General features: G+C 44.3%; 2 protein-coding genes and 1 non-coding gene across 6 annotated transcripts; 2 read left to right on the forward strand and 1 right to left on the reverse strand.

Annotated features, from left to right (window-relative positions):
- Positions 1-8,485: 8,485 nt before the first annotated feature.
- On the reverse strand, positions 8,486-31,348 carry MGME1 (mitochondrial genome maintenance exonuclease 1). 2 transcript variants are annotated; one of them, XM_030913974.1, is made up of 5 exons: positions 31,097-31,348; positions 30,100-30,437; positions 23,718-23,937; positions 11,274-11,406; positions 8,486-9,653 (listed from the first exon to the last, which is right to left on the reverse strand). In XM_030913974.1, exons 2-5 carry the CDS (start codon positions 30,371-30,373, stop codon positions 9,492-9,494), a joined length of 789 nt encoding a protein of 262 aa, XP_030769834.1. In that variant the 5' UTR covers positions 30,374-30,437; positions 31,097-31,348; the 3' UTR covers positions 8,486-9,491. The 2 variants fall into 2 exon arrangements, with proteins under 2 accessions (XP_030769834.1, XP_010379783.1); XM_010381481.2 differs by having other exon boundaries at positions 29,860-30,437.
- Positions 31,349-31,392: 44 nt separating this feature from the next.
- SNX5 (sorting nexin 5) lies at positions 31,393-58,316 on the forward strand. Of its 3 annotated transcripts, XM_010381482.2 has the most exons (14): positions 31,393-31,539; positions 31,779-31,861; positions 43,355-43,459; positions 44,947-45,057; positions 46,296-46,417; positions 47,938-48,061; positions 48,754-48,849; positions 49,932-50,037; positions 50,125-50,200; positions 51,233-51,272; positions 51,360-51,446; positions 52,649-52,808; positions 56,719-56,804; positions 57,508-58,316. In XM_010381482.2, exons 2-14 carry the CDS (start codon positions 31,811-31,813, stop codon positions 57,556-57,558), a joined length of 1,215 nt encoding a protein of 404 aa, XP_010379784.2. In that variant the 5' UTR covers positions 31,393-31,539; positions 31,779-31,810; the 3' UTR covers positions 57,559-58,316. The 3 variants fall into 3 exon arrangements, with proteins under 3 accessions (XP_010379784.2, XP_030769833.1, XP_010379787.2); XM_030913973.1 differs by lacking the exon at positions 44,947-45,057 and having other exon boundaries at positions 31,410-31,539; XM_010381485.2 differs by having other exon boundaries at positions 31,412-31,861.
- On the forward strand, positions 37,490-37,726 carry LOC115893061. The gene has a single exon (XR_004053017.1). It is a non-coding gene; the product is annotated as a small nucleolar RNA SNORD17 (small nucleolar RNA).
- Positions 58,317-70,700: the final 12,384 nt, after the last annotated feature.

Genomic DNA, 70,700 nt, shown 5'->3' on the forward strand with positions numbered 1-70,700 from the left:
ATCTCCTGCCTTGACCTCCCAAAGTGCTGGGATTACTGGTGAGAGCCACTGCACTCAGCCCTGATCTTCTTAAAAGGCAATGGAATGGCTTTATTCCCCTGCTTATCCTTGCCTTTCCATCTTAGGGTAAAATCTAAACTCCTTACCATGGCATATTGAGTTTGACATCACCTGGCTCCCCCGCCCACTTCTGCAGCCTGCAATTCCTTTCCTTTCCCACACTGCCTTCTGGCCACCCCTGCGTTCTTATAGCTCCTGTAACATGCTGTTCTTTCCTACCTTGGGGACTTTGAACATGCTGATCCTTCTGCTGGAATATTCTTCCTGTGGCTGTCTGCAGTGCTGGCCACATTTCCTTTCCTCCTTCAAGTATCATGTTATGTGTCGCCCCTCAGAAGAGCCCTCTCTGACCACACAATCCAAAGTTGCAATTCCCCTCCTGGTTCAGTGATCCTCTGTTTCTTCATGGCACCTGTCAATCTGTAATTTTCATACTGACTTTCTCACTTATTGTTTGCCCCCTTCTCTAGACTGTCAACTCCATGTGTTTTGCAAAAAACTAGCACAAGACAGACATGGATATTCAATAATAGATATTTGTCGGGTAACGGAATGAATTACCACCTATAATGGTCAATCTTAGGTGTCAGCGTAACTGGATTAATGATACCCAGAGAGCTGGTGAAGCATTATTTGAGGTGTCTGTGAGGTGTTTAAGGAAGAAACTGTCATTTGAATCAGTGGACTGAGTAAGGAAGATCTACCCTCACTCAATGTCAGGAGACACCATTCATCAGCTGAGGGCCAGGATAACAAAAAGGCAGAGGAAAGGAGGATTTGCTCTGTTTTCTGGAGCTGGAACAACCTTCTTCTCCTGCCCTTGGACATCAGAACTCCTGCTTCTCCAGCCTTTGGACTCTGGGACACCAGTGGCCTCCAGGATTCTCAGGCTTTCAGCCCGAGACTGAGTGCTATCAGTTTCTCTGGTTCTGAGGCTTTTGAACTTGGACTGAGCCATGCTACCAGCTTCCCTGGTTCTCCAGCCTGCAGAGAGCAGACCATAGGACTTCTCAGCCTCCATCATTGTGGGAGCCCATTCCCCTAATAAATCCCCTGTCCATACCTATAGCTACAAGCCCTGTTGGTTTTGGCTCTCTGGCTTATACACCATCTAACTACAATCCCATGACTTTCTTCAGCATCACACCCTTATCTGTACTGCCTCATTAATCTTATTTTGCAAGTCTTGTTTCACTGCATGACTCCCCTAGTTCTACATAAAGCTTTCATTTCTTTTTTTTTTCCTTTATACACTCAAAACTTTCAAATCACTGAACTCACAAGTGAACCCACAGCCTCTTATCAAAGGGGTGACCAGCACTAACCAAATTTCTCTGGTGAGCCATTCTGATACCCAGCTCTTTTTCTGCTGCTCTAGGAAATCGCAGTTTCCTCTGTTGTTTGTCTCTTTACTCATCTCTTAAAACACTATTATGGGCCAGGCATGGTGGCTCACGCCTGTAATCCCAGCACTTTGGGAGGCCGAGGTGGATGGATCACCTGAGGTCAGGAGTTCGAGACCAGCCAGCCAACATGATGAAACCCCCGTCTCTACTAAAAATACAAAAAATTAGCCGGGTGCAGTGGTGATGGCCTGTAATACCAGCTACTTGGGAGGCTGAGGCAAGAGAATCGCTTGAACCCAGGAAGCAGGGGTTGTAGTGAGCCAAGATTTTGCCACTGCACTCCAGCCTCAGCGACAGAATGAGACTCTGTCTCAAAATAAATAAATACATAAAAAGAGTTTTGGTTTTCATTTTACTTAAGAAATAGATACAGAATAAGTAGCTTTTTTTTTTTTTTTTTTTTTTTTTTTTAAGATGGACTCTGGCTCTGCCATCCAGGCTGGAGTGCAGTGGCGCAATCTCTGCTCCCTGCAACCTCCGCCTCCCGGGTTCCAGTGATTCTCCTGCCTCAGCCTTCTGAGTAGCTGTGACTACAGGTGTGTGCCACCACTCCTGGCTAATTTTTTGTATTTTTAGTAGAGATGGGGTTTCACTGTGTTTGTTACATATACATCTGAAATGGTGAAGTAACAGAAAAAGGTAGAATATGAACAAGAATCAAAGTGGGTGGTAAAAACAAAGGCATCGCAAGAGTTGAGTGAAGGGTAGAGTCGGTTCCAAGGAGGAAGGAGCTGATCTTTGCCCAGTGCCTATTCCACGTTCAGCATTTGTCACACATTTCCTATGTTAATCTTTCCAGCAACAGTGAGGTCAGTACTCTTCCCAAATTACTAGTGAGGAAAAAGGCATGGAGAGCTGAAGTGACTGTTAGCATTGCACAGCAGGATTTGAACCCACACCTGCCCAATTCTGAGGCTCCTGCTTCCTGCCCTATACCATTTTGTTTCCTGTGGCGCAGGTAAGACTTGAGCAGATCATCAGTGAGATTGTGGTTCAGGTCCAAGCTCTTAGGCAAGATATGGCTGAACAAAGGGAGGAAGGGAAGTTATTTTATGCAAAGGTATCAGCACAAACAACAGCTTAGTAATGGGTGAGACTGGTGCTGTGGGACAGTCTAGACTTGCCTGAATGAATGCTTCTAATCACAGTTGACCTTAGCTTGCTGTTGTTTAGAATTTGTTTTCTTTTTTTAACATTTTTTTTTCTTTTTTTGAGACAGGTTCTCACTCTGTCCCCCAGGCTGGAGTGAAGTGGTGTGATCTTAGCTCACTGTAGCCTCCACCTCCCGGGCACAAGTGATCCTCCCACCTCAGTCTCCTGAGTAGCTGGGCCTGACTACAGGTGTGCACCACCATGCCTGGCTAATTTTTGTATTTTTTGTAGAGACAGGATTTTGCCATGTTGCCCAAGCTGGTCTTGAACTCCTGGGCTCAAGCAATCTGCCGGCCTCAGCCTCCCAAAATGTTGGGACAAGCCACCGCACACGGCTTCTTTTTTTCAACTTTTAATATACCATTAATTTAGTGACACTATTACTTAAAGACACATTAGGTTACATTTCAGCAACATCGCTTTTTTACACTGTTACCTTTAATGAACATTTTTGTTCATTACAAAATTGTAACATGTTACCTAACCTGTTAGATAACATCTGTTATCTAACAGATCTTTAAAACCATATCTATGTCTCTGATGATTAATATCTAACATTTTCATACACTTTTCAATCCTTTTAGAAGTCCTCACAGCAGAGTGGCTGAGGCTGATTGGGACGTGTTAACTGGGGCTCTGGTGATCGACTGAACAGAGTCCCCTGCAGCACCTGTGTGACCTGCACCAACGTGCGCATTGCCATCTCTCCTGCTGGAGAGTCAGTGCTGCCTGTGGGAAGCCCGCCCTGGTTGGAGCTGCCCGCCCAGTTTGGTAAATAGCCTCATTTCTAATTTATCTCACTCCACTTTTCTGAACCAGTGACCCAGATGCATTCGGTAGCAAGGGGCCTCACTGGGCTGTGTAGCCAGGCTTCCATATTATTGTAGTAGAAAAAGTGAGAGGTACAAGCTGCCTGAAAATAGAGATATAATGGAAGAACGCTCATGTAGTTGATTTTATTCAAAACAGACCTGTGCTGGTGACTAAAATGCCCAAATTACCCTGAGATAGATGTAGGTCCGCCCATTTTTGGCTTCTGCCCCATAATTGCAGTGTACTCCTCTCACCGCTAGATGGCAGTCGCGTTTTAAAGCAGATTTTATTCACGCATTAATGCTGTTCCAAAAAAAAAAAAAAATGGTTTTCATCCCATCAGATGGGGGGCTCACAACTCTTGTGTTAGTGAATATGCGAGAAATCAGGAAATTTCAGACACCACTGGTGGGACTGTAAGTCGATGTCAGTGTTTCGGAGAGGAATTTGGTGGTAATGTTCAAACTTTGACCCAGCAGAGACACGTCCAGGTCTGATCATTTGATAGCAGAATGGTTAACATTTTGTTCCCAACATATGTCAGGCACTTTTCTGAGTGCTTATCTCATTGAATCCTCGCAATTTCAAGAAGCAGGTACTATTATTTTCCCCCAAATTACAAATGAGGAAATCAAGCACAAAAAGGTCAAGTAACAGGCCAGGTGTGGTGGCTCACGCCTGTAATCCCGGCACGTTGGGAGGCCGAGGCGGGTGGATCACGATGTCAGGAAATCGAGACTATCCTGGCTAACACGGTGAAACCCCGTCTCTACTAAAAATACAAAAAAAAATTAGCCGGGCGTGGTGGCAGATGCCTGTAGTCCCAGCTACTCAGGAGGCTAAGGCACGAGAATGGCGTGAACCCTGGAGGCCGAGCTCAAAAAAAAAAAAAAAAATTCAAGTAACTAGTCCATGGTCACAGAGCTAGTGAGTGGCAGAGTCACAATCCACACTGCACTTTCTACTATATTGCATGTGTCTTGTGTGTGCATGTGTCTTGCGTGCAAAGGTGTTCACTGCTGCATCGTCTGGAGTAGCAAAACACTGTTAACCGAATAGTCCATTAGCATGACAATAAAACAGGAGGGAGAAGTGCAGAACAGTTAAAAGTAGTTATGGAAGATCTAGAATTGGTGAACCTGGAGAGAGATCTCAAAAAGTTGAGACAAAGCAAGTAAATCTAAAAACACAGAAAGCAAAACTATATTATACATGGAAACCAGTACACACAGTAAAACTACAAAAAAACCCCACATCAAATTTATGACAGCATTTATCTCAGGGGAAAGGGAAATGGGATTAAGAAAACAAGGCAACAGCTTTTATCTGTAATGCTTTTTTTTTTGGAAACTGAGTCTTGCCCTGTCACCCAGGCTGGAGTGGAGTGGCACGGTCTTGGCTCACTGCAACCTCTGCCTTCCGGGTTCAAGCGATTCTCATGCCTCAGTCTCCTGAATGGCTGGAATTACAAGTGCCCGCCACCATGCCCGGCTAATTTTTATATTTTTAGTAGAGATGGGATTTCACCATGTTGGCCAGGCTGGTCTTGAACTCCTGACCTCAGGAGATCCACCCGCCTCAGCCTCCCAAAGTGCTGGGATTACAGACATGAGACACCGTGCCAGCCTGGTCTATTTTGTTGTTGTTGTTGTTTGCTTGTTTGTTTTAGAGACAAGGTTTCACCCAGAATGGAGTGCAGTGGTGTGATCAAAGCTCTCTGCAGCCTTGGACACCTGGGCTCAAGTGATCCTCTTGTCTCAGCCTCCCAAGTAGCTAGGACTATCAGCATGCACCCCCATGCCCAACGACCTTTTTTTTTTTTTTTCCCAAGATGGAATCTCGCTCTGTTGCCCAGGCTAGAGTGCAGTGGCGTGATCTCGATTCACTGCAAGCTCAGCCTCCCGGGTTCATGCCATTCTTCTGCCTCAGCCTCCAGAGTAGCTGGGACTATAGGCGCCCACCACCACGCCCGGCTAATTTTTTGTATTTTTAGTAGAGACGGAGTTTCACTGTGTTAGCCAGGACGGTCTTGATCTCCTGACCTCGTCATCTGCCCGCCTCGGCCTCCCTAAGTGCTGGGATTACACCACTTTTTAATTTTTAGAGATGGGAGTCTTTCTATGTTGCCCAAGCTGGTCTCCAGCTCCTGGCCTCAAGCGATCTTCTAGCCTTGGCCTCCCAAAGCATTGGGTTCAAGGTGTGAACCACTGTGCCTGGCCTGTAACAATCTACTTATTTTATATCTATTGCTTAAGTAAAATGGAAAAAAAACTCTCAAATCTGAACCCAAAACATTATTTATTTATTTATTTATTTGAGACAGGGTCTCATTCTGTTGCTGAGGATGGAGTGCAGTGGTGCAATCTTGGCTCACTATAACCTTTGCCTCCCAGGCTTAAGCGATCCTGCCTCAGCCTCCCAAGTAGCTGGGACCACAGGTGCATGCCACCAAACCTGGCTAATTTTTTGTATTTTTGGTAGAGATGGGGTTTTGCCATGTTGCCCAGGCTGGTCTCAAACTCCTGAGCTCAAATGATCCACCCGCCTCAGCCTCCCAAAGTGCTGGGATTACAGTCATGAGCCACTGTGCCTGGCCATCTTCTTATGATTGGATCTTCACAAATGCATTACTCAACCTGACAATTGTTATTGTCAAGGCAACGTACAAGACTGTTGCTCATTCAGGGGTCTCTCCCCAGAGATTCTCTCTAGTTCCCTTCAATAGTATAAATAACTGAAGTGAATCAGTAGGTTAGACTTCCAGCAGAAGCACACATCTGCTTAACTTTTAGGCCTCTGCTGCTGGAAGGGAGGGAGGAAGGAAGGAAGAGTCAGTTCTACCTTTTACTTAGCATTGAGTGATTTTACACATAGCTCCAAACAACTTATTGTTTCTTTAAACATGGAAGTTTCAACTATTCTCTATTTTGTTTCTTAAACGTTTTTTTCTCCAATGATTCCCTTCCTTCACTTTTTTGTTGAGGGATGGGCAGGAACACAGCGTAGGTTATAATCAAATATTTAATTGCTCAGGTGGAAAGCCTCAGTGATTAAAACAAATTACCCTTCTCCAATTCCTTTTAAAGCCAGTAGGCAAATTGGTTACCTAGAAACACACTGACTTATGATTAACCCCCTTCCTATATTTACCAAGGTCAACACATATGAAACCATAGGTTTCCTAGAATTATAATAGGTTTATAGAGGCTAATGTTCTCAGACTATCAGGCTCCGAGGAAGAAGCCAGGTGTAAGGGGGAAAAAGGTCATATATGTATGTGTGTGTATATATACATACATACATATATATATTTTTTTTTTGAAAAAACAAAATTGGCTTTTGTGTCAGCATGGAACTTCTGTCAGTTGCTGACTGCATTGGTAAGAATGGGTAGAACTCTGGAGGAAAAAGAAATGCAGTTAGCTTTGAGGCCAATGGATTTTCTCAAAATGAAACACTGGAAGGCAACGTTTTGTACTTCTGAGAAAGCCTCCTCAGAAAAGCAATATACACACACCTCCTTTAAAAAAATTTAAATTATCCTTGAGATATCCTTGAGATAATTTAAATTATCTCTCCTTACTTTGAATGCTCAGTTTCATTTCACTGGAGTTTCATATGCAGTATATCACTTAGGCAAAAGAGATGGCAACCAACAATTCCTAACACACGTGTTAATTTTTTTTTTTTTGAGATGGAGTCTCGCTTTGCTGCCCAGGCTGGAGTGCAGTGGTGTGGCCTTAGCTCACTGTAACCTCTACCTCTTGGATTCAAACGATTCTCCCGTCTTAGTTCCCCGGGTAGATGGGACTACAGGTGTGCACCACCAGGCCCAGCTGTTTCAATTTTTAGTAGAGAAGCAGGGTTTTACCATGTTGGCCAGGCTGGTCTCGCACTCCTGACCTCAAGTGATTCACCCCCCTCGGCCTCCCAAAGTGCTGAGATTACAGGCATAAGCCACTGCGCCTGGACTCATACATGTTAATTCTTGAAAAACCGCGACTCATTTAGAAACTCAAATTTGACTTTCTCATCCTATGCTTTCGTAGTAATAATTTTTTTCCATTGACGTTAGCATCTCAGGAGATGTGACCCCCGAGCAGTATCACAATTGTCAGGAGAAACTGGGGAGGCCTTGAGCTCCAGAAAACCTGTCCAGGGATTTACCTTCTCTATTCTTATACCAACCACATCCTCCTGGTCACACTCTTCTGAGGGGCTCCCTGATAGAACTTTTCAGGCCACCATTATCTTGGGAGACTCCTGGTACAAAGTGACAGGTCTGAGGCAAATTTCTATTTACACAACACAACACATGTATTAAAATGAAATTTTGCAGCTGGTCAGTGACTTGCGCCTGTAAGCCCAGCACTTTGGGAGGCCGAGGCAGGCGGATCACCTGGGTCAGGAGTTCGAGACTAGCCTGGTCAACATGACAAAACCGTCTTTACTAAAAATACAAAAATTAGGAGGGCATGGTGGTGCACACCTGTAATCCCAGCTACTTGGGAAGCTGAGGCAGGAGAATTGCTTGAGCCTGGGAGGTGGAGGCTGCAGTGAGCCCACTGCACTCCAGCCTGGCTGACAGAGCCAGACTGTCTCAAAAAAAAAAAAAAAAAAAAAGAAAAGAAAAGAAAAAGAAATTTTGCTAGGTCTAGCCTCCTAAATTCTAGGTTGAGGCTTATTAGAGCAGAGTGGCAAACTCTGCTAGTACAACTTTTAATTGCCTCACTTCATTTTTGACTGGAAATTACAGGCTACAGAAATATATATATGCAGCTTGAGAAAAACCCACATGAATGCAGAAGTGTACAGAGATAATACAAAGGTCCCCGGTTCCCCTTGATCCTCCTGTCTCCTACCCGAATCTTGCTTTCCTTGCCAGGTGACCATGGCTGAGGGCTTAGTGAGGACGCTTTCTTTTATGCACTTACATAGAACTCTCACCAAAGCCATTGGGCTGGTGGTAAAACTCTGAATTATAAACAAAGTGCAAACGATTTCCAGGTTTATAAAATTATCCTATAAACACACAAAGTAAACAAAACCAAAGCTTCATTACTCATATCTTGTATTTTATTTCTTACGAAAATGGCTACCCAAAGAAGTCATTGTAGCAGGCTACTATTTTAAGGCAGCAACTATAACTTAAATGCTAACAGACTCACTCCATAAGACAGAAAACCCTTCCCCAGGGCTGTAATGGCATTTAAGTTTCCCAAACCCAGTGACAACTAATAATTTTTATTACCTATTGAATAGAAACAAATGGATTTTAATAGTTCCCCTCCCCTATAGCTGAAAAACTCCACAAACAATAATTGACTCTATCTACATGATCCCTTGACTCACGCCAGAAATAGCTACTAAAACACTTACAATTGTGATGTTCAAACTGGCCTCTGGCTACTTCTGGGGGTTATTTGGTGTTATGCAACAGCATATTGCCAGTGACATGGTGAATATACTCTGTCTTTATAGTCGGCAATGTTTAGTTGAGGCTAATCACGTATTTATTTTTTTAAAAGGTTAAATGTAAGCTTTTCCCAACTGAAATACATAGAAAACCCCAATGTATGAAACAAGTTTTAGGCATTGGTGTTGGCAGCGGTGGTGGCCTGATGTGTCCTCCCTGCACACAGCTGTGTGTAGCCCCTTCCCCTCTGGGTGAACCCTGGGGAAATCTTGGCACCCTCAGCCTCACTGCCTTCCAATCTCAGCTCAAAGACTGGGCATCCTGCCTGGGATCCCCCCCAAAAAAGGTCCCTCAAGGGAGTCCAAGAGTCACCAGCGTGACTGCCCATCCTGCGTGTCCTGCTTTCAGGTAAATAAGAGGTAGCATAGCTGGGATTTCACATGCTGAAGCCTAGCTCTCTACATCTAGACTTTGGGGCTTTTCAGTCTTTCTGGTAACAACACATTTCAACACATTAATACTTCTACTTGTGTTCATGTAGCACTCAGATCCAGTGGCACCTCATTTTTACACTGGAATAAATGGCAATATATGTTCCCAAACTGTGAGAAGGTGCTGAATGTTCCCAAATAGCGTCCTGTTCCCTATTCTGGTTTCTGAATATTCTGGTTCTTTTTCTTTTCCATATATTCTTCTAGTCGAAGAAGCCACTTGGCCCAGTACTGGGAACAGAGCTCTGCATCCATGAAATGTGGGTGGGCAGGTGATCCGTCTTTGTAGGCCACCACAATTAAGCCACACTGAACCTAGGAAGAAACACAGGGCAATTCTGGTTTCACTACAGTAGTTAAGAGTGTAGGTTCATTTCCTTCTTACTCCAGGGCAAACTCGGTATAAAACAATCTACAGGATATCTCCTAACTCAGTTTCTAAAGTGGGTTGATCAAAGACTGCACCAGGACACAAGAACACAAAGATGACAGATAAAACATTAAAGACTGGACTGTGATCATTACAGAGCCATTAAAAAAAAAAAAAGCCCAAGAAGAGGGTGGAAAAGTGCTGTTTTTTTCCTTCTTTGAGACAAGATCCCACTCCCATCGTCCAGGGTGGAGTGCAGTGGCACAATCTTGGCTCACCGCACTCTCAGAGCTGAGGCAGGCACCATTTAAGGCTGATTTTTCTTATTTTTAGTAGTGATGGGGTTTTGTCACGTTGCCCAGGCTGGTCTTGAACTCCTGGGCTCAAGCAATCTGCCCACCTTGGCCTCCTTCAAAGTGCTGGGATTACAGGCATGAGTCACCACACCCAGCCAAAAAGTGCTATTTATTTATTTAGAGACAGTCTTGCTCTGTTGCCCAGGCTAGAGTGCAGTGGCACAACCTTGGCTCACCGCAACCTCCGCCTCCTGGGTTCAAGCAATTCTCTTGCCTCAGCCTCCCAAGTAGCTGGGACTAGAGACACACACCATCACGCCTGGCTAATTTTTGTATTTTTAGTAGAGACAGGGTGTCACCATGTCAGCCAGGCTGGTGTTGAACTCCTGACCTCAGGTGATCTGCCCACCTCAGCCTCCCAAAGTGCTGGGATAATAGGCTTGAGCCACCACGCCCGGCCTATTTATTTATTTTTGAGACAGGGTTTCACTCTGTTGGCCAGGCTGGAGTGCAGTGGTATGATCTCGGTTCACTGGAACCTCTACTTCCTGGGCTCAAGCAATCCTCCCACCTCAGCCTCCCAAGTAGCTGGCACCATAGGTGCGCGCCACCACGTCCAGGTAATTTTTGTATTCTTTTGTAGATGTGGGGTTTCCCTATGTTGCCCAGGCTGGATTTGAACTCCTGAGCTCAAGCAATCTGCCTGCCTCGGCCTCCCAAAGTGTGTGAGCCACTGTGCCCAGCCAAAAAGTGCTTTTTTAAATGGGAGAAGAACAAGGAAGAGATTAAGCAGTGGGATAAAAAGAGATTAAAAAAAAAAAAAAGAGTGAAAACCTCAAGGAGTTCTATTTTTTAACTTTTTTTTTTTTTTAAACAGTTTTTCTCCTCCTACCCCTCTGACCAAGAATTTTTTTTTTGAGACGGATTTGAGATGGAGTCTCACTCTCTTGCTAAGGCTGGAGTGCAGTGGCACAATCTTGGCTCACTGCAACCTCCACCTCCCGGCTTCAAGCAATTCTCCTGCCTCAGCTACCAGAGTAGCTGGGATTATAGGCATGAGCCACCATGCCCAGCTAGTTTTTGTATTTTTGGTAGAGATGGGGTTTCACCATATTGGCCAGGCTGGTCTCGAACTCCTGACCTCAAGTGATCCACCTGCCTCGGCCTCCCAAACTGCTGGGATTACAGGCATGAGCCACCGCGCCCGGCCTGGAGTTACAGTTTTAAGTAAGCATTGAGCAAAGCTTTAAGTAGAGGCTGTGTCCTGACCTGAAAGCTGTAATTGGTGTCATGGTTCATGGCACCCATGTATGCCACAACTTGCAGTGGGTTGTCAAATGTACTTTGAATAAAAGGCTTTGGTTTCTCTGATGTCTTCCAATCAATCACACACAGCTTGCCCCTAAAGAGAAACCACAGGAAGACTTTGTAAGTAATAGATGACACTGAAAATCTCTACTAGGTTAACCCTCCTCTTACGTATAGTTTGTTGTCACCCAATGACCATCGCTCCTATTCACCATTTTTTTCCTTTTTTTAAAAAGAGATGGGGTTTCATATATTGCCCAGGCTAGACTCATACTCCTGGGCTCAAGTGATCCTCCCACCTCAGCCTCCCAAGTAGCTGGGACTATAAGTGCACCCCACCACTTCTTCTTTTCTTTTTTTTTTTTTTTGTATCAAATAACCAGTGGATTCCTCCCCCCATCCCCTATCCTGGTGGGGTTTATACTTGCCAATAACTGGTGACTCTCAAAGGACTCTATTGGTTCAATCTGTCTTTCAAGACTTCAATTTCAAAATCAGCAGTTTATAGGGAAATTTTGTACAAAGTATGTACATTACTTACATGTCACTATAGCTCTAGACAGAGTTACACCTCATGCAAACTCAGTCTAAAGCAGCACTGGCTAAAATAAATAAAATGTGAGTCATGTGTCATTTTAAATTTTCTAGTAGCCACGTCGGAAAAGAAAAAAAAATGCAGCTGAAATTTTAATATTTTACTTACCCAACATATCCAAAATATCATTTCAACATGTAATCAACAAATGACTAATGGGATATTTTACATTCTTTTTTGTACAAAGTCATTGAAATCTAGTTTGTATATTGTTACAGCACACCTTAGTTTGGCCTGACCACATTCAAATGTTCAATAGCTATAGGGTTAGTGGCTACTCTACTGGACAGTGCAGGCTTACAGATAATTTTATTGTCTTTATAATGGTTTTGTAATATTGCCAAGTTTGACAATCTATGTAATTGAGGAAAGGGCCCCAGTAATTCTAGAAGGCTGACATTCCTGGTTCCTTTTTTTTTTTTTTTAGATGGAGTCTCACTGTCGCCCAGGCTGGAGTGCAGTGGCGTAATCTCGGCTTACTGCAACCTCTGCCTCCTGGGTTCAAGCGATTCTTCTGCCTCAGCCTTCTGAGTAGCTGGCATTACATGTGTGCGCCACCTTGCCCAGCTAATTTTTGTATTTTTAGTAGAGATGGGGTTTTGTCATGTTGTCCAGGCTGGTTTCAACTCCTGACCTCAAGTGATCCACCCGCCTTGGCCTCCCAAACTGCTGGGATTACAGGTGTGAGCCACCATGCTATATTTCTGCCACAGATCACTGTTTGTAGCAATGTACTGTAATTATAGAACTTAATAAATGAAAAAACAAAACAAAACAAAACACCCTAATAGCATTCTGAAAACTATAAAATATTGACGAAAGAAACTGAAAATGATACAAATAAATGGTAAGATGTCCTCTGTTTATGGACTGGAAGAATTAATGTTGTTAAAATGTCCATACTATCCAAAGCAATCTATAGGTTCAATGCAATCTTTATCAAAACTGCAATGGCAGGTCAGGTGTGGTAGCTCACACCTGTAATTCCCAACACTTTGGGCGGCCGAAGCAGGCGGATTGCTTGAGCTCAGGAGCCCGAGACCAGCCTGGGCAACACGGTGAAACCCTGTCTCTACGAAAAATACCAAAAAATCAGCCAGGTGTTGTGGCTGGAGCCTGTTGTCCCAGCTACTCAGGAGGCTGAGCCTGCAAGGTGGAGTTTGCAGTGAGCCAAGATTGTACCACTGTACAACAGCCTGGGTAACAAAGCCATACCCTGTCTCAAAAAATAAAAATAAAAATAAACAAACAAATAAATAAATAAATTCTGCTAGGCACGGTGGTTTACACCTGTAATTCCAGCACTTTGGGAGGCCAAGGTGGGCAGATCACCCGAGGTCAGGAGTTCCAGACCAGTCTGGCCAACATGGTGAAATCCTGTCTCTACTAAAAATACAAAAATTAGCCAGGCATGGTGGTGTACACCTGTAATCCCAGCTACTTGGGAGGCTGAGGCAAGAGAATTGCTTGAACCTGGGAGGTGGAGGTTGTAGTGAGCTGAGACTGCATCACTGCACTGCAGCCTGGGCGACAAGGGTGAAACTCCATCTCAAAAAGAAAAAAAAAAAAAAAAAAAATTCCAACATCATTTTTCACAGAAATAGAAAAAAAAATTCCTAAAATTCACATGGAACCACAGAAGACTCCGAATAGCCAAAGCAATCTTGAGTAAAAAGAACAAAGTCAGAGGCATCACATTCCCTGATTTCAAAGTACAGTCACAGGTAGCTTAAAGACAGGGATATGTCCTGAGAAATGCGTGGCTAGGCGATTCTGTCACTGTGCAAACATAGAGTATATTACACAAACCTACGGAGGATCACCTACTACACACCTAGACCTTTGCTCCTCAGCTACAAACCTGTACAGCATGTTACCGTACTGAATACTGCTGCCAACTGTAACACAATGGTAAGCATTAGTGCATCTAAACACACCTAAACATAGAAAAGGTACAGTAAAAATATGGTATAAAAGATAAAAAATGGTACACTTGTATAGGGCACCTACCATGAATGCAGCCTGCAGGACTAGAAGTTGCTCTGGGTGAGTGAGTGAGTGAGTGAATAAGTGAGTGGTGACTGCATGTGAGGGCCTGGGTGGGACATTACTGTATACTATTGTAGACTTTATAAACAATGTATACTTACGCTACACTAAATGTATAAAAAACATTTTTCTTTCTTCAATAATACATTAACTTTAGCTTACTTTAACTTTTTTACTGTATGAACTTCTTTAATTAATTATTTTGAGATGGCGTTTCGCTCTTGTTGCCCAGGCTGGAGTGCAACGGTGTGATTTTGGCTCACTGCAACCTCCACCTCCCAGGTTTAAGCCATTCTCCTGCCTCAGCCTCCCAAACAGCTGGGATTACAGGCATGCACCACCATGCCCGGCTAATTTTGTATTTTTAGCAAAGATGGGGTTTCACCATGTTGGCCAGGCTGGTTTCAAACCCCTGACCTCAGGTGATCCACCCACCTTGGCCTCCCAAAGTGCTGGGATTATAGGCATGAGCCACCATGCCCGGTCACTTATTTAATTTATTGATGCTTGTAATAATACTTATCTTAAAACAAACACATTGTACAACTATACAGAAATATTTTCCTTTTCTTTTATTTTTGAGACAAAGTCTTGCTCTGTCACCCAGGCTGGAGTGCAGTGGCGCAACCTTGGCTCACTGCAGCCCCCACTTCTTGGGTTCAAGCAATCTTCCTACCTCAGCCTCCTGACTAGCTGGGATTACAGGCACGTGCCACCACGCCCGGTAATTTTTTGCATTTTTAACAAAGACGGAGTTTCACCATGTTGCCTCGGCTGTTCTCGAACTCCTGACCTCAAGTGGTCCACCTGTCTTGGTTTCCCAAAGTGCTGGGATTACAGGTGTGAGCCACCATGCCCCAGCCTCTTTATATCTTTATTCTACATGCTTTTTCTATTATTAAAATTATTTTTTACTTTTTAAACCTTTGTTAAAAACTAAGACACAAACATACACGTTAGCCTAGGCCTACACAGAGTCAGAATCATAATAAATACATAAGCCAGTAATAGTTGTTTATTACCATTATCAATTGTATACTGTAGTGTACATAATGGTATGTGCTGTTTTGATATGACTGAATAGTAGGTTTGTTTACACTAGCATAACCATGAACATGAGTAGTATGTTGCACTAGAACATAACATGAGTAGATGATAGGAGTTTTTCAGCTCCATTATAATCTTATGGGACCACTGTTTACATGCAGTCTGTTGTTGACTGAGATACTGTTATATGGAACATGGCTGTATAAGGTAAAGCTGTTGTAATCAAACAACAGCATGATAATGGCATAAAAACAGACACCTTAAACCAATGGAACAGGACAGATAGCCCAGAAACAAAACCATGAACTTACAGTCAATTGATTTTCTTTTCTTTTTTTTTTTTTTTTTTTTTGAGACGGAGTCTCGCTCTGTCGCCCCGGCTGGAGTGCAGTGGCCGGATCTCAGCTCACTGCAAGCTCCGCCTGCCGGGTTCACGCCATTCTCCTGCCTCAGCCTCCTGAGTAGCTGGGACTACAGGCGCCCGCCACCTCGCCCGGCTAGTTTTTTGTATTTTTTAATAGAGACGGGGTTTCACCATGTTAGCCAGGATAGTCTCGATCTCCTGACCTCGTGATCCGCCCGTCTCGGCCTCCCAAAGTGCTGGGATTACAGGCTTGAGCCACCGCGCCCGGCCACTCAATTGATTTTCGATAAAGGTACCAAGAACAAATGATGGGGAATGCCTTGTCAATTGTGTTAGAAAAACTGGGTATTGACTTGCATAAGAATGAAATTGTACCCTATCTCATACCACATACAAAAAGCAACTTAAAATTTAAGACCTGAAACTGTAAAACTGCTAGAAAAAAACACGAGAAAAGCTCCCTGACACTGATCTGAGCCATGATTTCTCGGACAGAAGCCCAAAAGCACAGGTAACAAAAGCAAAACCAGACAAATGCATCCAATTAAAAAACTTCTGCATAACAAAGGAAACAATTAACAGAGTGAAGATACAACTCACAGGATGGGAGAAAATATTTGCAAACCACATATCTGATAAGGGGATAACATCCAAAATACATAAGGAACTCAAACAACTAAACAGTAACAAAACAAATAACTTGATTAAAAAATGGGCAAAGGAGCTCAATGAATATTTCTTAAAAGAAGACATGAATGGCCAACAGATAGATGAAAAAAACCTCAAAATCTCTAATCATTAGTGAAAGGTAAATCAAAATTACACTGAGCTATTATTATCTCATGCCTGTTAGAATGGCTATTATCAAAAAGACAAAAGGTAAGTGTTGGTGAGGACTGCAGAAAAGAGAACCCTGGTAAACTGTTGGTGGGCATGTAAATTAGTATAGCCATTTGAGAAAACACCATGGAGGTTCCTTAGAAAACTAAAACATCTAAAAACTAAAACCAGAACTATTATATGATCCAGGAATCCTACTTTTCGGTATACAGTCAAAGGAATTAAACTCAGTATGTTGAAGAGACACCTGCAATCCCAGGTTCACTGCAGCATATTCACAACCACCAAGATGTGGAAACAACCTAAGTGTCCATCTATGGATAAAGAAATGTGGAGATGTGTATATACACACACATTCAAGTATATGTATCTCTCTCCACATTTTCTTTATACACACACACACACACACACACACACACACACTAGAATACTACACAGCCTTTAAAAAGAAGGAAATTCTGTCATTTGTGACATGGGTGAACACGGTGAACATTTTGCTGAGTGAAATAAGCCAGGCACAAAAAAACAAATACTGCATGATTTCATTTATATGTGGAATCTAAAAAAGTCGAACTCGGAAATGGAGAGAGTAGAATGGTGATTACAACAGGATAGGGATGGGGAGTGGGGAAGAGGAAAGGGAAGATGCTGATCCACAGGTACGAGGTTTCAGTTAGGTCAGAAGAATAAATTTTAGTGATCTGCTGCACAGCATGGTGACCATAGTTAATAACATATTGTATATTTAAAAGTTGCTAAAAGAGTAGATTTTAAAGGTTCTCACCACCAAAAAATGATAAACAGGTGAAGTGATGGATATAATTAGCTTATTTAATCTTTCCATTAGGTATACATATATCAAAACATGTTGTAGCCCATAAATATATACAATTATTATTTGTCAAAAATATTTTTTAACATCATAGCATAAACCCAAATCAAAAGCGCAGTAACAGCTCACAAATAGCTCTTAAATGAAAAGATGCTCAGTCTCAATTATGTAAAATGCAAATTAAAAACACAATGTTATCAAAATTACTAACACTGTATTGTTAAATGTATTCACTCATATTCTTGGTAATTTAAAATGCATACCCTTGACCCAGCAACTTTCCTAAAGAAAGTATAGGATAGCAATGGCTTGATATCCTGGGTACAAGTGAAGTGACAAGTGCCTGGGAGATTTAAGTAGTAGTCATGTCCAGGTCTACTTCAGACCAACTAAATGTATTGTAACTGCATATATCACACGTCTAAAACAAACAGGCCAGGTGTGGGGGCTCACACTTGTAATCCCAGCACTTTGGGAGGCTGAGGTGGGTGGATCACCTGAGGTCAGGAGTTCGAGACCAGTCTGGCCAACATGGTGAAACCCTGTCTCCACTAAAAATAAAAAATTAGCTGGGCATGGTGGTGCATGCCTGTAATCCCAGCTACTTAGGAGTACAAGGCAGGAGAATCGCGTGAACCCAGGGGGTGAAAGTTGCAGTGGCCCGCACCATTACACTCCAGCCTGGGCAACAAGGGCGAAACTCCATCTCAAGAAAAAAAACAAACAAAACAAACAAATGAATCTGTGCATCTGCCTAGAACAGTTCTGTAATACACAGAGAGGCACATTCGCTGCAGCACTGTTTGTAATTATGGAAGACTAGAAATAACCGGAATGCTCCCAATAGGGAAATGGATAAAGCTCGTTCATACAAAAGTATATAAAACACGAGTTAAGAGAGAAGTAGGGCCAGGTGTGGTGGCTCAAGTCTGTAATCCCAGCCCTTTGGGAGGCTGAGATGGGTGAATCACCTGAGGTCAGGAGTTCAAAACCAGCCTGGCCAACATGGCAAAACCCCACCTCTATTAAAAATACAAAAAAAAAATTAGCCGGGCATCTGTAATCCCAGCTACTCACAAGGCCGAGGCAGAACTGCTGGAACCCAGGAAGCAGAGGTTATAGCGAGTCCAGATTGTGCCACTGCACTCCAGCCTGGGCGAGCAAGACTCTGACTCACACACACACAGAGTAGTAGATTGGGCAAGGTGGCTCACGCCTGTAATCCTAGCACTTTGGGAGGCTGAGGTGGGAGGATCACATTTCCTTCCCAGTTCTAGATTAGTCTGGGCAACTCAGCAAGGCTTATTTCCATAAAAAATTAAAAAAGAAAAAAAGAAGTAGATCAAAATAATAATGCCAACATCTACTGAATATATAGTATGCATTAAGCACTGTTCAGGGAATATGTCATTTTATTTTTATAACAACCCTATGAGGTAGGTACTACCATTTGTCTTATCTTGTTTTGTTTTTGTTTTTGTTTTTTGAGACGGAGTCTCGCTCTGTCACCCAGGCTGGAGTGCTGTGGCCGGATCTCAGTTCACTGCAAGCTCCGCCTCCCGGGTTCCCGCCATTCTCCTGTCTCAGCCTCCCGAGTAGCTGGGACTACAGGCTACTGTCGCCCGGCTAGTTTTTTGTAGTTTTTAGTAGAGACGGGGTTTCACCTTGTTAGCCAGGATGGTCTCGATCTCCTGACCTCGTGATCCGCCCGTCTCGGCCTCCCAAAGTGCTGGGATTACAGGCTTGAGCCACCGCGCCCGGCCTGTCTTATCTTAAAGATGAATAAATTCATACAGAGAGCGACTAAGTAACTAATCTAAGGTTGAGATGAAAAGCCAAGCCAGAATCCAAACTCAAGCAGCTGACTCCTGAGCCCAATATCTTACTAGCTTTGTGATACTGTGTATCTAGAGATGTCTGTATATTGTGACTCTCACAGTTCTCCAAGAAATCATACATAAGGGCTGCCTATGCATGGGTATTATACATAGCATTAAGTGTGTGCTAAGAGTATAGAAGGCACATATTCTTAGGTTCTCCTGATGCTATGTCACGGATCATTGGTCATTAAAAAAAGATAAAAAACAAAAAAGAGCGTAGGAGGTAGACTAGAAGAAGACAGTGCCAAATTTAAAACGGCGATCGCCTTTGGCCATGGGTGGTTCAACAGAATTTGGGGTTAATCTGTAATGCTATATTTCTTTAAAAAAAAGATCTCCCAGGGATAAGGAAAAAAAAAAGTTGTAAGCAAATCCAACAGTGTCATTAACTGTTAATTGTGGGTGGTGGAAAATTATTACATGAGAAAAGAATGTTACAGATCTATAAGAAAAGACCTCTAAGATTTTTTTTAAATAATTTTTTAAGTGGAAAAAAGCAGGGTATAGCATGTTGTGTTAAAAAATGAGTGTGGAGACAAATGATTGTACATATGGTCATAAAATATCTCAGGAACACAGGTACGTTTTAAACAGAGGTTCAATACAGAGTGGGTGTAGGGAGTTACTCTTAATAGCATATTACCCATTAAAAATTCAGCGGGGCTGGGTACAGTGGCTCACACCTGTAATCCCAGCACTTTGGGAGGCTGAGGCAGGCAGATCACCTGAGGTCAGGAGCTCGAGACCAGCCTGGTCAACATGGTAAAACCCCATCTCTATGAAAAACACAAAAAAGAGCTGGGTATGATAGCAGGCGCCTATAATCCCATCTACTAGGGAGGCTGAGGCAGGAGAATCACTTGAACTCGAGAAGCAGAGGTTGTAGTGAGCCAAGATCTCGCCACTGTACTCCAGCGTGGGCGACAACAGCAAAACTCCTTCTCAAAAAAAAACAAAACAGGGCAGGTGTGGTGGCTCACGTTTGTAATCCCAACACTTTGAGAGGCTGAGGTGGCAGATTACTTGAGTCCAGGAGTTCAAGACCAGCCTGAGCAAAATGGTGAGACCCCACATCTACAAAAAACAGAAAAAGTAGCTGGGTGTGGGGGTGCATCCCTGTAGTCCCAGCTACTTGGGAAGCTGAGGTGGAAGGACAGCCTCAGCCTGGGGAGTTAGAGGCTGCAGTGAGCCCTGAGTGCATCACTGCACTCCAGCACGGGTGACAGAGTGAGATTCTGTCTCAAAAAAATAAAATAAAATAAAATAAAAAATTCTTAGCTGGGCGCAGTGAATCACATCTGCAAATCTCAGCACTTTGGAAGATGGAGACAGGCAGCTTGCTTGAGTTCAGGAATTCTAGAACAGCTTGAGCAACATGGCAAAACCCCATGTCCACAAAACATAAAAAAATTAGCTGGGCATGGTTGTTCACACCTGTGGTCTCAATTACTCAGCAGGCTAAGGTGGGAGGATCGCTTGGGCCTGGGAGATGGATGTTGCAGTGAGCCGAGATCACACCACTGCACTCCAGCCTGGACAGCTGAGCAAAATCCTGTCTTAAAAAAAAAAAAAAAAAAAAAATTCTAGGCTGGGTGCAGTGGCTCAAACTTGTAATCCCAGCACTTTGGGAGGCAGAGACGGGTGGATCACTCAAGGCCTGGAGTTCGAGACCAGCCTGGCCAACATGTCGAAACCCCATCTCTACTAAAAACACAAAAAATTAGCCAGGCGTGGTGGCGGGTGCCTGTAGTCCCAGCCACCTGGGGAGGCTGACACAGGGGAATTGCTTGAACCCAGGAGGCGGAGGTTGCAGTGAACCGAGATTGCGCCATCACACTCCAGCCTGGGTGACAGAGCAAGACTCTGTCTCAAAAACAAAACAAAACAAAAAACAACAACAAAAAATCTTAGTTTCAAAAATGTTCATATTACCAATATTGAAGCTGACTTAAAAAGCAAAAAACAGTGCTATGGACATATTTTATCATCTCTATGACAAGCATTGGGTGTCAGGAACTTCCTGTAGGCCTTGGGTGGAGGTGACTGTATGGCTTCCTTGGTTTATATAAAGGGCAGCCAAAAATAGTCAATTAAATCTCTTGGTACACAGGGCTCTTCTCAGATATGATGCAGTTGTGCTATAAAAACATTAGGTGGTCTAGGCCTGGCGCAGTGGCTCACGTCTATAATCCCAGCACCTTAGGAGGCTGAGGTGGGTGGATCACCTGAGGTCAAAAGTTCGAGACCAGCCTGGCCAACACGGTGAAACCCCGTCTCTACCAATAACACAAAAATTAGCCAGGTGTGGTGGCGTGCACCTGTAATCCCAGCTACTCGGGAGGCTGAGGTAGGAAAAACACTTGAACCCAGGAGACGGAGGTTGCAGTGAGCTGAGATCGTGCCATTGCACTCCAGCCTGGGCAACAAGAGTGAAACTCTGTCTCAAAAATAAATAAATAAATAAAAAATAAAAACATTAGGTGGTCTAAACAGTTTTCAGATTATCAAGGGTGTCCACTCTTTCGGCTTCCCAGCTCACATTGGAAGAATTGTCTTGGGCCACACAATAGCTGATGAACTGTAAATAAATAACCAAAAAAAAAAAAAAAAAAAAAAAAATCTCATAATGTTTTCAGAAAGTTTACAAATTTGTGTCGGGCTGTGGATTGGACAAGTTTTTAAACTTAAATTTTAACTAGAGCTTCAAGGTTTACATGAACAGATTTTTCTATCTTGTTCTTAGTGCTCCCTTGCCTTATTTGGAGTAGAGGTACCTGCAGGTTGTAGCCACCTTGGTGTCAGAGGCGTTCCAACTAGAGTACCTCCATCTTGAGTGAGGGCTAGGCAAATGAGGCTGGGACTTGCTGGGCTGCATTCCCAGAAAGTCAGGCATTCCTAGCCTCTAGATGCTTAAGATTAAGGGAACAAATTAATAATGTTTACCAACAGACCCAGGCTTGGGAGTGTCCAGATACCCTGGTATCTGGAGAACAAAGGCATTCCTAATTTTGCTTTAAAGATAATATTGATTCTTGCAAAATATAGTAATTAAGAAAATTAATCCTTTATCATAAACCCTTGCAGTAGAGCACATCTCCCCAATATCTTTTTTTATCTTATATATATGAGCATTGTACTTAGGGTGGAAGTGTTCCTCCTCTTACTTTCACGAATGCCCTGTTCTGTCTATGGAGTATACTTTCACTACTTTACTTTATTAATAAACCTGCTTTTACTTTGCACTGCAGACTCATCCTAAATGCTTTTTCTTCTCTTTTTTTTTTTTTTTTGAGACAGAGTCTTCCCTGTTGCCCAGACTGGAGTGCAGTGGTACCATCTCGGTTCACTGCAACCTCTGCCTCCCGGGTTAAAGTGATTCTCCTGCCTCAGCCTCCCGAGTAGCTGGGACTACAGGCGCACACCACTGCGCCTGGCTAAGTTTTGTATTTTTAGTAGAGATGGGGTTTTGCCATGTTGGCCAGGTTGGTCTGAAACTCCTGACCTCAGGTGATCCACCCACCTCGGCCTCCCAAAGTGCTGGGATTACAGGCATGAGCCACTATGCCTGGCCTCACCCTAAATTCTTTCTTGCCGAAGATCTAAGAACTCTCTCGGGGTCTGGATCAGGACCCCTTTCCTTTAACACTTGGACTCTGAAGTACCTGAGTAAAACAGTAAGACAGCTACAATATAAAAACCACGGGGACCGGGCATGGTGGCTCATGCCTGTAATCCTAACACTTTGGGAGGCTGAGGCAGGCAGATCACCTGAGGTCAGGAGTTCGAGACCAGCCTGCCCAACATGGAGAAACCCCATCTCTACTAAAAATACAAAATTAGCCACGCGTGGTGGCACATGCCTGTAATCCCAGCTATTTGGGAGGCTGAGGCAAGATAACAGCTTGAACCCAGGAGGCGGAGGTTGCAGTGAGCTAAGATCACACCATTGCACTCCAGCCTGGGCAACAAGAGCAAAACTCCCTCTCAAAAAAACAAACAAAAAAAAACCCCAAAAACAAACAAACAAAAAAAAACAAAACTACAAGAAGATTTAGTAACTTCAGAGCTCTGATCCATGTCAAGCACTACCTGGAAGTCAGGAAGAGAGTTGATTTTCAGAACCAACAGATCATGGTGCTATCTTTAGGAAAACAGGAAAGAAAATGCAGGAATGAAATTGCATCTTATGGCAGGTACCTCGGTTTGGGGGAGGGGAAGGATAGGCTGGCAAATAGGCCATGTTAGGGATATTGAAAAATCTTGGCCGGGAACAGTGGCTCACTCCTGTAATCCCAGCACTTTGGAAAACCAAGGTGGGTGGATCACTTGAGGTCGGGAGTTCGAGACCAGCCTGGCTAACACAGTGAAACCTCGTCTCTGCTAAAAATACAAAAATCAGCCAGGTGTGGTGGTGCATGCCTATAGTCCCAGCTACTCAGGAGGCTGAGGCAGGAGAACCGCTTGAACCTGGGAGGCGGAGGTTGCAGTGAGCCAAGATTGCGCCACTGCACTCCAGCCTGGGTGACAGAGTGACACTCCATCTCAAACAAAACAAACAAACAAGGAGTATACCTTACTCCAACAAATAATTTGATTTTGGAGTACTGGATGACAAAGGTTACATGGCTCTTCTCCTTGTACCTGTTCTCAAACCTGCCCCACCCAATTCTACCTAGCACAAAGGTTTGGACATTGAACAGAGGCTACAGTACCTACAGGCACACCTTTTGACAGGCACCATCTGCCCTACCCTGTATTAATTCACCTCCACGCTGTACTGAAACAATCTCATACTTACTGATACTCAGCCACACAGTCCAGCAGCCCTATATAGTTTAAGGTTTCATGTTGAACAGCACTTTCAAGAGCTCGCACTCCACTGACATCTTTCAGAATATGCTGGACACTTTCGATGTAACCAGACTTGAGGAGATTTTCATCTCTCTCTTTTAAGGTTTCCTGGGGTGAAAGTATGCTTTCCAAGGCTTCATGGAACCGTTTCCCTTGTAAAAAGATGTCTGAAAAGAAAATCAGGGGAAAGGGGAGGGAGAAAACACAAAGCTAACACTAAAAAACTAGTACTCTAAAAGGCTCTGAATCAATACAATTAAAAATTACATTTTTTTCTTTTTCTTTTTTTTTACATGGAGTCTCCCTCTGTCGCCCAGGCTGGAGTGCAGTGGAACGATGTTGGCTCATTGCAACCTCCGCCTCCCGGGGTCAAGCGATTCTCCTGCCTCAGCCTCCCGAGTAGCTGGGATTACAGGCATCCACCACCATGCCTGGCTAATTTTTGTATTTTCAGTAGAAACGGAGTTTCATTATGTTGGTGAGGCTGGTCTCGACCTCCTGACCTCATGATCCACCCGCCTTGGCCTCCCCAAGTGCTGGGATTACAGGCATAAGCCACTGCACCCGGCCAAAAATTAGATTAGTTATTTTTAACTGACAACCCCTAAGACCAAATTTCAGCCTCTTCTGAAACCTAAGAATACACTTTGAAACCAACGGGATTATTAATAGGATTGTTAGGCAATAAAATGAATTAAAATCAAATACTTCTAGGAGAATTGGGCCAAAGTCAAAACTGAAGATCTGGAGGCTACAGGACCACACCCAGTTTATGGTACTATGTGTTTAAGTATCCAATTTAATAAATTAACTGGCTGTGACAAAATAAAAAACAATTAGAAATCTAGGAACGGTGCTTCTGTTTATAGTTCTTTTTAGACCAAAACTTAATTATGAACATAGGTGGTGGAATCCTTTTACTAAGAGGATTAGTGACAAACAAGGAATAGAAAATAAGGCACACACAAATGAAAAGTAATGAATGCGATATTATGGAATCTGGAGGGGGACAAAGAGGAAAGTACGTGACATTCTTCTCCTGTACTTTTTTTTAGTGCTGGAACAGCCTGAAAAATTCAGCTGTGTCCTGAATTTTTTTCCCCTCATATATTTTTCTAATATTTAATATTTAACATGTAATATTTTTCTAATTAGCTTTAGATTATTAGAATTCTGATTTATGGCTTGTAGGAGGATACATTTTCCCTCTTCCTAACATTTTATAACATGTGAATACTAGAGAAATTTCATTAGGACACATTAGTTTTCCCGTATGTTCATTTTCTGAGGTCAAAAGCCTTACTTTTCGTCCCCAGGTTTCTCTGAAAGAACTACAGTGTCCGGATTTGTTGGCGTATCCCAGGATCTAACTTGATTTTTGAACTCTCTCCTCATTTTCAGTGTTCCTTGGCCTCCAAGTGCTTGCACAGTAAGCCCCTTCCTCATACACATTTTTAAAAAGGGAACATGGCCGGGCATGGTGGCTCACGCCTACAATCCCAGCACTTTGGGCAGCCGAGGCAGGCGGATTACCTGAGGTCGGGAGTTCAAGACCAGCCTGGCCAACATGGTAAAATCCAGTCTCTACTCAAAATACAAAAATTAGCCAGGTGGGGTGGCGCATGCCTGTAATCCCAGCTACTCTGGAGGCTGAGGCAGGAGAATTTCTTGAACCCAGGAGGCAGAGGCTGCAGTGAGCCAAGATCACGCCACTGCACTCCAGACTGGGTGACAGGACAGCGAGACTCTATCTCAAAAAAAAAAAAAAAGGAACACAAAAGAGATTCAACAAATGCAAGAAATATTACATATTCACTTGTTTCTTAGTAAGAGGAGAGAAATAAAGAGGGGGGACTGTTATGCTAAGCAATGGCCTTGGAGCTTTCAAAACATTATTTAATTTTCAAACCCAACAACCTAGCAAAATAAGGATCGTAAGTTACCCCCTTTTTAATGAATGAGGCCCTGTCCCACTAGGCAGTGCTGTTAATTTGCCCCAAAGCAAAAAGCTGGACAGGCAGCCTGGCACCAGAATCTGTGTTCTTTCCAACCTACCACACAGTACAGCAAAGAGGGCAATCATGGAAATCACCCATTAGATACACAGAGAAACAGAGCAGGAAATACACGTGCTTGGAACATGCTTGCAGACAGACCCACAGAAAAGGAGGAAAACAACTTTGTATTTGTTAAGTTCTTTTTTTTTTTGAGACAGGGTCTCACTTGTCACCCAGGCTGGAGTGTACTGGCTCCATCATAGCTCACTGTAACCTCGAACACCTGGCCTTAAGCAATTCTCCTGGCACAGGCACGTGCCACCACGCCTGGCTAATTAAAAAAAAAATTATTTTTGTAGAGAGGCAATCTCTCTATGTTGCCTAGTCTGGTCTGGAACACCCGGCCTCAAACAATCCTCCCACCTTGGTCTCCCAAAGTGCTGGGATTACAGGCATGAGCCACCGCACTGGGCCTTCAACTGTTTTTTACAAAGATGAAATGTCAATTCTTTTTTTTTTTTTTTCCCAGGCTGGAGTGCAGTGGTATGATCTCCGCACACTGCAATCTCCACCTCCCAGGTTCAAGCGATTCTCCTGCCTCAGCCTCCCGAGTAGCTGGGATTACAAGTGATCGCCACTGCGCCTGGCTACTGTTTTTGTATTTTTAGTAGAGATGGGGTTTTGCCATGTTGACCAGGCTGGTTTCAAACTCCTGACCTCGGCCGGGCGCGGTGGCTCAAGCCTGTAATCCCAGCACTTTGGGAGGCCGAGGCGGGTGGATCAGGAAGTCAGGAGATCGAGACACTCCTGGCTAACACGGTGAAACCCCGTCTCTACTAAAAATACAAAAAACTAGCCGGGCGCGGTGGCGGGCGCCTGTAGTCCCAGCTACTCGGAGGCTGAGGCGGGAGAATGGCGGGAACCTGGGAGGCGGAGCTTGCAGTGAGCCGAGATTGCGCCACTGCACTCCAGCCTGGGCGACAGAGTGAGACTCCGTCTCAAAAAAAAAAAAAAAAAAAAAAAAAGAAAGCTAGTCAAACTCCTGACCTCAAGTGATCCGCCCACCGCCCACCTCGGCCTCCCAAAATGTTAGGATTACAGGCGTGAGCCACCACGCCCGGCTGGAAATGTCAACTCTATCATTAGCAAAAAACGCAATCCCTTCTGAAAAATTATTTGGAGAGTTAAATGAAATTCAACTTAGGAACTAAGTTATTCTACTCCAAATTTACTTGGCTCAGTTGGAATTAACATGTGAAAGACCTACAAGAAATTTACGACTGATGGAATTAAGGCCTAGGAAAAAGAAGTGTAGCATTCATCTACACACTAGGTTAATGAAGCAGAAAACAAACATGTTAAAAACAGGAAGGAAAAAACTTAGCAAATGCCATGCCAATAGACTATACATTTCTCGCTGCAAACTTACCCCTGGCTAGGTTCTTCACATACACATGATCACAAACATGAAAACCTAGATCACAGGATCCTTTAGACACTAAGGCTCAGAACATTCAACATGATTCAATTTATAAAAATAAAAAATGATTCAAGAATATTTACTGCATGCATGTAGCATAAAGTCAGCTTATTCACTCAAAGTAGTAAAAGTGAAATGTTTTCAAGTCCTCATATATGAAATGCACTAAAAAAACCTTCATGCATCTCCAGTATTCTCATGATGGAACTGGCAGAATGGCTAATACTTCAGGATTAAATCAGCAAAGCCAAAAAAAAAAAAAAAAAGAATTAAAATCTAAACCCCAGCCCTTTGTGTGTATTTATACACAAAACACAAATCAGAATAAGTCAGACTTTCTCATCCCTGCCAGTCTTCAAAAGGTGAACTGATGCTTGGGAAACTGCTCAAGTATTTGGAAGAATGCCAGACACATTTCTATGCTCTCACCTTTCAGAAGACTGGGTAGAAATTAATTTATTGATCCAATATTTTTCATTAAAAAAACTTTATCATTTTTAAAATGTAATTATTCTTGGCTGCCACCTTCTTGGGTTTGGGATCCAGTATCCTCCAGACCCATTAATCAACTTTGTGAGCCCTTTTTCTTTTATTCACCATGACACTAATTGTCCCCTTATTTATTTCAGAACCCATTGCTTACTAATATTTATTTTCTTAAAAAGAGTGATTCCGCCTGTGCGCAGTGGGTCACACTTGTAATCTCAATACTTTGGGAGGCTGAGGTGGGAGCACGGTTTGAAGACAGGAGTTGGAGACCAGCCTGGGCAACATAGGGAGACCCTCGTCTCTACAAAAAATAAAAAAATTAGCCAGGCATGGTGGTGAACGCCTGTGCACTCAGCAGGCTGAGAAGGGAGAATCACTTGGGTCTGGTAGGTAAAGTCCAGGCCGGGTCAGTGAGGGGAAGCGATTCTGTTCATTTCTTTGTCACCCAGGCTGGAGTGCAGTGGCCGGATCTCAGCTCACTGCAAGCTCCGCCTACCGGGTTTACGCCATGCTCTTGCCTCAGCCTCCCGAGTAGCTGGGACTACAGGCGCCCGCCAGCTCGCCCGGCTAGTTTTCTGTATTTTTTAGTAGAGACGCGGTTTCACCGTGTTAGCCAGGATGGTCTCGATCTCCTGACCTCGTGATCCGCCCGTCTCGGCCTCCCAAAGTGCTGGGATTACAGGCTTAAGCCACCGCCCCTGGCTGATTCTGCTCATTTCTTAAGGTTGCTACTGAGTTAACTGAGAAACACAGCTGAGTGCTAATCTAGATCAACAAAGCTGACTCTATGAAAAAAAAACAACCAGTCTTCTCTCTGCCTGGGCTATTGGGGCTCATTGACATTCCAAACAGAAATTCCTTTCTGGTGCACTTCCCTACTTTGTGCCAAGAGCTACAGGCCCTAGGGTCCCACGTGTTCCAGCAGGTTTCTTCTGCCTTTTAATAATACATTTCTTATCAGTAATTTCAGCTGTGACATTCTTGGTTTAAGGAAAATAACTTCTCATGAGGAAACTATCAATTCTAAATTTTAGTGGTACAAATACAAAACTATAAGATGCCATTAAAAGATTTTTATGTTGCTTGCTTGGAAAGCAGACAATAGTTTGGTGGTTGCTACTAATTAACTATCTTAGGAAGGCAGTTAGCTCTTGCATATATAATCCTTGCCCCACACAGCTGAGGAATGTTATAAGGAGCTAAGGCCTTGACCATTTCTGCTATATCCAGTACCACTTGTATATACTTAGTATTTTTCTTTAGAACATGTGACACATTTAATGTGTTACACACATAGTTTTAAGAGTCTGGATTAGGGAAAAGACGACTTAAATAGAAGCCCAGGCCACGGCAAGGGTCAGTACACTATTCTCAAAATAAAAATAAAAGAGTTTGTGTACCACTAAGAGTACATGTACTGCACTTTGGGAAGCTTGGGTAAAGTAATGCTTGATGTAAAACTTTCCTTTAACAAAAGACCCCTATATAATTTACAGGACCAGCTAATTCACCGGTGCCAATGGTGTTTTTGAATGGAATATTAAATTTAAGGAACCTATTGTCCTCACTTGTCCAAGTTAGTAAATTAGAAGTTGAAGTTTAAAGTGTATTTATTCTCAGATCCTTATGAAGAACCTCTGATTATCTCAGTTTACCAAGGTCTAAATATAGGTCATGTGTTCTGGTCTGCTCCAGGGTCTTTAAATTTACGAGTCAGTTGACACTAGGGCAATGGATATTTACTAGATTCTAAACAGAATATCTAGCAAACAACTAGAATTCTGTTACCAGGTGACTTTTTTCCATAATCAAGGAAAACAAGCAATTCTAATATTGTTGGTAGCTCATAAAACAAGTGAATTTTATGTATTATTTAGTCAAATTATTTGATCTATTTTAGTTTCATCTGTAAAATGTGGATAACAGTATCTATACTTCACAGGACTATCATGAGGATCAAGTGAGTTAATACACATAAAGTGCTATTTAATGTTAATTACTATCTGAAGGGAGTTCCTTGCTAGTAAGTCAAAAAAACAAAACAAAACCTCATTCTTTTGGCACCGTTGCTCTCTATTCTAGAAAACATAGCAAACATACAGAACCAGAATTGAGATAATTACTTGAATTATATTCTTTAAAGCCATCTTCTCCCAGTTCCAGAATCATCCGCTGTTTCCACCTCTCCAACCAGAAAACCTGTTGTTTTGTCATGGTCTGCTGAAGGACTCGGGTCACACTTGGTATCACATTCCTTTGCAAGGGGATTTTCAAAGGAACTGAAGGATCACTTGCATTTGGTTTATCACTTCTATCTGGATTGAAGATAGGAAACCAGTTTTGTGGCACTCGTCGGTCCTCACCTTGCTTTGGCGGCTTATGCTTGCTCACAGGTCCACAGAGTAAAGCATCTTCCTCCACCGATCCTGGGGTGTGGGCGACGCCTCTGGATGACAAGACAGACTGAACTAAATTAGAGTATTTTTCTTGGTCCACTTCTTCATATGGGTTCACTTTTTTCTTCCGGCCACAAGAGTAAGAGGAAGTAGAGAAAGCCACAAGGGCAGCTGATTCCACAGAAAATCCCTTTGAACTCCTGAGCTGTCTGCAAATGGTCTGAAATAACTTCATCTTCATTCAGATTTGTTTTCACTTTTCTCTAGTCTATTTGCAACGGTCGAGGCCCTTTATGTTTGTATTCCTATTAGAGAGAAAACAACCATCAAAGCGAAAGGTGCATCAGAATAACATTGCACATCAAAATTGTAAACTTTTTCGACATGCTTGGACAGAGCTCTTTCTTAAGAAAGTCGACAGAGCGAGACCCTGCTTCCAAAAAAAAATTTATAAATAAATTAAGACTCTCAATACCCGAAGGACTGGCACATATTAAATGCGAATTAGTAGACAGCTTGGGGCAAGACGTCCCCCGTCTCTAACATGCAGGAATGGGACGCCCAGGCAGGGAGGCGTGTGCGAGACACGGAAAATCACAAAGATGGAGCCCGTCCCATGGCGGCCACACAGTCCTAGGTGACAACGACTGATTCCTAGACACCAGGCTCTCTGCTAAGTATTCTGTATGGATACTTCTCATTTGGTCCTCACACCCTCTACCGTGGGTCTAGAATGAACCCGTTGCACAGACGTGGAAATCGGGTTGGAGGGTCCAGTCGCTCGCCGGTCAGAGCTGGTGGCGGCGCTGAGGTCCCATTACTGTGACCGCAAAAAGGCGCCTCCCTCTCCGCCGTGGGTACGGACCCCTGGCGGGGCCAGGACGGCGGTGGCCCCTGGGGCAGGAGTCTGGATTAGAGAAAAGAGGACTTAAATAGAAGCCCAGCCTACGGCCAGTGTCGGTACCTTGGGAGCCACCACACTTCGCTTAACTCTCAAGGCGCGAACAACCTCTCGCGATCCGTACTTTCATCCGTCCCGCGCTTTGGTTTCGAATTAGGCACAGCCTAAGACAAAGTAGGTCCAGAATGCCCCGCGGCGCTCACGCCCCACCCGAGGCTCTCTTCGGCCTCCGCCGACGCACAGCCAGCTAGAGGCAGGGAGTACTTCCTTCCAGCTGAAGGGCCGGCGTCGTCGAAGCGCGGGAGCCTCTAAATCGCGCCCTTCTGCTCTCACGAGATCTGGTGACGTCAGCGCTCGCCGCCATCTTGGATTCGGGCTGAGTAATAAATTCCCCCGGCACCGAAACACGGTCTTTCTCTAGACGCGTCTTGCTGGGAGAGCGTCCGTGGCTTTGCGTCCGCGTCGCGGCCCTGCGGTCGGCGGCCTCCTCGTGGAGCGTAGCAAGGGTAGGCCCCGCGTGGCGTCTTTCCCCGGCTCCAAGATGGACGGCAGCGGGGACTGGGAGGCCGCTCTGGGGGAGCACGTGGCGCCCTGCTCGCCTGCTCCCGGGGCAGCTGGGATGGTGGCGGAGTCCGGAGGTCTCCTGCTGCCGTCGGGCAGGGAGGCCGGCGGAGGCGGGGCCGTGGCCGCCCCCAAGAGGCTCCCAGGCGGCGGCGGCGGCCCAGCCTCTTCTTTCCTCGCACAGCCAGGCGGCCCTTGCTCGAGTCCCGCGTCGCCATGGCCGCGGTTCCCGAGTTGCTGCAGCAGCAGGAGGAGGACCGCAGCAAGGTGAGGTCCTCCCCACCTCAGGCTCCTGGGCGGGCGGCCCTGCGAGCTCCTGGGTCGCTATATTCTTTCCCTTGCGCGTCCGTAGGCCCTGGCTGCTCGTGGCCATCCCTAGCGGGGGAAGCACCCGTGAGGCCCGGGCAGCCCCTGTTCTTCGTCTTCTCTGAAGGCTGTCCTAGGGAATCCCTGTGGATCCCCCGGATTCTCAGTATAGAACCGGAGACGCGGGACCTTAGCCCTGGCTCAGGAGCCCGTGCCGAGTGGACTTGGAGAGAGGATCTCTGGAGACCCCGGAATGTTCATTTTAAAACTTCCCTCGGCTTCGTGGTGACCTGTAGGTGAACGTGAAATTGACTTAACATGCTACAGACCAGTTTGGTTTGTTGCCCCCAAAATGCCCCCCCTTTCCTCCCCCCGCTTTTTTTTTTGCGGGGGGGGGGCAAACAACTTGGGAAATTCCATCAGGTGTCCGAACATGCTTCCTACAACTTCAGAAACGCAAAGTGCGTTGTTGTGGGGAGTTGTGTAATTTTTAGTAGGTGCTCAAATACTTGCTGAACTTTGTGTCTATTTTTAAGTCTTGTCCATTAATATAAACTCTCCCTAGGTCACGTGTATCTTGAGGTCTAAAAGATTATTAATACAATAAATTGAGATTGCCATAGCCAATTAAGGATTCAGAGATGAGCCTCCACTGTTTCATTGGTTCTTTAAATTTGCCTCGTTAGCTTTGCGATGCATGGTTTGTGAGCAACCTTTCGTGCAGAGTCGTCGACAGAAGTTTTTCTGACCGATGAAAACCTCTAAAAATACAAGGCTCTCTAAAGTGTAACTTGGAGCCGTCTTAACTTACACATCTCTTGAGAAATTAAAGGCACCTCCTTAGAGAAACGTGTTCATCTAGTAAGTAGATACCATAGTTTCAAAGCGGCTGGATTGTTCCAACAAGGGTATCATTGTTGCGTTAATTATTGAAATAGAGCTTAGTATACAAGAGGTTGTTGTTTAGAGTGTTTTCTTTGAAAGTTCTTTTTTACTGAAACAAGGTGGAAACTTGAGACCACGATTCTTTGTAAAACATTATAAAGGTACTTTTCTCCATAAAGGGTAGATACTGGATGGGGGTTTTGGTAGCATTTTGTTTTTTTTCTTTCTTTCTGGTACATTCTTTTAGCTGTCTTGATTCAGAGTCAGCCAGGTAAAAGGACTCAATTGCTTCACCCCTGATAGTACAGTATATTGCAGCTGGTTTTTTAATGACTTTTCCACCACCCTGATCCTCCATCAAAATTGGAAAATAGTTATGAAGGCCATTTCCTGCCTGTTTTAGAGGCTACAGCAACTGTCGGTATCTGTAGTGAAGAGGGTTATATGGCATTATTTTCCTTTTTACATTACAGGAATAAAGAGACAATAAAACTAAATAATTACCCTGACTCGTGGCTTTATTTTTGTTTTCTGATCTCTGCTGATGCTGATACCCTGCAGTGCTCAGGCAGCAACTGTCGGTATCTGTAGTGAAGAGGGTTATATGGCATTATTTTCCTTTTTACATCACAGGAATAAAGAGACAATAAAACTAAATAATTACCCTGACGCGTGGCTTTTTGTTTTCTGATCTCTGCTGATGCTGATACCCTGCAGTGCTCAGGCCTAGATGGTATTACGGTGTTAAGGTTAACTGAAAGGGAGTTTGGGGGAAGTATGAAATAATGGGAAACCAAGTCCTGGGCAATTTCTTGCCATAATACAATTTCAGTAGTCAACTGAAATGTTTTGTGTGTTACTTAAAATGTTTTAAAATGCCCCCCTGATAATGTACTTTGGTTTGGAATTCCCCTGAGGATGGAGTTAAGACCAACTAAGGTAGCGGGACATACTTGATTCTTCAGGATTTTGAATTCTAGCCCAATACTCATTTTGACTAATTCAGCAAAACTGAAAGGGAATATTGTGTCAAGTCGTGTCTGGTAGCCAGACACTGGCATTTTGTTACATTCTTTAGCTGAGGGTGTTTGGTTTGCCTTCTTCCTCAAATAGTTCAGAGGAAGAGATGCATGGTTGATTTGGTTCCTAATTGGACCTCTACTAATGAGAGAAAGATTGTTTTTTGATTTTTTTCCCCCCCCCTTTTGAGACGGAGTCTCTCACTGGCTCAGTGGCGCGATCTCAGCTCACTGCAACCTCTGCCTTCTGGGTTCAAGCGATTCTCCTGCCTCAGCCTCTCAAGTAGCTGGGATTACAGTCCGCGCACCACCATGCCTGGCTAATTTTTGTATTTTTGTGGAGACCGGGTTTCACCGTGTTGACCAGGCTGGTATTTGAACTCAACCTTCCCAGCCTAGTGCTGTTTTTGACTAGGGGGTTCTCCTTCCTTGACAATAACAACTTGGCCTTAACTTACTTACTGGTTGGTTACAGGGACTTTGGTGAATATCTCTCTGTCCTCTTAGCTAGTCAGGAGTGTTTGTAGACTAAGTACTGCTGCTCTGGTTTCATGTTTAACTGGTATGGAAACTGCTCTAGGGGTATTTTTGTTCTCCGTTAGCTAGGATGGAGTGCAGTTCATTAGTATAGGAACAATCCTGAACTTTGACCAATACCATAGCAAGTCCAAACTTACCAAATTTTGTGAACTGAAGCTTTATGCTACCCTTGCAACTGTTTTCTAAGTTGAGGAAGTATGACATATCAAGCTGCCCACGCCTTAGTTCTAGTTCAGTAACTTGTACTCGGTGTCTTAAGATCCCCATTTGTGAATACTCTAAAAGGTCATTATCTGCTCACATTATTTCGGCCATAGGTAGAAGTGACGAAAAGGCTTTTTTCGAGACAGGGTCTGGCTCTGTCACCCAGGCGGGAGTGCAGTGGCACGATCATAGCTCCCTGCAGCCTCGACCTGGGGAGCTCAGGTGATCGCCCCCACCTCAGCCTCCTGAGTAGCTGGGGCTACAGGCATGCACCACCATGCCTGCCTAGTTTTTGTGGGGTTTTTTTGGTAGAGACGGGGTTTCACCATCCAGTTCAACATGCTGGGATTACAGGCATGAGCCATTGTGCCTGGCCAAGGCTTTAAGTTTCCAGAATTGTTTCTGAGCTGTAAACTCGCATTCGTTGAGACCTAGTGATCATCTGAACTAGAGGTTTAGTTAAAATTCAGTTTCTCAGTCTGGGGAGCAGTGTTGACATTTTGGCCTGATCACTTTTGTTGAGGAGTGCACTCTGTTGTAGGATGTTAAGCAACGTTCTTGGCCACTGCCAGGACTCCTCCGCTCCCATGGTAATAGTAAGAAGTCAAAATTGCCTGCTTGAGAATCACTGGTTTAAACGGACTTCCTTCTAAAATGATGTGATATGGGTGGGGTCAGGTTGTGTTACAGAAGCTGGTCTTTGCTTGTTGCGAATTTTTCAGGTTTTCTATTAATCTTGCCTAAGGAAGTAACATGCCATGTAAAAATTAGCATTGTTGGATATCTTTGTGAGAATTAAGCTTTTCCACTAATATTGAGGAACCGTATCAAAAGGTGGTGAAAGATGGTTTTCTTCAGCAGGTTCTGGGTACTTAAGGGTTACAAAGGGAGGGCTTCATGTTTGTGAGTGCAAGCTTTGAACACTGGAAACCTACCTGAGTTTCTTGTGCTGCAGAGGGGAACTTGGTTTAAAATCCTGTTTTCAACATTTTGCAGTCTTTATGATCAGGGTCTTGTTGCTTGAGCAAATTAGGTGAGAAGGGTTCTATAGGTTAGTACCCTGAATGTCTCAAATAGCCTGTGGTCAAACAAGTGTGGAGTGAAGTTAAATAGTATTTAAGGAAACAGGCTAATTTTAATGATCCCAATAGTTAGAAAACTATTTCAGAGCTTTGTAAGTTCTGTCTTGTCTTACTGAAATCGTGAAGGAAGAAGGCCATAGGATAGCTCTCATCTCACATGAATGTGGTAAATTTGATTTTTTAAAGTATAAATTAAGTTTCTCTGCATGATCTAACTTTCCAAAAAGTGGCTTCTTCACCCTTAATACCTGTTTTCTGATTGGCCGTTGAGGTACTCTGACAAGGTCTAAAAGAGATTCACACCTTCGCATGCTGCCTAAAGGCAAACCATAGTACCTAAGGAGTGTGTGAATTGCAGTTTGTGGGGCAGCCAAGACTTCAATTTAGAAATGGAGGTCCTTGGCTTGACTCTTCCCCTTTTTACATTTTGGCATAACTTTTTTAGGCACTCCTATATGGTCTGGAGAGAAAAGTATCATTTTCTGCCTGAAAAGCTCAGTTTCTGAAGGGCACACTCCTCAGCATCCCAGTCATGGTAAATGGTGAGGAATACAAATCCAGATGGCTCCCCTTGCAGGGTTTTCACTTTTTCTTTCAAGAGCACCGCAAAGCCAGGACATTGTGCTGTTAGGTACTTGGTAGCTGGCGGGTGATAAAATGTTGGACTTCTTCCCCCACCCCTTCCTATAGCTTTCATGAATTTTGTTTTGAATTCTTGTTTTTATTTTGTTTAGAATTCTTTTTTTCAAGACAGTCTTGCTGTGTTGTCCAAGCTGGTATCAAACTCCTGGGCTCAGGCCAGCCTCCCGCACTCAGTCTCCTGAATGGGCCCCTGGCTTGAGTATTGGAATATTTACATCTGAATGCTTTGGGAAATTTGCTGTACCTCAAACTCAGAGTGAAAGAAATGTCCAACCAAAAAGCAGGCAGCTTGCTCTCCATGCTGCCATGTATGTCTCAAACTGAGATGACCAAGTTTAAGTTCAAACTGGCGGCTCTACCACTGTTGCTGAAACGTCTTTCTTGGTAAAGGTAAATTCTGAAACCTATTTCCTGTTCATGGTTTGATCATGAAGTGAGACCCATCAAAAGCAATGAACGTCCTTCAACACCCTCATCCACATGAGTAATACGGACCATCTTAGCTTTGTCGAAGAGGGCTTGTTCCAGCCTTGGTGACAGAGTGAGACCCTGCTACAAAAAGAAGGGGGCTTGCTGACTTCATATGCCAGCGAACTTTTGGGAGGGAGCCTTGATGGGATTCGGTAGTAGGGAAGGCCTTTAGCTCTGAATAAAGGAAATTGGCATTTCTGTTTTTTACTTTTTGAGACAGGGTCTCAGGGTCTCAGCCTGCTCCCAGGCTGGAGTTCAGTGCTCTGATCATATAGTTCACTGCAGACTCAAAATCCTGAGCTCAAGTGATCTTCCCACCTCAACCTCCCAGAGTGTTGGGAGTACAGGCATAGGCCACCGAGCCTAGCTGATTTTTTTTTTTTTAAGGCCTTGCTTTGTCGTCCAGGCTTGTCTGAAACTCCTGGCTGCAGGCGATCCTCCTGCCTCAGCCTCCCAAAGTGCTGGGATTGCAGACAAGAACCTCTCTGCCTGGCTGGGTTTCTGTTATTCATTTGTTGGACCTGCTTTCTTGGTAGCAGTGGTGTATTGATTCCCATTAGGATTTCTCTGCCAGGAGATCCTTACAGATCATGTAGTTCAATCCTTTTGCTTTGTGAATTCATTTGAAAGTATTATAATTTCGGTACGTAGTAATTAATGGATTTCTTGACATGCATTACATATTTAAGGCAGTAATTTAACTCTGGTTCCACGTTGATTCCATTAGTGCATGGGCTTGCAGCCTTGTGAAGTGATGATTCAGTTTATCCATTCGCTGAGTGCGCTGCACTGACCTCCTTGCAAGCCTCAGTTCTTGTTCTAGGAACTTGAGGCTATGTAGCCTGCAAATGCCCTGCAGTCTGCAGTGTTCTACTGTGAACTGCTTGTGTGTTGGCAGGCTACAGGTAAGAATGGTTGGTGTCAGCAGGGATGGGGCCCTCTGGGACCCATCTCACAAAGATGAGTGGTGAAAATCTGATCACTTGCTGCAGCCCTTCAGTTTTTTATTAAGCTGATGCCTGAGTAGCTTTAATAGCTTAATTAGCTATGTTAGTAGACTGAGATCTTCTGTTAGAAGTCCTTAGTTCTGTTTTCCTTGGGGACTAAGAAATTATATTGCAGGCCTGAATTACAGGAAAGTGAGAACCAATGGCTAGGGAATGAGAGCCAATACCTGTAAAAGCAGAGTTGGGCCGGGTGCGGTGGCTCACACCTGTAATCCCAGCACTTTGGGAGGCTGAGGCGGGCAGATCACGAGGTCAGGAGTTAGAGATTAGCCTAACCAACATGGTAGAACCCCTTCTCTACTAAAAATACAAAAATTAGCCGAGTGTGGTGGTGTGCACCTGTAATCCCAGCTACTCAGGAGGCTGAGGCAGGAGTATCTAGGATACTTGAACCCAGGAGGCGGAGGTTGCGGTGAGCTGAGATTGTGCCACTGCCCTCCAGCCTGGGCGACAGAGTGAGGCTCCGTCTCAAAAAAAAAAAAAAAAAAAGCAGAGTTAGTATATTGCTTATAGTTAGTTGAACCAGTTGTTTTTCACACACCAGTGCCATAATCTACAGCTGAGATTGAACACAGTTAAGTAGGTATTAGTTATCTTCAGGATGGAAGAGAACAGTTAACAATTCAGAGCACTGATGGGAACATTGTTTCCTGAGAGTTCAAACAGTAACAAAGTAACATGTTTCCTAAATATGTATCATGTGAATCTTTAATGTTTGTGGACGGTAATACAAATCTAGAGTGTGACAGAACATCTTAGAATTTTATGTCCTCACTTATGAATATTGGACTAGGCAAGGTGTGGATACCTTTCCAGCTGAAAATCTGATCAAGGAGGCAGGCTTCTTGGCTCCATGCTAAGAATCATGGATGATTTGTCATATTGGCCCTCTTTCTGGCAAAATCTTAGTTTCTTAGGCAGTGGAATGAAGCATAACAAACCAAAATCCCTGGAGGCTAGGAACAGTTTGAAAGAAGACACTGTAGCATGTGCTGCTTAAGTATATATCTCCTGCTTTTGGAATGGAAACTAGGAAGTAATTTAAATAGATCCCTGTGTTTTTTATCCTATCTGTAGTAATTTATGTGGGAAATTCAAATAGGAAAATACGGGCTAGCACTGCATATTGTATACATGTCTTACATTGTATGCAAACAAATGACTTAGATTCAGATGACTAATTAGATGTAAATGATGTTCAGCTAGCCCCAATCTTAACAGATCAGAGATTGTGGAGTTTAACTTCTTTGGACTGTGTCATTTTCATTTTGGCGCCGTGTCTGCAGTCACCATAACCACTTAGAAAAATCTGTATTTTTTTCTGTTCTCCTTGTGGGTTCTGAGTTTTAGAATCTTGCCTTTTGTGGTCAGTCATCCAGGTGCCCTTTGCCCTCTGTAAGCCATTAAACCTTTTGAAGAGGCAGCTTTGCTGGTATATTGTCCTGTGCCACAGTGAGTCGTAAGTGAAATTTGGGCCCAAAGTGAGTTTATGAAGATTGGTGGGCAGGAGCTCAAGAGCTGCAGGGTTGTCCTGTAGCCAGTGTCTGATGTGCCCCAGCTGGGAAGCTGATGAATAGGTGAGGAAAATACGTGAGCCAGTAGTTTCAAGAGAAATCTACAAAAGTCAGGTTTTTAAACATTTTTTAAAAGTTCTGAAATAGAGATGAGGTCTCACCATATTGCTCAGGCTGGGTTGTTGGGATTTTTGTTTGTTTTTTGTTTTGTTTTGTTTGGAGACTCTGTTTTGTTTGGAGGCTCTGTTGCCCAGGCTGAAGTGCAGTGGTGCGATCTCGGCTCACTGCAACCTCCGCCTCCCTCCCAGGGTTCAAGCAGTTCTCCTGCCTCAGCCTCCTGAGTAGCTGGGATTACAGGCACGTGCTACCATGCCAGACTAATTTTTTTTTTTTAAGACGGAGTTTCACTCTCATCGCCAAGGCCGGAGTGCAGTGGCGTGATCTCGGCTCACTGCAACCTCTGCCTCCTGGGTTCAAGCGATTCTCCTGCCTCAGATGTTAACAATGCTTACAGTGGCAGTTTGCAACAGTTAACAAAGCAGGCTTCAGAACCAAGTTCCCACCTTGGGCATGCCAGACCTTTACCGTGCAAAGTTGGCCCTGTTGGCCAACACTGAGTCTCTGCTTTAGGCCACACCTGAGTAGCTGGGATTGCACGTGTGTGCCACCATGCCCAGCTAATTGTTGTATTTTTGGTAGAGATGGAGTTTCACCATGTTGGCCAATATGTTCTCGATCTCCTGACCTTGTGATCCGCCTGCCTCCGTCTCCCAAAGTGCTGGGATTACAGGTGTAAACCACCGTGCCTGGCCAATTTTTGTGTTTTTAGTAGAGATGGGGTTTCACCATGTTGGTCAGGCTGGTCTCAATACACTGACCTCAGGTGATCTCTGCCTACCTTGGCCTCCCAAAGTGCTGGGATTATAGGCGTGAGCCACCACACCCAGCCAGAAGTCAGTTTTAAAACTTAAATTATTTGAGAGTAGGTATATTTTCAGTTTGATTCTTACAAGTGACCTAAGGGATCTGGAAAAGAGGTAAAACTTTGCGTGGTAAAGGTCTGGCATGCCCAAGGCGGGACTTGGTTCTGAAGCCTGCTTCGTCAACTGTTGTAAACTGCCACTGTAAGCATTGTAACATCTGTGGCCTAAGGCAGAGACTGCAGTGTTGGCCAGCAGGGCTAAGGAGTACTCTGAGCCCTTGAAGCTAAGGGGGATGGAGGCAGAGGCAAGTGAGAGAGGAAGAGTGGAGCCTGGTCATTATTGAGCAAGTTCTGTAGCACTGTGGAGTGGGTTTGTTGTCTAAGCAGAAGGAGGAATGCTGAACTTTTAGTTACGCTTGATGCTTCCCGAGCGAGGGTACAAATGCTGACTTAGAAGCTCTAGTCATTTCACTACTTTCTACCCATGTTTGTCTCATCTGGAGGGTTATATGCTGTAGTATGAGGAAGTTCGTTTAACTTGTGCCTGGGGAACATTGAGTTGGTGATGGCCTGGATGCTGAGGGATTTTGCCAGTATTCTCTTTTAGACAGTTCTTTAAGGTCCAAATACAGAATTGCAGTATTTGCTTATTTGGTGGTTAGGACTATCATGTCAAGGTGATTGGATTTTTGCTTGAATCCCTTCCTAGGGTGAAATGTCTGGGCAGAAATGGCTGCTAGTGAAGCTCGGATGTTTGATATGCTGTGATTGCAGTCACTCATACCTAGTAGTTTTCTTCTTTTTGTCCTCATCACATTCTGAAACAAAAAATGTTTCTATACTAACCACGAAGGAAGACAGGTATAGTCAGGGGTATTACCTCTACATGGGAAAAGGGACGAAAACAAGATAATTATTCAGAGGAACGAAAAGCAGCTAAAGCAGCTGGTAGCATCCATTGTAGTTTTAACTGTGGTGCTTGAATGAGCTGCATTTACTTGATTACATCCCCCTTGGGTCCTCCTATTTGAATTCCAAGGGTATCCCATGTGGAGTTCACAGGCTCAGTGAGTTTGCTGGGCTTGTGAGCAAAAATGGAACTGTCAGCATATTCATTTGAGCGGTGCTAGAAGTCAGGGTTTGTGACTTCTTTAGGAAATGGAATCTTAGGAAATGTGGCAGTTTTTAGAGCTCTGGGAAACGCACCTTAGACCTGTCCTGTGAGATGCCCTGTGTCTCCTCCAGAGACCATGGCTACTTCTTACGCCTGGCTCTGTGGATTCCTGTTCTTGGGCCTGCCTGACCTTGACAGATAAGCCTAAGATCAGTAGAGTCGTTGGTATTCCTCTGCACATCTCAGTTAATGGGCTGAGGTATTGTTTTTAAAGGCCGTATTTGCCCAGTGTTAACTCAGCAGAAGGAAGGAAACTCTTATCAGAAAATATGCCAGAGCTGGAGTCACAGTTATGATCAAATGAAGTCTCTGACCTTGAAGCTTTATCTTTGTTTGCAGAGATCTCACAAATGGACATGTGAAAATTAAGCCAGACAAGCAGATATTTCATAGGAATTATCAATAATTCATTTGGAAGAAAAAGTACTTAGGTTGAGATGTGAGGACTAAAAGTGTCTGTTTTGATGTTACTAATAGTTGATGTTAAAAATCAACTTCTGGTGACTACTTGAGCTTAATTTCTTGGAGGAAAGCCATTGTGATATCTCCCTCTGGCTTTCAGAATTATAAATATACAGTGCTTAAGGAAAAGGGAAGTACTTGAAACTTTTAAGTAATCCATGTGCTTTTAGTGAATATATTTAGTTTTTTGTAGCTGATTGACTAGATTTTCAAGTTTTAGAGATTAAGTACATAATTTTTAGTCTTGAACTTTTTAGTTTGAAGAAAGGGACCCAAAGGGAAATTTGGAGTGAAATACCTCATCTTCTTAATTCTTTTTTTTTTTTTTTTGAGACGGAGTCTCGCTCCGTCACCCAGGCTGGAGTGCAGTGGCCGGATCTCAGCTCACTGCAAGCTCCGCCTCCCGGGCTCACGCCGTTCTCCTGCCTCAGCCTCCCGAGTAGCTGGGACTACAGGCGCCTGCCACCTCGCCTGGCTAGTTTTTTGTAGTTTTTAGTAGAGACGGGGTTTCACCGTGTTAGCCAGGATGGTCTTGATCTCCTGACCGCGTGATCCGCCCGTCTCGGCCTCCCAAAGTGCTAGGATTACAGGCTTGAGCCACTGCGCCCGGCCTCATCTTCTTAATTCTAATCTTCAGTTGGCATTCCCTGCTTTGGGTAATCCAGTGTTATGACAACTTGAGCACTTTTTACAGCAAAAGGAATGGGGCAGTGAGAGGCTTACTCTGTGAGTTCCTCGTGCCTTGTGTGTCAAACTTTCAGATTGGCCACCACCTTGTCTGCTTTAATTTACCTTTATTTAAGTTACTTTTCCCTAATAGCCCAGTTCCTATCAGTGCTGCCACTATTCTCTCTCTGTCTCTCTTTTTTTTTTTTTTGACTGGCAGAAATGGAGTTACGTAGTTTTTTCCTCTGAATTTCCAGCTCACAAATAGTTGAGTATTCAGAGCGGTGCTCACACTTGTTGCTCATGTGTAACCACAGTGGGATTGTACTAATTAAGTAAGGCCTTGGTTGGTTTTTCTAATTCACCCCTCCTGTCTAGATTCCTTGGCTATTTGAAACAGTCCCAGGTTTACTCGGAACTCTCCACCCAGGATCCTACTCCTCATGACTGTTCTCTGTGCCATCTCCCTAGGTTTTCCTGTCAGATGTTTGTGTGGCCTGGTTAATGCCTCTTGAATGTTCATTGTACTTTGGCATTTACAAGATTTTGTTCTGTTTAGTACAGGCCTTAGTGTACAGTCAGGTATTTGGCCAAATGTATTTCTCATATAGGCATAAAAATATGTACTGTACATGACATTATTGTAGTTTACATTAATTAATGTAGTTTACATTACAAGAATACTTTGGATATACCAATGCATTTGAAGAAGGGGTTCCCCCTCAGTTTCGAATAAACTTAGAAATGTCTCAGTTGACATTTCTAAATGATCTACGTATAAACTGCTTTTTAGTAACTACTCATTTTTGGAGTAATTTTTGAGGGCCAAATGAGTTTGAAACTAATATGCAAAAAATGTATTTCAGCTGAGATCTGTATCTGTGGACCTGAATGTTGATCCCTCACTTCAGATTGACATACCTGATGCACTCAGTGAGAGAGATAAAGTCAAATTTACAGTGCACACAAAGGTAAGTACCATACAGTGGTAATACATATAGTGTTGGGTTGCAGCCTTGTTATTCACAGTGGATGTGAGAAGAGATTCCCTGAGCTTGAAACAGTTGCTATTCATAGGGTAGCACTATTAAGTGAGAACTTCCCTAATCTCACAGTAAGCATCAGGTGAGTGCCATTTTGGCAGCAGCATTCTGCTCTGGCAGAGCCCTGGGCTGTGGGTTTTTTTTTTTTGACAGTCTCACTGTGTTGCCCAGGCTAGAATGAAGTGGCGCCATCTTGACTCACTGTAACCCCCACTTCCCAGGTTCAAGCAATTCTCGTGCCTCAGCCACCAGAGTAGCTGGGATTACAGGCCTGAGCCACCACACCCAGCTGATTTTTATATTTTTAGTAGAGATGGAGTTTCACTGTGTTAGCCAAACTGGTCTCAAACTCCTGACCTCGGGTAATGCACGTGCCTCAGCTTCCCAAAGTGCTGGGATTGAAGGCTTGAGCCAGAGCCATCACACCCCGGGGCCCCACCTTCGTTTTTAATTTGCATCCAAGGGAAGTTTCTCTCTGTAGCTTGCTGTTTTTTCAGCATTTACTAAATTGGGAAGGACCTTTCCCATGTGGTTTTTTCTTAATGCTTGGGCGGCTTGAATAGCACACTTCAGTTATTCCGAAGGTAGTGTAAAAAGACTGGTGACATAATTCTCTGCCTGAGCTTACCAGATCAAAGGAGGTAAAATCAGCATTCACTGGAGTGAAAAGGAAGGAAGCCAGGGACAATTTTTAGAACCATAGTAAGTTACAGCTAAGAGGTTTTTTTAAAATTTATTTTTCTTTTTTGTTATAAGTTGGGGGTAGGGGGTAAATTCAGACTTAAAAAAGTAGAATTTGGGGCTGGGTTGGGTGGCTCACACCTGTAATCCTAGCACTTCAGGAGGCCAAGACAGGCAGATCTCTTGAGCCTGGGCAACATGGCAAAAACCTATCTCTTCCAAAAATACAAAAATCAGCTGGATGTGGTAGCGCACACCTGTAGTTCCAGCTACTCAGGAGGCTGAGGTGGGAGGATGGCTTGAAAGCCTGGAAGGCAGAGGTTGCAGTGAGCCAAGAAGCCAAGATCATTTCACTGCACTCCAGCCTGGGTGACAGCCAGACCCTGTTCCAAAAATGTATATATACAAAAAAAAGTACACAGAAAAAAAAAAAATAGAATTAGGGTTGTGGCTTACTTGTTGGAACTGAACTTCTACCAGTAGATCATCTGATTGGATATTCATTACAAGCTTCAGAAAGGTGGAGTTTGGGGAGAAATCCTTAAGAGTTCCTTAGAGTTCAGGTTGAATCTTAGCTAGGACTTCTATGATCGGAGATCATATATTACTGCTTGGTTCTTTACTGGATCATATTATGATGTATTATGCAGAATTTTCCCACCATGTAGCCTAGGAAACCCAAATCACTTATCTGAAAGTCGTGGTTACCAGTTAATTTCTTTCTTTCTTTACAGACCACATTGCCCACGTTTCAGAGCCCAGAGTTTTCTGTCACAAGGCAACATGAAGACTTTGTGTGGCTACATGACACTCTTATTGAAACAACAGACTATGCTGGGCTTATTGTGAGTCTTTTAGAAAATCAAATAAGCTAGTTCTTTCTGCCTTGCTATGCATTTAGTTTAAAAGAGACTTACGTCCACTTTTTGTAATGGATTGTGAAAAGTTAGATTTCATCTACCTATGGGAGTATTTGCTAACTGTCAAGTGAAAAATATGTGAAGGAAATAGTGTTGGAGCTTTGAGGTGGTGCATCCAGGCTTACATTATTTACATTGTAAAGGGGTGTGAACAGTGTAATGACTTTAGTCTTACCTACCTTTAGGTTTGGTTTTTCTCTGGTATGTTTTTTTCCAGTGTCAGTAGAATTGATTTCTAGGAAACATTAGTATTGGTAATAGTTTGTGATAAGATTTCTCAAAAGTTGCTGAAGGAGGCCATACCTGTAATCCTAGCACTTTGGGAGGCTGAGGTGGGTGGGTCACCTGAGCTCAGGATTTTAAGACGTGCCTGGACAACACATTGAGACTCTGTCTCTACTAAAAGTACAAAAAATTTGCTAGGTGTGGTGACACATACCTGTTGTCCCAGCTACTGGGGAGGCTGAGGCATGAGAATCACTTGAACTTGGGAGGCAGAGGTGTTGCAGTGAGCCGAGGCCATGCCACGTCACGACAGAGTGGGACTCTTGTCTCCCAGAAACAAAAGAAGTGCTAAAGGAGGCAGTTTTCACCCTTGATTGTTAATTCTTGGCTGCAGGAACAGACTTAAACTGATTTTAAAGGAGATTTCCATGCATTTTGTCCTGCCAGGCAGACTGAAGAATCTGTCCAAATGATGATTTCTTAATAAACAAAATTAGTACTGAAGCTTATATTTAGATATATTCTGTTCATTCAAAATTAGAGTCCTTGATTATCCTTTGGGATTAGGAAAAAAATTCCTTTGGAATACTGGAGACTGTATAATCTTGATGGCTAATCGTTGGTGTTTGGCATTCGTTGTACTAGTTTTAGGCCAACATTGAAGCAGTATAGACACTGTTGTGCTCTGAACATTGTCTGTAATGGATAAACTGAACAAATGATTGCCATCAAAGTGAATACGCAACTCTCAGGAAGACACCTCATTTTAAGTGGCCAGAAGAAATAAGGAAGGTTAAGAAAAAACAGGAGTTGACTTTTAATAGCCCCACAGGAGTGCAGTGGTTGTCTCCTGTGGACCAGCAAGAGTAGAATGAGGCACCAACTAGAAAACATCGCTGCTGGGATGAGAGGCTCATGAGTTCCTGCCTCTGCTGCAGATTCCACCTGCTCCTACGAAGCCCGACTTTGATGGTCCTCGAGAGAAGATGCAGAAACTGGGAGAAGGTGAAGGGTCTATGACCAAAGAAGAATTTGCCAAGATGAAACAAGAACTGGAAGCGTAAGTGGATTTTCCTGGTGGGCTCTGTCTTTTGAGAAGTAGAAAAGTGGTGCTGTATGCAAAAATAAGTAGAAGAACCTGACTTAATTTTGTTTTAAGTGCAGCTGTTAATTAGGTCCCTGGCGTCATTTTCTAAAACTAGTAATACATCTTGCATAGTATGGGGCATGGTCTTTGTACTTCACACATTGATTCATTGGAGGCCATTGACACTAATACCTGATAGACTAGTTGTTTTTTCCCATATGTAGAGCATACTTATTAGGTAGGGATGCTGGTCTGGCACAGTGAGGAAATAAACTTTTGTGCCTTTATAAATTGCTCATAATGTACAAAACTTTTCTTTCAGAAGGTTGATTACCAGATGTTTAGAAGAAACTAGATTGTAATGAATGCTGTTACATGAAAAAGAAATTTTTTTTTTTTTTTTTTTGAGACAGGTTCTTGCTCTCTTGGCCAGGGTGGAGTGCAATGGTGCTATCTCACTGCAACCTCTACCTCACAGGCTTCAGCGATCCTCCCACATCAGTCCCCTGAGTAACTGGGACCATGGTTACTGGGACTACTGGCACACGCCACCACACTCAGCTAACTTTAAAAGTTTTTTTAGAGATGGGGTTTTGTCATGTTGCCCAGGCTGGTCTCAAACTCCTGAGCTCACGTGATCCGCTCGCCTTTGCCCCGCATAGTGCTGAGATTATAGTGAGCCATCCCCGGGCCAGACCGAATAATGAGTGCTGTTACAGAGCAGCATTCTCAGTAACCATCACATTGATTTGAAAGAGGAAGTCCAGGTCTATAGGCAGCAAGTATATTTTAATCTGGTTGTCATTTATTTTTTTCAAACAAAAATAGATTTTTGGAAAGTTTCTTGTGAATCCGTCCTTGACTTCCTCATCTTAGCTGAAAAGTACTCATTCCTCCGCTCTTCCACCATCAGCTCCGCGTCCCCAAGCCCCTGTGTCATCTAGGGCAGCACTCAAACCTCCAGGCACTGAGAGCTTTTAGCACACACTTGAATGGCTTTGGGACCAGCTCTGGGGAATGAGGCACTGAACACAACAGACCCAAGTTTCTACCATTAGAAATTTTAAGGTGACACTTAATGTCTAGGTTGAGATAAAGCTGCTTTGTAATTTTTGTTAACTTTTAGCTTCATTAGACTTATGCCATGTACTCAGGCTGCAGAGTTACAGGGTTTTCATTGCTTTAAAGAAACAAATGTTCTGTGGCTGCTGACTAACAGTAATTGCATGTAGATTTGGGAGCTCATGGACTTGATCCATCAAATCCAATGACAACATTGCTTTCCTCCATAGGCTTATTCCACAGATTCAAAAATGGCAATTGCCTTACTATCTAACCAGGTTCAGTATAACCAGGTTATACTGAAACACTGTCTGGTCCAGTTGCAGTGCTTTTTGTGGTGGCATGAGCAAAGCCATAGAATTAACCAGGAGTGGTATTGGTCAGGTAGTTGAGCTGTGTCAACTGAATGCTGTGTGCGCATCTCTTTTCAGTGAGTATCTCGCTGTTTTTAAGAAGACTGTCTCCTCCCATGAAGTCTTTCTTCAGCGGCTTTCTTCTCACGCTGTTCTCAGTAAAGATCGCAACTTTCATGTTTTCCTGGAATATGATCAGGATGTAAGGCATTTTTATTCCGTTTTGATAATCGACTTCAAATGTTTATACTTTCAAAATGTTCTTGATAGTTTCTAAAAAATTGACTGCTTTAGAGTTTTGAATTTCTTACACAATGGAAACCTTTTTAGATGCTGCTTTTCCTTCATTGTGTAAGTCATTTTTTGTAAAACTCTGCTTAAAGAAAATTTTGACTACTTTCGCCTTGCAAAACCTAGGTTTCTTTTTAAGAAATAAACAGTCCCAAACATTCCTTAATTTCTTAACAATCGCAAAGTTAACTAAGTTCATTTTAAGGGAATTAAAATTTGTGTAATTTATTTTCTTCCCAGCTACCCTTTTTGTTGAATTATGACTTTTATGCTATTTTTCTTTTTATCATGTTTTGGTTTTTGCTACTTAATATGTATAGAAGAGAATAGTAATTTTCCCAAGGATTTCAGAGCCAGTAAGACTTGGCTTCTAGTCAGTCTTTCAAAATCTCTTAAGCCTTTTAGAATGAGATGACCTACCTATGTTTAGGTTTAGCCATTATGTGTTTTTAAAGCTTGGAGGTTAAGGCAGAATTAAAGATACTTTGTGCATTTGCCTGTAGTAATAAAGAGGATTACTTAAAATGTTATTCAGAACTTCTTTAAGAGAACCTAGAAAAATACATACCATATAAACTGTTCTTTGAAATTTTCTTCCTTTAGCTAAGTGTTAGGCGGAAAAATACTAAAGAGATGTTTGGTGGCTTCTTCAAAAGTGTGGTGAAAAGTGCTGATGAAGTCCTTTTTACTGGAGTTAAGGTTAGTGACGTTTGGCTGTTGGAGAAAATTTTTGACTTCATTGGGAGTAGGTGACCTTTTATTTCTTTGAAAGAGATACTTGTGAAGCAAATGGTTAACTTTTAAGAAATGTAAGTTTTTTTCAGATTTTGGTAATTTTCATCTACTTATTCAGTTTTCACTTATTTCCCAAAGCACCTTGTTCTCTCCAAGAAGCAACTTGAACCTTTCCACACTTGGCTTCATTTTCTCTTTTTCTGTAAGGAGGGAGATTACTCAGTTAATTTCTAAAATAATATACAAGATCAGTATCCAGTTTGGTTACCAACTACAGGTGATGGAGAAGCACTTGACATGTAACCTAGCTGGCACAACTAAGGAACCAAACTTTAGATTTTATTTACATATTGTATTTGAAGGCGTTAGCACAAAGATAAGAATACAAGAATTTCTGAACATTTCCATTACCCTTATAGGTGTGATTTAATTTCTTCTCGGGCCTTCTCATTCCTTTGTCACTGAGTAACCCTTACAGTTACTATCTGGTATCTGCCTCTGCTATTCCAGGGAGCCCAGAATACAGGTGCTCAGTGGAGAGGGCATCATCAGAAATTAGGAAACTCAGACTTAGTCCAGTTTAAGGTATATGGGACAGTCCTCTATCCATGCATTATGGGATATTTGGCATTGGCATCCTTGGCCAGTGCCTGCCAGATACCTGGATTTCCTCCCAGTCTGAAACCAATGGAGAAAAAAAACCCTCATTCACACACAGATAGGTATGCAAGGCTAAGTGGCCATGTTCCACCTGGTAGAACCATTGTAGTAGTGTGAAATAGCTGGGTCTTAGGATGCCAGTTTTACTGGTGATTGTTAAGTGATTCTTCTGTAGACATTTTCTGCCGGCCCTTGATTTTTGCCAGCCTTGGTTAAGAAATAGTATTGTAAATTTGTAATTCCCTGATCTGTAGAGGTTAAACTTTAGTCGTGTTTATTTGCTATGTTCTAAGCAATATATTTTTATATTGATAAATATAAAAGACTGCAGGGATAGTATATTTTCACATTCATGAAATGTCTGGTTCTTTTTTTCTTCCTTCTAGGAGGTAGATGACTTCTTTGAGCAAGAGAAGAACTTCCTTATTAACTATTACAATAGAATCAAAGATTCTTGTGTGAAAGCTGACAAAATGACCAGATCTCATAAAAGTAAATATCATTTACCACCAGTCACTTACAGCTTTGCTGATGAGCCTGGCTGTGTTTGGATAAAAAGACTTGTCCTTATTTCTGCAGATGTTGCCGATGACTATATCCACACTGCAGCCTGCTTACATAGCCTGGCTTTAGAAGAGCCCACAGTCATCAAAAAGTAAGTGTTTTTGGAAAAGCATTTCCCCTAACCCAACTGACGAGTGCTGAGTGGTAAAATTAAAAGCATAAATGAGTAATGACTATATGGTCCTGCTCTGGAGTTAAAAGCTCAGTAAGACAAGTCTCCAGGACTCATCTTACATGTTCTCTGGACATAAGACACTTATAAGACAGTTGTAGGGGACTTGGGCTCTTCTATATGTGAACAAATACAGTAAATGTTGTCAAAGCAGTAGTTTCTGTCACACTTAAAAAGCTTGTTTTCTTGAGTTTTGGCATTTGTGAGAGTTTATCTTGAATCATCCCCTGGCAATTGGAGCTTGCCATTTTGCTTGGTAATGCCCTAGACCTTCTTTTTTTATGGCCTGTGATGCAGCCCCAGGAGATCCTGAGAACATGTGCCTCTGCCCTGGACTTTGAAGAGGTTTGGTTATGGTGGTCATGAGAATGATTTAATGACCCCAGTCTGACACACAGCTGTTTTGATGTACAGTTTTCTGAAATTATCTTCATTCATTGAATTAAAGACCCTTCCATTTTCACTCTGCACTTACATATATATGTGTTTCAGTTTCTCCATCCTGAGCATTTCTGGTGTAAGACAATATTTTACTTAACATCCAGACTTGGCAAAACAGGTGATATTACTTCTCACTTGAAATTGAAAGACTAATGGCAGAACCATGACGAATTAAATAGCATATTTTACTGCTTTGGGATGCCCATAGCAGAGCTCATTAGAACCCGACCTTGGTTTAACACAGCACTGGCTTTTAATAAGAATATTTGGGCACATGGCAGGATGACCAAAGGGTCACCAAGAGGCTGAGTGTGGTGTTGTACATGTGTGTAGTTTTGTGACCATCTTCTCTACTATTTGGGGTCAGTTGAAGTGAGAACACTTTCAAATTAACGCTAAAGCGCCACAGGCTCGGACTGCTGAGTTGACCCATTCCTGTGTTGCACGCTGGTAAGATCATGTTTGTAGATGATTTAAGACCTTACACCAAAATTACATGTACATTTTCAGGTACCTGTTGAAGGTTGCTGAGCTATTTGAAAAGCTTAGGGTAAGGATTTTTGTGTTGGTCTTGATAATATATATTTTATGACCTGTAGCTTTCTGCCTTGATGGTGACCTTTCTTTTTCTATATAGAAAGTAGAGGGTCGAGTTTCATCAGATGAAGATTTGAAGCTAACAGAGCTCCTCCGATACTACATGCTCAACATCGAAGCTGCTAAGGTAGGAAGAGAGTTGCGCTCAGCTTCTCAGAGCAATGCAGGACCAGAAGTCTGTTTAAAAGGTTTCTTTATACAAAGGGGCAGAATGAGAATTTATCAGACTTGTTTTTATAAATGACATGCCTTTCTGGCCTTGTATCCATAAAGCTTGTATATCTGACAGTGCTGTGGGGGTTGTGTGGAGTAGACAGGTAATAGTTTGGGGGATGATAGGTCGTTGATGTGGGACATAACATGCAGAGAGGATTTGGGAGTTTTTATTGAATTGCAAGTATCCCTGCAGCCTTTGAGCCGTAAGGCTTTATATACATATATGGGCAAAATGGTAAGTAGAATAACCTTTGGGAATGAAACATGCATTGTTTGCATTGCCCTGAACAAATATGTTTTAATTTTATGTGAAATGTATTAAATCAGGCAAAATAAAAGTAGATAGGATTCTATGCCCTCTGAGGCTGAAATGTCATCAGAAAGTAAGAGTAAAAATTTATTTTTTCCCCCATCATGTAATTTTATTTTAGTTAATTTGCCCTTGGGCATGTTTTCTGAATCTTGGAGTTTTTAAAAACATACTTTTTTTAGTAGCTTATTTTCTTCTTTCATGGAATTTGAGCTCACTTAAGATTATTAGAGTATATACAAAAATAGGCCTAGTAGTTTCACCCATCAGTTATTTCACCTAGTTTTAAATGTATAATCTATACATCATAATTGCAGATTTCAGATACTGAAGTAATTTCTACTTCGTTGTAAGATTGCAAAGAACCTTTATATCTGACTAAGTGGATCTCCAAGGTAGATTACCAGAAGCAGGATTTGCAGGGTAGGGTTAACTTCATTGCCCAGTTTTATTTTAGCAGCTCTCACAACTTCACTTACCCAGCAGTGGCTGTATATGTGTTCTGATGCACAATATTTAATTTTTGAAGTTAACTTTGTTTACTGAATTAACTGAAAAAATAGTTCTTCTGTTTTCACTCTTGAGTAATCACTTAATTCATATAAGGGATTCTTAAAACTCTCAACAAAGCTATCAGCGTTGCTTATCGCTGCTGAAGCTGGAGATTTAAAAATACTCTGGGAGAGGGAAGGTGTAGAGGTAGATTATTGCCACCTAACATCTCAGGTGGTACATTGGGACTTGGGCTGTTTTTTAGACTGGTTTAGATATTTAGTATGTATACCTGTTAATTTTTTTCCCAGGATCTCTTATACAGACGCACCAAAGCCCTCATTGACTATGAAAACTCAAACAAAGCTCTGGATAAAGCCCGGTTAAAGAGCAAAGACGTCAAGTTGGCTGAGGCACACCAGCAGGAGTGCTGCCAGAAATTTGAACAACTTTCCGAATCTGCAAAAGAAGGTTGAGCAGGGACATTCTTCTTTCTGTACTTTAGTTTGAAAATAATTTCAAACTTAGAAAAGTTGCACAAATACTGCAAAAAACGCCCATCTATCCTTCACCCAGTGTCAGCACTTCACCCCATCTGCCTTATCACTTGCACATGCACAGTCACCCTCATGGCTTTGTGTACTTACAAACGTTACACACCCGATTTTTCTGTACCAGTGGAGATTAAGTTGCATACATCATGCTCCTTTTAGCCCTAAAAACGTTGTTTATGTCCTAAGACTGAAGACATTCTCTTGTATGGTTACAGTACGGTTATTTGCTGTGATAAGTTTAACTTTGGGACTACAATCTGCTGTCTATTCATGAGGTCTTGATGTCCTCTACAAGATCCAGTCTAGGATTGCATCTGGTTATCTTAGCTATTAGTCTCCTTTACTCTGGAATAGTTCTTAGTTTTTAATGATATCAGTCTTTTTAGAGAATCTCTTTACAATTCCTGTATTTCTGACTTTTGGTTGGTGTCCTCATGTTTTAGATCTGGTTATGGGTTCCTGGCAGAAGTAATATGCCCTTCTTGGGGTGTCACTTCTGATTGAACATTGTGTCTCTCCTTCCTTTGTGGTGGTAATTTTGATGACTCAGTTAAATAGTATCCAAATCCAATTTCTCCACTGTGTAGTTACTATTTTAACCCCCATCAATCTGTGGTGAGGCAGTTTAAGACCACGCAAATATCTTGGTCTTCATCAAACTTCCTCCCTAGATTTAGCATGTATTAATGATTCTTGCCTAAAGCAGCTGTTACTCTGATGGTTGGAGAAAGACGATTTCCCTCATCTCCAGCTCTAACTTTCCTACCCAAGTTGGCACTTGTCATCCTACTACAAAAAGCCTTCCCTTTTCTCATAGATTTCCTTTATCTTCTTTATTAGAGTCATGAATTCCCAGTTTTTAAAATGGTTTAGGATTCATTATTACCAAGTTATTTTTGATGCTTGTCCAGACTTTGCCAATAGGATCACCTTCAAGCTGGCATGTGGTTGTAACACCCTAACCCCTCTTTTAGAGCAATAGGCTATGCTAATCTTACTCTACTCCAGCCTTGAAACTGGCCATTTCTTCAGGGAGCCAAGGTTCTTTTTCTTTGAGAACAGTTACCGGCATCTGAGTATGCTCATTGTTTTGGGTTATCTCTGCTTCTGTGCCCTTCAGTGGACTGAGCTAGGAAATGTATGTGTGTGCACACATGCATGCCGTTGCACACACATGCAGGTTTCAGGGATCACAAGTCAGGTCCATGTCCACGTCCACTGGATTCTTTCTTGCCTTATCCATTTCAGTCCTCAGAGCAGAGGACTTTTACCATTTCTGCTGAACATGATTGTAATATGTAGTCCTTGCCTAAGAGGGTTGTGTGGATCTTCTCTGGGGTTCTCAGGAGCCATGGAACATGCCAGAGCACATGTTGGAATGGATTACCCAGAATGTGAGTAGTTGTAGTCGGGCACTATTGGACTCAACCCCCACCCCCTGAACTCATGTTTCCATGAAAAATTTATATCTTAACTTAGCTTTCTCCTAACTTTGTTTCCCAGTGGTTGGGTAATCTAGACGTAGGGAAATGATCTGTTCATCAACATGCCTGAAGCTACCTGGGGGAAACCTAGTTCTAATCATTTGTCTTTTTGTCTATTCAGGGTTAGAATATAATACCTTAACTGTAAGCCACAGAGCTTCCTGGCAAATGTCACGTAGATAGGCTCTGAGGCTGTCCTGGTTTCTTCTAAAGTAACCTTCATGCTACTCTGTTCCTGAAACAATTACAGCTTTTTTTTTTTTTAACTACAATTTTCAAGGAAACATACACACTTCAAAACTACTGAGTTGAAATCTTATAGGCCAGTTCCGTGGCTCTGGCAATTTTAGAGGAGATTAAAGAAAAAACACAAAACTTTAAAAAATGATGCCAATTTAGGACTACCTTTACTGCCTCAAGTTTTCACCCACATTGATTATATCCTATATTCAAAATGCAAAATAGGTACATGGAATGCTGAGATTGGTGGGTCTTAACCTGTGTTTGCCTTTGGTACACGTGCTTTCTGAGACTTGTAGCTGAGCTGACTAGAGTCAGTGGGTAAGGGCTGGTTTCACAGCAGTTGAGTAGTTAGCGTATGGAGCCCTGGTACTACGTGTAGGTCCAGAGGAAGGCAGGGAGCTTATTTTCACCCAGGATATCCAAGGGACTGATAAACATCACCTTGTAGTGCAAGGACTATAGACTTAACATATCACTATGAAATTTGTGACTTTTTAACTTGGATGTGGCTGCCTGTATTGCAGTTATTTTGCACAACACTAGAGACAGGAGGAGGGTGAGTCTGCTCTCAACACTTGAGCACCAGCAGAAGGTTGAGTGATGGTCAAAGTTTTACGCAAGTAAAACTGCAAGACAGAACTTAATGTCACAAAGTTAATGAAGGTAGTAGGGCGAGACATGCATATTCTTGGTTTGTTCCCATTTCCAATAGGTCATTAATGCTGAATTCTGATGGCAATAGGAGTAAATGAAAAGGAAGCCTGCCCTAAAGATCATCAAGTAAACCTGTCTTGAATACGAGTAGCAGTTTTCACTGTTTTGGATTTCAAAATGTTTTAAGTTTTATTTTTAATCGACAAGTCATTGTATTGCATTTATGGAATGCATTGTGATCCTTTGATACAGGTATACAGTGTGAAATTACTAGATCAAGCTAATTGACATCTCATTTTTTCAGTGGTAATACATTTGAAATTTACTGTTTCAATATATATTACTGACTCTAGTCACCCTGTTGTGCAATATATCTCAAAATTTATTCCTTGAGTTTATTAGCTGCAGCCTTCTACGCATTCTCTTGCTCCCACCTTCCCCAGCACCCCACCCTCATCCTCTGATAACCATCATTCTGTTCTCTACTTCTAGGGGGTTCAACTTAAGATTTTACTGATAAGTGAGATCATGTAATGTTTGTCTTTCTGTGCCTGACTTATTTTATTTGGCATAATGTCCTCTAAGATCCATCCATATTGTCCCATATGACAGAATTTTGTTCTTTTTAAAGGCTGAATAGTGTTATGTGTCTTTACTACATTGTCTTCATCCGCTGATGGACACTTCTCAATTGATTTTGTATTTTGGCTATTGTAAATAATGCTGCAGTGAACATGGAAGTACAGATACCCCATTGAGATACTGATTTCAATTCCTTTTGTTACATTCCCAGAAATGGGTTTGCTGGATTATATGGTAATTCTATTTTTAGTTTTTTGAGGAACCTCTATACCATTTTCCATGGTGGCTGTACTAATTTACATCCCCAGCAACAGTGTAGAAGAGTTCCCCTTTGTCTGCATTGTTGCCAACACTGATCTTTCATCTATTTGAGAAAATTCATTCTAGCAGGTGTGAGGTAATCTCATTGTGGTTTTAATTTGCATTTCCCTAATGGTTAGTGATGCTGAACATTGTTTGCACAAACCTGGTGTGTCTTCTTTTGAGAAGCGTTTTCACAAGCTATTAAAGTATGTGGCTCACCAGCACCCATACTCCAGCCCTGTTCCCAGTCACTGGTACCTAGAGGGTGAGAGTGAGGCTGCTCATCACATGTTCTCCAAGTCTCCAGCTGCTGCCCTCCCACTCACCGTGCTTGGTGATGCGGTGATGTTTTCCACTTAAAAGACAGTGATAGCTGTATCACCACCGTTAATAGAAGATGTCTAGTGTTTCCCGGTCACAGAGATAATACAAATGTGAGGAAATAGTGTTGGTGCACGAAAGCTTTGGAGACCGTTTGTAAGAATGCCATTTGGTAGTTAAAGTGAACATGAAAATTGTTTAGTTTTTCTTGGGTTTCATAAGCATTTTTTCTTCCTGTAGAACTGATAAATTTCAAACGGAAGAGAGTGGCAGCATTTAGAAAGAATCTAATTGAAATGTCTGAACTGGAAATAAAACATGCCAGGGTAAGTGTTTTCTTACAAATGAAGCCAACATCTTTTATGGTTTTTTTCCAAGTTATTTCCTAATTTACTAACCCATTGTCATCAGGCAACTGGGTGGCCTTGTGATATTAATCCTCTGTAGTACTTAGTTGATGGGAGCCACTCATTGTTTATTTGTAGTCTTGTTTATAATGTCACCCATGACTAATTTTTAGCAACTTTTTTTTTTTTCCTCTTAATAGAGATGGGGTTTCACCATTTTGGCCAGGCTGGGCTTCTGACCTCAGACGATCCACCTGCCTTGGCCTCCTAAAGTGCTGGGATTACAGGTGTGAGCTACGGCTACCAACCCTAATTTCTAGCAACTTTTATTCAATCTTTCCAAGGCCCTCGCCTTCGTAGAACAACACACTGATAGTGTCTAAGAAGTTATAGTAAATAGGATCACATTTAGGAGCAAGCAGGTGAGGGCAGAGGTGCATGCTGGGTGAACATCAGCTCTTTGGCTGGTAGCCTTACCCACTGAGGGAGAGGAGCTCTCCCACATGAAATTGGGATGAGTGGTACGTTGCAGTTCACCTGGGATTTCATGAAGAGAAGGGCCAGCTTGCTCTGGCTGACTTTAAATCTCCTGGGAAAAGCTATGTTGGTGGACTTGAGTCATTACAGGTATATGGCAAGTTTTAATAATTCATTGGTCTGCTTTGACTTTTTTTCCCCACAGAACAATGTCTCCCTTTTGCAGAGCTGTATTGACTTGTTCAAGAATAACTGATACGCCTTCACTCAGAAGAAAAGAAATGAATGTGAAAGAAAGCCAAGCATCACTTGCACTTAAATCATTACCACGGAAGATTTATTAGCTTCAACTTTAAAATTATGTGAATAAATATTTTGATTTCTACAAATCTTAACATTTAACCATGTTGGTTTAAAAACATTATTGCTTGCTACTTGGACAAACTAATTTTTCCTTGTGCATTTAATACCTCTGGGCAGAATCTGAATACTGGGTTCTCCTGCAGTTCGTCTTTAGTTACTAAGAAAGGGTGTAGGAGACATTTGCCTTCAGGAAACAAGTAGAAGCAATCGCCTGGCCCATGTCCCTACAAACCCATGATTGTCAGGGAGGTACCAGTTGCAGCAGGTGATTCAGCTGCTCGAGGCAGGTAACAGACCTTCCATTCCTCGCTGAAGGTGGGGTTTGTGTTTTTGTTTTGCCCCGTTACTCCACTGGTAGTCATCTGGTATTGACTACAGCAAGAAACATAACAACAGCAAGAAAATCTCATTTATCTTTATATACTCTTTGCACCTCCTTTTTTTAGTTGAGATACAAATATTTGAGGGGAGAGAAATATCTTTGGGTATATATGGAAACATAATGTGGTCTACTTGATAAGATGGCCAGATCTACATTAGGAAGAGTATGAACTCCCTCCCTAGTGGCCATTGCGGGGTGAGGGGGGTGTGGTGTAAGTCTTTGGGCATTTGTTTTTTATAAAGCATATAATAAAATAATCGTGCTACTAACATACAGCCTGTTTTTGTGGAAACCAAAGCCAGGGTGTGTCCTGGGAATGCAGGTGGTGCTAGGCTTTAGGCTTTGGCTGTGGTTACAAGGCTTTCAGGGTCTGCCCAGAGTCGTCGCGGGGGGGGGGGGGGGGGGGGGGGGGGGGGGGTGGAGGATGTGGGGTGGTGTCGGGAAATTTGTCCTAGTCTTAACATTTTTAAATACTCCAGGCCTTTTTTAGATGGTCTCTAAATCTGGGTTTGTCTGTCTGCTCCTGACCTGATGGAGGTTTGCATTTTGACCAGGGGCTTTACTATAGGGCAGTCGTCCCCAACCTCAGGTCCGTGGCTTATTAGGAAGAGGTGAGCTAGCATTGCTGCCTGAGCTTCGCCTCCTGTCAGATTAGCAGCAGCATTAGATTCTCATAGGAGTGCGAACCAGTATTGTGAACTGGGCATGCAACAGATCTAGGTTATACGCTCCTTAGGAGAATCAAATGCCTGATCTGATGTGAAATGGTTTCATCTGGAAGCCATCCCTTTTTTTCCATACCCCACCTTGTCCATGGAAAAATTGTCTTCCACGAAACCAATCCCTGGTGCCAATGCCATGTCTTTAGGAGGTGTGTGTCTGTTCTTTTGTTGATGACTGAGCACTTAGGGTGGTAATCTGCTTTACTTCTCTAATAAGTAATTCATGGAAAGATCATTTGAGACTAGAAACATTTTACCCACCACTTTTAGCATCTGTTGTAACCAACTGGTATGAGGGTTGAAGAACTGATTTCAGTACATACAGGGAGCATGTTTCTTAACATTTAACTGGTCTTCATGTCTTGCCTCCTGGTCTTCATGTCTTGCCTCCCCAACTATTTACAGGTGGCCACAGTGCCTTCTACCTTCACAGTACATACTTGGGAAACGGTGCACAAAATGAGTGAATTTAAACTTGGCAGTTCTAATGTAACTTCAGTCTGGTCTCCTAACCACGTCTGTCCTTCCTACCCATCTCCCCCATAACGTCCACAGCAGCCACCCACACACGCCCAGCATCCTGTCAGTGTAGAGCCAGCACTCCTGCTGTCAGGTTCCTGGGTGGCAGTGCTTGAGCGCCAGTGTGATCAGCCCTGGTTGGAGGAGTTCTGGCTATGGGCCTTTGGGCCTTGGTACATTTTCTTGAGACTAAACCTTGTAAAATGGACAGCTGAGACATGAGTCTGAGTCCTGGGTCTGCTGCTCACCAAGTGATCTGCCTCAGCTGAGTAATCTGAGTTGGAGTCAGCATTTAAGTGGCCCCTCGAATTAGTTTTATGCCAGCAATCTGTAATACAGCCTTAATCGATGGCATGATTGTAGATGTTTTTACCTGCTGTATTTGTTTCAAAGCTTTTCATTAAATTGCATCTGACAGTCACTTAGGAAATTTGAGGCACTCTGGGTCAGGGATGTAGTCACCTTTACCCTTCTGTCAGTCACCTGGTGAGTTGCTACCTTTACATGTGTATGAGGATGCATGCATAGGGGTCTGGGGTGGGGGGATGGGTTTAGATGCTGACCGCAACCTACGTGGTCTGCAGAGCCCACCATGGTGGGTCAAAGGGAAGGCGAGTACTGAGACCTGGAAAGGCAGGCAGGCAGGCACTTGTCAGCAGGAGGAACAGCATCAGATGGGAATCCACAGCTATCTTGCTGGAGCACAGGGGAGCGTAGGTCCCACATTGAGAAATGGGAATTTGGGTCACTTCAGGGTGATGTGTGGAGAGGCTTTTGCTGTGTGCTTGTATGGTTTGTTTTGAGAACTAGTGATCCTCCAGGAAAACCCATGTGGGTGCACAATTCTTACGGAACCCTTGAGGGTTTCTAGAAATGATGGGAATGAGAAGTGGTTTCAGATGGGCTGCCTTAGGACATCCAGGCCAGAAAGGCTGTGACTTGCCCAAGTCACAAATGAGAAAGTTGCCTTGTGGCACACGCAAAACTGCACAGTTCACATGTCATGATTTCATTAAAAGCTAGGATCCAGCCTGAGAAACATGGCAACCCTGTCTACAAAAAATGTTAACCTAGAGTGGTGGCATATACCTGGAGGGGAGGGTTAAGGTGGGAGGAGGACTGCTTGTGCCCAGGAGTTCAAGGCTGTAGTTAGTTATGATAGCACCACTGTACTCCAGACCAGACAGCACCTCCCCCCTCCCCGCCCTCCCCCACTCTGAAAAACAAAACTAGGAGATTGTCACGAGGAAGGGAAGCACACCCCTCCCTGGTCTGTGAAGCCGTTAAGGTTGAGGTCATGTCAGACCACTGGGGTCGTTTCTGGTGACAGAGCACAAGCGTTTGGCCAGTTCACCGCCCAACACACTGACTTGTGCCATCTCAGGGTTTTGGGTCTGTTTTTCTGAACATTGCCTTGTGCACCTTTTACTGCTGTGAGGTTTCTTCGTGGTAATTCCCAGGCTCGGCTTGTGAAGGGCGATTTCCGTTTGGAAGGAAACTTGCACTGTCTGCTTTCTGCCTGTAGGCGGCAGGGGCGACCCAGCACAGCCACCTGCCCACCTACAGCTGAGCAGGAGCCTGATGTCCCTGCAGAGCTGCTCAGATTATCAGCTTATAGCTAAGGTAGCAGGAAGAGAAATGTCAGGCTGCCTGAGAATTACGTAGTTCTGGATGGCATCTTCCCAGACCAGCAGTCCCCTCCGGGATTCCAGCGGGCTTCAGGTTTCTGGTTACGCAAGACAACCTCCATTGCTGAGGCCATTCTGTTTCAGGAACTCCCCATTTGAGCCTGGTGTCAAAACAGTTGTGAGGTTGATGGGGGTTCACAGCCGGGCCATGTGTTGTGCCTGGAAGGAAGTTGTTGGAGGGTGGTGGACAACATTTGGGCAGTGACCTTTAGACACAGCTGGGTCTGCAAGGTCCAGGGGACCCCCTTCCCCATCCACTCCTTGCACATACACAAGGTGCCCCTTGCCTGGGTGAGCTGCTCAGTGATTTCTTATTGGAGGTTTCGTTTGTCACCATTCAAAACCATTGATATTTTTTGGTTTTAATCTTTATTTCTAACTTTAATACATGTAGGGAATTAATGAAGTCCCCACATCTTATAAAACTTAACAGTAAAATACCACATCTCATAAATAAGTTATTAAATATGTTTATAGACTTTTTTTTCCTGTCCATATAGGAATTGTTTACAAAAATTGATTGAGGATGTCCAGCATTAGGGTTGGATTCTGGAGGTTTTCTGCGGTTGGTTCTCCTTCTCCTTGGAGTAGTCTCCATGGAGATCCATGGAGGAGTTTTCCTGAGGCCCCAAAACAGCTCCTTTGCATCTTTGTCCTTCCAGTGCCTGCTTCCCAGGAGGAAGAGGTGAGGGCCCCCTGTAGACAAGCATGGAGGCCCTGACCCTCCCAGCCTCTTCCCTCCCTTCAGCAACCACTCCACCCAACCAAAGTCTTTCATTAGCTAGAAGGCGTGAATGGTTTAGATAGCTGTTTCGGAGGATTTTAATTTTTAATTGAGCCTTTCTTTTTTTTTTGGTTGGTTGGTTGTTTCTGAGACAGGGTCTCACTGTTGACCAGGCTGGAGTGCAGTGCTGCGATCATGGCTCACGACAGCCTCCAGCTCCTGGGCTGAAGCTGTCCTCCCACCTCAGCCTCCCAAGTAGCTGGGATTACAGGCATACGTTACCATGCCCGAGTAATTTTTTTTTTTTAAATCTTTGTAGAGATGGGTCTTGATATATTGCCCTGGCTGGTCTTGAACTCCTGGCCTCAAACAGTCCTCCCACAATGGGATTACAGGCATGAGCCACTGCCCAACTGGGCCTGCCTTATCTTTTAATACGTGCTTTACAAAACTCCTTAAAGCTCTTAAGTTGTTGGACCTGTAATATTGAGGTCAGGAAAATAAGAGCCCATAATCCTAGTCCACAGCCACTTCTGGTAGTTGCCTTCCAGGTCTTATCCACATTCATTAATTCATTTGGTGTGCCCTCAGCTAAAGGAACAAAGGCCTATTTGGGGGGATTTTTAGCATCAGTCAAAGCGTAGGGATATGGGGGTTTGGGATATAGTTTCCACTGAAACTTGCTGCAAGGATAATGTAGCAGGAGACTGGCCAGCTGCTTAGGTTTCAGAAACTGTTTATGACCAGCCTTACTTTTTAACTGTTACATTGCAGATCCTTTCCAGTTGTTCTGGTGGGGTTTGGAGAGGGAATGGAGGTCATGTGTTTGTTGTTTACCCCATCCTCTCTACATTGCAAAAAGACAGGGAGGGGATGACCCATGCTCTGGACGGTCAACCTAAGACAGAGCAAAGTCAAGGAACAGTTAATAAGAACGGTGCTGTGCGGGTATTAGGCTATGTATCAGTTACCCCTAAATCAGGCCAGATACCCATAGCAATTCTTGACATAGCTTCCCATTGCTCTGCCCTGCTGAAGTTAGGAGGTTTCTGCGAAGCAGTTGCGCACTTCGTTTGAGGGTGGAAACCTGTAGCTAGAGCCAGCCTTCAAGATTCCAGCTGGATCCAGCTGCGGCTCCCGGGGTCTCTCAGCTCCTTGGATTTGTTGATTGTATCATGATCCCATGATTCAGTTCTGTGGGGAGGCAGGTGGCCGGACATTTATCTGGGGGCAGAAAAAGTGTCAGGAGTAGGAGAAAGAACACACAGAAAAGACCCTAAGGGGAGGAGAGGAAAGGAGCCAAAGAAAGCCTGCAGACAGCAATGTAGGAAGCCCCGTTCCTGCCTTCCTGTGAAGCTGATCTTGGCCTGCTCAGCGAATGCCTGAGAAGACAGGAAATCCTGAGCCTGCAGCCTCGAGAAAAACATTGGAAACGCCTGCTGCGAATCCCAACAGGGCTCGCACTATGTGTTTTTCTAAAGTCTGGTTCATGTCTGCAGTGCTTTTGACCCCTTTTGCACTGTCTGTTAAAGCACTTGTCCTCATAGGAGGGGGCCGGGGAGTGAAACTGACCAGATGTGACCTGCCTCAGAATTGGGGCCAGAGGTGAGGCTGGTGTGAGGGGAGGGGCTACTTGCAAGGGTCCTTGTTGCAGGGAAGAGGGAAGTGGGGTCCAGAAGCTGGGACTGTCACGCCAACTCCACCACCAAGTACTGGGCTGGGGTCTGATTTCAGTTTAGGGCTAGGTACAACCTAAGGAAACTCCCAGACTCTGCCTTCACCCCCTACATTTTATTCACTTGCAGCAGCCAAAGGGATCTTCTTTGCACATGAGTCAGATTGTGACCCTGCTCTGCAAATACCCTTCATGACTCCGTTGACTCAAAGCCCCAGTCCTTCCAACAACTACAAAGCCCTACATGATTTGATGTCTGCAACTCCAACATTGTATTTTCCAACAGTATTTCCAATCCCGTATACTCTTCTGTAATGTGATCTTGCAGCTTTCCCAGCAGAAGGAATCGAATCCCCCTCCTCTTGAACCCAGGTTGGCTGGAATGGCACGTGTGTAACCCACAGAATGGGACAGAAGTGACGCTGGCGGGTAACCTCTAGGTACAGAGCAAAGGAAGCCTTGCTCTTGGGCCACTGTCTTGGAACGTGGTTGCCATTGGTGAGGACTCATGCCAGATACAGAGGTCCCACATCCCAGTGAAGCCCCGTCTTCATGTCCTCCCAGCCCAGGAAGCAGACCGATGAGTGAAGACCTCTGCAGAGCAGCAGTGTCCATAAGGACTTTCTGTGTGATGGGAATGTTCGGTGTCTGTGCTGTCCAGCCTAGTGGTTGTTAGCCACATGTTAGCTGGGATTTAGATAAAACACGGCACACTGCCAAATTTGAATTCCAGAGAGCAAATAATACAGCGTAATATATACTATGCAATATTTGGTACATAGTTATTCTAAAAAAATTATTTGTTGATTATTTAAAATTCAAATTTCACTGGGTGTCCTGTATTTTATCTGCCAAGTATGGCAATTCTCTCTTTTTAAAAAATTATTTTAATTTTTTAGTTTTTTTACAGAGATGGGGTCTACCTGTGTTGCCCAGGCTGGTCTCGAACTCTGAGCTCAAGGGATCCTCTCACCTCGGCCTCCCAAAGTGCTGGGATTGCAGGCGTGAGCCACTGCACCCAACCAAGTCTGGCACTTCTCTATTAAGCACCTGGAATGTGGCTGGTGCAATTGAGGAAGGAAAGTTTTTATTTTGCTTAATTTTAATTAATTTCTGTTTAAATAGTCACGTGAGCCTAGGGGCTACTGTATTAGACAGTTGTCCCTGCAAGACAGTCATGTCTTCCTAGCTGAAGCCCCAAATGTTGTGTAACAGAGACAAGTCATTCCCTCTAAGGCCTGTCCAGACTCTAGCCCCCAGAAGCCCGAGCACAATAAAATGGTGGTGGTTTTATTGTGGTGGTTTCCTGCATTAAATGTGGGGTGGTTTGTGATCTGCAAGTGTCACTGAGCTCCCCTAACCTCTGTGAACTTCCCTCCTGTGCCATCCCTCTCCTTCATCCCCGTCCTGCCACACCTGTTCCAGGACACCCCAGGCTCTCCTGCACAGGCCCTCTGTTCCAATTGTCCCTGTGCTGAGGATGTTCCCACCCAACCCTCCCCGCCCCCACCAAAGATTCTGATGTCAGTAGTCCAGAGTACAGCCCAAATATTGGAGGTTTAACGTCTTCACCTTGTGGTCCTGATGTACAGCTGGGGTTGAGAACCAACCACTTGTTTAGCCCAGTCACAGCTGCATCCTGTGAGCTGGTGCTGTTTTACAGATGAGAAGGGGACTCCAGGAGACTCAGCCGGGCCCCAGAGCCAAAGGGTGAGAAACTGGTGCTTCCCAGGAAAATGTTGGATCTTCCCCCTACTGTGCAAGGACAGGTTTGACCTGAAAGCGGAAGCCTGGGCTAAGGCCCCAGAACTTTGGAGGGGCCCTCAATCCCCCAGGAGGTAGCTGGCGACCTCCCCCGGCCTTCCTCCCCCATAGCTGGGCCTCTTTCCTTAGCTAATCAGGCTGATGAAAGGCTCTGCTGCCCGCCCACTCCCTCTCTGTAATTTGCTCATCCTTCTCTCTAATTCTATTGCCTCCTCAGCAGTTTCCCAAGGATCAGGGGCTCCGTTTCCACTGGGAGGCCCCCCGCCGCCAGCTTAATGAAAGGGGCTGCTTTGTGGCCACTGACTGGCTAAGGGTGGGGTCATTCACAAAGCCCTGGGGGATGGGAAGATGTGTTGGCAAATGTTTTAGAGCAGGGGCCAACAACCCCTTTTGTCCGCCAAGTGCCATCCTAAGTCCCCTTTTAGCCACTTCTTGAGAAAGGCCCTTACGAGAAGGAGCGGGCGGGAGGTGGCAAGGCCGACTGCTGGGTGTGGAATGTCCGGCTCTGGGTGGTAGCCTCCTTGTATTATTGCCTTGTGTTGCGGTTTCACTTCTCTTGCTCGTTTTCCTCGGGGTCTTATTTCCCCGGCTGGATTGCAACTCCTTAGGCTAAGGACTCTGTGATGTGTTTGAATCACCCAGGCCTCCCAGGGTTCCGCCTCTGTCTCACTCCCTGGCACCAGTGACCATGGCCTAGCTCCTGAAGCCCATCCCTTTCCACATTTGTAAAATGGGAGGGGGGTTACTCTGAGCACAAAAGGAGAGTCCAGTTAGTGAAGGGGCTGCCACCCCTGCCTGCCCCGAGAGGTGTTTGGAATACCGGTCCTATCTCACAGGAGGGTCCTCGTTGCCACTAGGAGGAGGGGCCGTGAGTGCTGAGGGAGGCCATGCACAGCCTCAGTCAGTGCTTAATGAACATGACCTTGGTGTTCTCTTATGCGCCCCTGCCCATCTCCTGGGCTGCAGCTATGCACACAGTAGGCTTTCAGTCTATGCTGTCTGTGCCTTTGCATGCAGAGACATTGGTCTGGAGACTAATTCTAGGGGTTTCATTTCTGTAAAAAAGCTCCTGTCTTAGGGCTTCCATGGTGTAGCCAGGCTGGTTTAGCAGCTCTCCTGCGGCAGTGCAGAGCCTGCTCTCCTGGCTGTGGCTGGGACTGGCCCTTTGCTCAAGTGCCTCTGGGGGCAAAGCCCTTAGCCAGGTGGGCTTGGAAAATTCAATACCCAGCCTGAAGATGGAGGGTCCTCCCCTTCTCATTGGTCTCCTCTGCTGAAATGCCTCTCTAGAGTCATCCTTTGCTCTCCATCCCCTTCCCTGGGATCAGCAATGCTGTTCTCAGTTTTCCCCAGGGCCCTGGACCCCCAAAGTCACCTGCAGTTCTTTCCTGCACACCCAGTGGCATCCTACCTCAGGACCTGCCTGCCTCTCTGCTCAAGGGCACCCCTCATGATAGGGGCACACTTCACCAAGCTGGGAATGCCCGGAGTTAGCACACGGTCCTACTGGAGCTTCCTGGGCCACCTTCCCACAAAATGCTTCTGCTTGAATCTTCCTTTTGGGTCAGCTCTTGGGGGAAGCTGGACTAAGGCAACATTACCAAACAGTCACACGTGAATTCCAGAGACTCTCGCTCTGTGGTTTTCGTCCCAAGTTGCAGAGGATTTCCCCTGAGTGCCCAGGAGGACGGGAGGGCTTCTGACCAGGGCAGGAGGTGCCGTGGGAGACAGCTGGGTGAGGCCAGCCAGAGGCTGTGGAGGACCCTCTCCCTCACCCTGTTCCTCAGCCTTCCCGACACTCCGAGAGTTGAGGGGACCCCTGGCCAAGGTCTAACAACCCCTGATGTTTTCTTTCCTTTGGTAGCTTTACGTGAAATGATGAAAGTCTATTTAATGAGGTGCTGGGATTGTCAGAGGCTTCTCACTGTGGAGAAGGCTTTTTGTCTCACTGTTATGGGCCATTCAGGTCTCAATACAAGTTAGGAGAAGAAAAGGCTCAGACCAGGGATTCCTGATGCCTGGCCCAGCTCTTGGTGGTGGGAGGAGGTGCCTCTGTCCAGTCACCTGAGGGAGCACCAGGCAAGATGTGCCACAAGATACCTGTGTCCTTACACCTGCACTAGTCTGTCCGTCTCAGTTATTTCACCTGAGAAATAGGGCTGCAGAGTGGGGTCTGTAGACCCCACTGGTGGGTTGCAGGAAAGAAGGACCAAGTAGGTAAGGGTGGAAGTCCCTTTACACTCTAGAGGGTTATTCAAGTGCAGTGACCACTGTCATTCAGGGATTGAGGGCCCAGAGCCAGGCGGGCAGCTAGGAGGTGCCCAGAATACATCTTCCTAGTGGGAGTGCCATGGCCAGCTGGATGGAAGCCCCTAGGGCAAAAGATGAACTTGTTTATTCCACAAATATCTGAATGCCTACCAGGTGCTAGGCACTAATAGCGGTAGACAAAATAGAGAATATCCTTGCCCCCATGGCACTCATATTCCATGGTGTGTGTGTTGGGAGAAGAGAGACAATAAACAAACAAGTAAATACATAAAGAAGTGAGGTGGTAAGTGCTATGGCAAGATATATATGATGGAGAGTGGTGGGAGAGAGGCTGTTATTTTATATGGACTGCCCAGGGGAGACCTCACTGAGCAGAGACCTGAAGGCAGTGAGAGAGAAAAGGCCCACGGAATTTGCAGGGAGAGGGGTTTCAGGCAGAGGAAAGAGCAAGGGCAAAGGTCATAAGTTAGGGGCATGTTCAGTGTGCTTGTCAGTTAGCTGTTGTTTGCTACATAACAAGCTACCCCCAAACTGTTTATTTTTAATGGCTGTGCTCAGCTGGGCAGTTCTTCTGGTAGCTGGGCTTACTCAGTTGTCACAAGTCAACTTCCAGGTCTGCTGGGGCCAGCTGGCTGGCTCAGAATGGGGTCAACTGAGATAACTTGTCTCAGTTCTGTGTGGGTTCTCATCCTCCAGTGAGCTAGCCCAGGCTGTTCTCATGGCCCCTGGGTGGGGTTCCAAGAGAGCAAGTAGAAGCTGCAAGGCCCTTGAGGTCAGCTTGGAACAAGCATACCATCCCTTCTCCTGCATTTCACTAACCAAAACAACCTACAAGGGCAGCCTAGAGTCAGGGGAAGGGAAAACAAACTCTATCTTTTGATGGGAGGAGTTACAGAGATTACAGCCACTTTTGCCATTTACTATAATCCCCCATTTTGGGGGATGAGAAACCAGGGCTGAGAGAGGCAAAGGCACAAGCCACTTCCCCAAGACCACACACTGCTGAGATTCAAATCCATGCCTATGGGTTTACCTTCATGATTTGTGATTTGTGCCTTTTCCAAAATCGACTGTCTTTTGTTTATCCATTAAGTTTCTTAAGTTGATTTTTTAATTTCCCAAAAATTACATGTTAAGGTAGAAAATACAGAAAAGCAAATAAAGTCACTGCAATGGCAAGACCCAGAGGTGATGTGCCAAAACAACCTTTCAGGCTTGTTTCCCACACGCACGTGTGACTCCATACCCCAGCTACACACACACACGTGTGACTCCATACCCCAGCTACACACACACACACACACACACACACACACACTCAAATACTTTCTCAGGTGGGGTCTTTATCTCATGTGAAAATAAAGAAAGAGTGGCCACAGCTTGGCACCATGTCTCACACCTGTAGTCACAGCACTGTGGGAGGCTGAGGCAGGAGGATAGCTTGAGGCCAGGAGTTCAAGCTCAGCCCAGGCAGCATGGAGAGACTCCATCTCAGAAAAAAAAAAAAAAAAAAAAAAAAAGAACAGCGGCCACAGGGAGATTTCATCTCTAGGAGGGTCAGAGAATTTGGAGATATTTACGTTTTTAAAATCATGCAGCCTGGGCGACATAGGGAGATCCTGTCTCTACAAAAAAAATTAAAAAATTAGCTGGGCATGTGTGCCTGTGGTCCCAGCTACTTGGGAGGCTGAGGTGGGAGGATCATGTGAGCCCAGGAGATCAAGGCTGCAGTGAGCTGTAATTGCACCATTGCATTCCAGCCTGGGTGACAGAGCAAGACCCTCCTCAAATAAAATAAAATAACAATCAGAACAGGCTTGTGGAATAGTGACTGAATGCCAGCAGCATTTTGGGGTCCAGGTTTAGATGAGTCTTCAACACCAGGTGACTTTTTGGATGGCGGGTGATGAGGATCGGGCAGCGGTGGTGGCCCAGGCGTGGGGAGGTGTCCGCGGCGGGTGTTCCTGGCTGGGGCAGGCAGCCGGCAGGGCCGGGTTCTGGAATCCACGACGTGAAGACTGGGCAGATGAGGAGGTGAGGGGGCACCAGGGATACCCTGAGGGCAGGGGAGTGGGGTTTGGGGTGGTTGGTGGGGAACATGACAGCAGCCAGCCAGCCTTTCAGGGTCACCAAGGGAGCAAAGGAAGAGGCAGAGCCAGGTGTGTGGGGTAGGAGAAACAGATTTAACTGGCTTCTGAAGAACCTTCTGGTCATCAGAGCAGCCGTTGTGGGAGGTCAGGAGGGCAGGTGGGCTGGAGTGGATGGTGCTGGTTTCCGCCTGCCCAGCCTCCTGCCCTTGGTAGGGCCCCGGTTTTCCTGTGGGGTGCCTCCCCACTTCCCAGTCTTGCCCTTTCTGGTGGGCTGCCCCCACCCCGCATGCAGCTGTGGCCAGAGCACTGGGGTCTAGCCTCGGGGAGCCTCATCTCCCTCCCTCCAGCCACAGAGACTGGCTCACACACTGGCACCCAACCCCTGGCAGGCCAAGGACAGGGAGCCCCAGGACTGTGGCTGGGCTGGTAGTTTGGGGATGTACTCCCATTCTGTTGGAGCTGCAGGGTGAGCTGGGATTAGTGGGGACTGCAGGGGGCCACAGAAGGGAAGGCAGGACTGAGATGATGGGGGGATTCCTGATGGCATGGCTCAAGTACCTGCATCCCAGCCGCATCCACTATACACCAGGCACCATGCTGGTGGGGGCATTCAAGGGTCAGCGGTCATTTGCATTCCAGTGTGCCCAGTGCCAGGGGAGCAGGAAGCCCAGGGGCTACGGAGCCCAGGGGACAGGCAGGGGCACCTCCCTGGGCTGGAGGCGAGGGGTCAGAGAAGCCTTCTGGCAGGAAGTGATTTGAGCTCCCATGGCCCAGCGGGTCGTCTGGACAATTAGGCCTTTTCCAGCCAAGGGACAGAGCAGCTGTGGCTGCTTCACTCTGCCCTGGACCCTCCTCCCTCGCTGCCCCTCACTCCTTGTGCTGCCAAAGAGCGCTGTGCCCTCTCCGAGACTTCACTTCCTCTTCTGTTAAGTGGCTTTAATGAGCCCTCTGCCTAAAATCACTAGGGAAGGTGGTGAAAATGCACATTTCTGAGCTTCAACTTGCAGTGTCTGGAGGGGTAGGTGTGGGCTCAGGAACGTGCCACTTACCCAGCACCCAGGGGCCTCTGTTGAGAGCCCCGCACCCACACTTTGAGAAGCTCACTGAAGAATGCCAGCAGGCCCTTTGGACTGGGGGATCCACCGATCGCGCTGTTGAAGTGCGACAGGTGTTTGGCCAGGGCCTTCCAGCTGTGGCATCGTC

This window comes from Rhinopithecus roxellana, chromosome 13 (genome assembly GCF_007565055.1).
Source record: "Rhinopithecus roxellana isolate Shanxi Qingling chromosome 13, ASM756505v1, whole genome shotgun sequence".
In the NCBI taxonomy this organism is placed as follows: domain Eukaryota; kingdom Metazoa; phylum Chordata; class Mammalia; order Primates; family Cercopithecidae; genus Rhinopithecus; species Rhinopithecus roxellana.

Excerpts from the sequence above, each read along its gene's own strand:
- MGME1 (XM_010381481.2), bottom strand. The coding sequence starts at position 30,373 with ATGAAGATGAAGTTATTTCAGACCATTTGCAGACAGCTCAGGAGTTCA. Across the intron at positions 23,938-29,859 it reads CTTTAAAGAATATAATTCAA|ACATCTTTTTACAAGGGAAA; the intron begins GTAATTATCTCA and ends TTTTCTTTTCAG. Across the intron at positions 9,654-11,273 it reads ACACCAATTACAGCTTTCAG|GTTCAGTGTGGCTTAATTGT; the intron begins GTCAGGACACAG and ends GTTTCTTCCTAG.
- SNX5 (XM_010381482.2), top strand. The coding sequence starts at position 31,811 with ATGGCCGCGGTTCCCGAGTTGCTGCAGCAGCAGGAGGAGGACCGCAGC. Across the intron at positions 46,418-47,937 it reads ATGAAACAAGAACTGGAAGC|TGAGTATCTCGCTGTTTTTA; the intron begins GTAAGTGGATTT and ends ATCTCTTTTCAG. Across the intron at positions 56,805-57,507 it reads TGGAAATAAAACATGCCAGG|AACAATGTCTCCCTTTTGCA; the intron begins GTAAGTGTTTTC and ends TTTTCCCCACAG.